The sequence below is a fragment of the Nymphalis io genome, chromosome 7, assembly GCF_905147045.1.
Source record: "Nymphalis io chromosome 7, ilAglIoxx1.1, whole genome shotgun sequence".
Classification (NCBI taxonomy): domain Eukaryota; kingdom Metazoa; phylum Arthropoda; class Insecta; order Lepidoptera; family Nymphalidae; genus Nymphalis; species Nymphalis io.
In genome coordinates, this window is record NC_065894.1 from 1,570,435 (window position 1) to 1,642,523 (window position 72,089).

General features: G+C 32.8%; 1 protein-coding gene across 1 annotated transcript; it reads left to right on the forward strand.

The window, feature by feature from the left end:
- Positions 1 to 26,693: 26,693 nt before the first annotated feature.
- Positions 26,694 to 55,113, forward strand: LOC126769651 (uncharacterized). The gene is made up of 3 exons (XM_050488539.1): positions 26,694 to 26,851; positions 46,802 to 46,971; positions 52,298 to 55,113. The coding sequence occupies exons 2-3, from the start codon at positions 46,823 to 46,825 to the stop codon at positions 55,062 to 55,064; spliced, it is 2,916 nt and encodes a 971-aa protein (XP_050344496.1). The 5' UTR covers positions 26,694 to 26,851; positions 46,802 to 46,822; the 3' UTR covers positions 55,065 to 55,113.
- Positions 55,114 to 72,089: the final 16,976 nt, after the last annotated feature.

Consider the following 72,089-nt stretch of genomic DNA (forward strand, 5'->3'; position numbering starts at 1 on the left):
TAGTTCGAGAAAAAAATATATTGAGACGAGAATATGAATATTAATATTCTAAGACAAAGTTCGCTTACATTTTAATACGAAAAGGAATAGTGCCCTTGTTATATAATTAAATGTCTTATTAAAACGCATGGTTGGTTCGGATCCTGTGTTCCGTACATAATTGGAGATCGCTGTCTGCAGTTCAGCACTCTCCTTAATTGGCAAACATATGGCTATACAATGTTGAACTGAATATAGATTTAGTTTCAAATCGAGGAACGATATATTCAAAATTTAGTAGTATATGTAATAAGCTGTAAGTGATACAGATTGAATTATATTTTGAGTATGTTATTTATAATTCCTGGTATAAATCGCTATTTATTATAAAATAAATTTCCCGTCGTGTCTGATTGTCTGTATGTACGCGATAAACTCAAAAACTACCTAATGCATTTTCTTACGATTTTCACTAATAGGAGGAGTAATTCATGAGGTAGGTTTGAGTGTATAAATCATAACAGTTTTGTGAAAATTAGCTGAGATATGATGATAAATGCTGAAGATTCAGAAGAAATTCATGCTGACTAGTATTTTTACTGAAGTCAGTCACGAAAACTATTAGAATAATATGTATTATAAAACAAATGTTTTATGTAGATCATTAGTCTGCTGGAGCCAATCCGGGATGGGTAGCTAGTATCTTGATTTGATTCTACCGAAAAACCTATTTTTAACCTTTGCCTATTCCTTTTAAATACAAAGAATTTTATTAATTAAATATATATTTAATACAATTAACAATTTATTATTTTATTTAAAAATAATAATTATTATATCCTGGGACATTATTCACACACGGCCATCTCAACCCAAACTAAGCAGAGCTTGTACTATGGAAACCAGACCACTGATATACTACATATACTATAATACTTTTCTTTTGTAAATACATTCTTATATAGATAATTACACCCAGACTCAGAACAAACAGATATGTTCATGCACACAAACGTCTGTCCTGTGTGAGAATCGAAACCACAACCGTCGGCGTGAAATGCAAGTATCTACCAACCACGCCAACCGGCTCGTCGAAAACACCTAACATTTTAACGTGAAAGATGTTTGTCTGGCTTATTCGGAAAAAACTTTTTAACTTGAAAAATAGAGCTGTGAATATTAAAATTAAATTTATTTTAAACCGTAACCGTAACAGCCTGTGAATGTCCCACTGCTGGGCTAAAGGCCTCCTCTCCTCTTTTTGAGGAGAAGGTTTGGAGCTTATTCCACCACGCTGCTCCAATGCGGGTTGGTGGAATACACATGTGGCAGAATTTCAGTGAAATTAGACACATGCAGGTTTCCTCACGATGTTTTCCTTCACCGTAAAGCACGAGATGAATTATAATCACAAATTAAGCACATGAAAATTCAGTGGTGCTTGCCCGGGTTTGAACCCACGATCATCGGTTAAGATTCACGCGTTCTTACCACTGGGCCATCTCGGCTCATTATTTTAAGATGGAGGAGATTATCATTATAATCAAATGATCACAAGGACATAAAGAAAATACAGATCTCTTTGAATCTTAATTTAAGATTAAACATATTCCATTTCAAGCGTCGCCTTCAATTCATCAAAACGGATGCCGGACGATTTGATTATAACGCTCGACTGAATATTGTATTATATCAAGTGTGCCAATAGCTGGCAAAGGATTATCGTGTTTAACAAGCATGCTCGTGGATGGACCGTCGGACTAGCTAATAGCAATTTACATTCACTCGACGCTAAAAAAGGGGATAATGTCAATAGTATCTTCTATACTCATTTTGTTAATGTTCGTTGTATATAAATAATGTTACGAGCCGGTTGGCGTGGTTGGTAGAACACTTGCCTTTCACGCCGAAGGTTGTGGGTTCGATTCCCACCCAGGACAGACATTTGTGTGCATGAACATGTCTGTTTGTCCTGAGTCTGGGTGTAATTATCTATATAAGTATGTATTTACAAAAAAAAAAGTAGTATATGTAGTATATCAGTTGTCTGGTTTCCATAGCACAAGCTTTATACAAGCTTAATTTGGGATCAGATGGCCGTGTGTGAAAAATGTCCCAGGATATTATTATTATTATTATTATTATTAATGTAATTCGAAGCTTAATCATACTAGCTGATTTGATATTGTTTCAAACATAAGAAAATTGAATTGAATGAATTAATTTTTTTTTTAAACGTAGCCTTATGGAACATCATCTAGAAAAAAAAATGACCACAGTTTATTTGAAGAAATAAATGGCTTTTTATTTTCAACCTATGAGATTACAATATACAGCCAGCCATAACTACAGAAAAAAAAAAACCAAAAAAAAACCAAAGACAATAAAGTTTCGGAGTACCAGCATAAGAATATTGTAATTACATTGCCAACATTCAACACATTTATTATAAGTAGAAATACTTTAAGCTGTTCGGTTAATTGTTGAATTCAATGATTCAGGTAACTTATAAGCACACTGTATATAACATATTATTATAATTGTTTAATTTTTAATGTCTCGTTCGCTTAGTGGCTAGATATAAGGCTGCAGATCCCAAGGTCCTAGAAAAATTTAAATAAGTATTTTGACCATAATATGCGTGCAAGTTATTTAACCGGTTAAATTTTGTTACAATCTTTGTTTAATATCTCGCATTTATAACGTAAACTTACCATTGGATTGAAGTCAATTCGCGTTATATAATTATAGAAAAACGCAAGCGGATTAACATTTCTATTAGAGTAATATCCAGTACAGTAACAGCCTGTGAATGTCTTATTGTTGGGCTAAGCAGGCCTTTTCGAGGAGAAGGTTTAGAGCTTATTCCATCACGCTGCTCCAATGCGGGTTGGTCGAATACACATGTGAAGAGGCAGAACTTCAGTGAAATTATACACATGCAGGCTCACGATGTTTTCCTTCACCGTCAAGCACGAGATGAATTATAAATACATATTAAGCACATGAATATTCAGTGGTGCATGCCCGGGTTTGAACCCACAATCATCGGTTAAGCGTTCACGCGTTCTAACCACTGGGCCATCTCAGTTTATAAAGTAATATCCAATCGAGACTAATATATTTATTTTACACATCTTCACATTATTAATCTTATAATACAGATTTAGACACTTTAGATACTTTTTTCGTCTTTATACTCTTCCGACTGAAGCTGGAGTTTCATTGGAAAATGGTGGAATAATCAAATTAATTTATATTTTTTGCGCGAATAAACTACAAGGGAACTTCACGTTAACAGAGAGAAGTACAATCGTTTACACAATTTTATTGAAATGTAAAATAATCGAATGATAATTTGAATATTCAAATTAAAAGTTCAGAGTGTAACTGTATTGCATATCATAGAATAGCATAGCGGTGACAAATTTCATAGTCTGTTGATTTAGTCGGTCATGCTATCATAGCTAGACTAACATTACTATTACAAACATATTATATAACAAGCACATAGCCGTAAATCTACAGTATTACTATATACTTCTGTCGAGAATATTTGGAAATATTTATTCTCATCTATGCAATATATTATTGAACTTAACGGCTAAATATAACAAAACTTTCTCACTTATGAATACAACTTGAAACGACCGAGAATAATGCCTTTATTTAGAAGTAGCAACATTTATTTCACGTAATAGAAGTAGGAATTCAAACGTAGTAAAATAATTTGTATTTTTTTAAGGTAAGTAGATATTTATTAGCGATTGTACAAAGGGGAGGCCAGACGTCAGATATCGATTATTCGAGAGCGAATACAGACTCATTCGAGACGTGGCAATGCGTTTCCTTCCCTCAAAATTATACATCTTAACTTCTCAGTAATAAAGTTCAATTTAGCGTATCAAAATCATAAATCACTCACGCTTCCCTATCTCAAACGCTGTAATTGAATTGAAACTTTATAAACGAAGTTTTAAGGCTTAAATTCGATAATATCACAAGCATACATCGCGGTGAATCGATGAATAGTTGTGTAGTTTTCAAAGGCTTTCAGTAAATGCAGTTTTGAAACTTCTGTAATGTTGGTTTGGTTCAAATATGCGTGGTTTTTTATATTGAAAGCGGTTATGCTCGGTAGATAGTAGATGCCACTTGAGCATGGAGCGAGGATCAAAACTGATGCAGCCATATATATATTTACTTTTGAGTGCACTTATTAAGGCATTCATAAGGAAAATGTCCAAGCATTTTTCAATTCACATATTTTATTTTATTAACTCTTTGTGTGAGGAATAGGAATAGTTCTTACCTATGATTATTTGAATTGCATCCTAATATGTAATTTATTAATGTCGGTTAATATTGAAATAAATGTTTACAGTTAATTAATTAAAAAAATTTAAAATTTCAAAAAAGAGCTTACTTGAGAATCGCTTTTAGACATTTGACGATCTAACATTTTGAATCAAGATTTTAATTTGGAAGTTTTTAGTATTCTAATATTATATAATTTAATTGCTTGTTATATATTTGTTTTTATATGTTTATATTTAATGCACTTGCATTACATACAGAATATTAAGGCAGGGTTGTCAGTAATAAGACGGATGATTTATATTCATTTCTTTTTTTATTTCATTCTTAATTTTTTCTGTTTTATTTAATTCTTTGTGTGCAATAAAGATATTTATTATTATTATTCAACTACTTTTAGATAAAAATTACTTTATACTTTTTGGATTCAATGTCGGCTTCCAACGCAGTATTGATCAGGAATAATAATTGCGTATATTAATCACATTTGAAATGTGATTTATTTTAAAAGAGAAACTAAGCGAGTTTCTTACCGATTCATTTCGCTAGAGGCTGCTTTCCAAAACGGTGGTAGAGTTGAAATATTGACACTTCAGAAACGCTTCATTGTAAAGTTTTCCTAAATAAATACATTTGAATGATACTCTCCATCTCATAATTATTTGTATATACTAGTTAAATGCTTCGGCTTCGCACGTGTAGAGAAGAAAAATAATGTAAAATCGGTTCTTAATGAGCTTCTTCGTCGGAGAAGAAGTAAGCCGGTTGGCGTTGTTGGTAGCCACTTGCCTTTCACGGAAGGTTGTGGGTTCGATTCCCACCCAGGACAGACATTTGTGTGCATGAACATGTCTGTTTGTCCTGAGTCTGGGTGTAATTATCTATATAAGTATGAATTTACAAAAAGAAAACTATTATATGTAGTATATCAGTTGTCTGGTTTCCAAAGTACAAGCTCTGCTTAGTTTGGGATCAGATGGTCGTGTGTGAATCATGTCCCAGGATATTAATATTTTTATATTATTATTATTATTAACTGTGTTAAATATCGAGTCAATCGGATGGACAGTTTAGGGAGATCTCATGATGAGTAGTATTTCTTTTTTTTTATATAGAATAGGAAGGCGGACGAGCATATGGGCCACCTGATGGTAAGTGGTAACCAAACGCCCTTAGACATTGGCATTGTAAGAAATGTTAACCATCGCTTACATCAGCAATGCGTCACCAACCTTGGGAACTAAGATGTTATGTCCCTTGTGCCTGTAATTACACTGGCTCACTCACCCTTCAAACCGGAACACAACAATACCAAGTACTGCTGTTTTGCGGTAGAATATCTGATGAGTGGGTGGTACCTACCCAGACTAGCTTGCACAAAGCTCTACCACCAGTAGGTCGCTGGTGGTATTTCGCGTATATACGCGATCGATAGTATAGATAATAATTGTATAAAGGTTCCTCTGCGTGAATTATTTTTTGACTAGTTTAATCTTAAACGTTTCTGGACTCATTTCAATTGTTATTGAGACTTTTTTTACTATTTTAGTTTGTAGTTATAGAACGTTCATAGGCTTTGTAGTTTTATTTTGTTTATATATCAGGTCGCAGATTCATGTGTTAAAATCGATACGCACAATCCATACATATGAAAAGATCTAACTCACGTAAATCCAATCCATAGAAAAGCAGGGTAGTGTTATAATCTTTTTAAATATCAGAACCATTTAAAACTATCAACCTCACTCACAAACGTTGCTTAGCAGCTGTTTAATTAAGCTTTTTGCTCTCTTTTTTCATTATTGATTTGACATTCGAAAGAAGAAGACAGCAGTGCTTAACTAAACAATGTTTATAAGGCATTTAATAATTAACATTGCATATTTAATTTAACAATTAATATGAATAAATAATTAAATTATATCGTATATAACTTTGAAATGTTTGTGTTCGAATTCTAGTCGGTAATGAAAGCCTGAGATCCCAAAGGATTATATCACTTCTCTCTAATAGCAAGCCTTTGATCTGTTTAAAGATGTATATTAATTTACTGGACGTATGTCAATTTCTGGTGGTAGGGCTTTGTGCTAGCTCGTCTGGGTAGGTACCATCCACTCATCAGATATTTTACCGCAAAACAGCAATACTTGGTACTTTTGTGTTCCGGAAAAGTGATTGAGCCGGTGTAATTACAGGCACAAGGGACATAACATCTTAGTGCCCAAGGTTGGTGGCGCATTGGCGATGTATGCAATAACATTTCTTACAATGCCGATGTCTATGGGCGTTGGTGACCACTAACCATCCGGTGGCCCATATGCTCGTCCGATTATTACTAATTAGCTTAGTGGTTAGAACAGGTGGATGTTAAAGGAAAATTGCGGGTTAAAATCCTTTTGAGTAACATGATTTTGTGGTTGGTGGTAAAAGAAAATCTTTAACATGTAAAGTAACCGATCCCAATTGGAGCAGCGTGGTGGGATACTTTTTTGCGATACCTATAATTGTAAATATAAGGGGCAACTGTACAAAATTTTACCCGTAAGAAATCGAGCCGGGCAGCTAGTATATATGTATATAAATGTCATTTGTACACTTTTTTTAATTTATTTTATTAAGAGTTTTTCGTCCTTAAGGCATGTCAAGCCCATCGTATCTTAAGCTACATAAAAAATTATCTTATAAGTATTCAAATTAATTCATTGCTAAACAGACCTCATACAACACATTTCTTTAGCCAATATAATTGGGATTTGTGCACTTAAAATATGACTCTTTCATTCATCGTTGTTTATAAAAAGATCGGAGTTCAATTTGACTTAATGAAAAATCATCAAATTTAGTTGATCGCTGATATAATTCACGGTATCGATAGAATGATGAGTTGACAGGCCAATTTCGCTAATTGAACGCCCGATGTTATCAAGTTTTTCCATCCGCTTTCCGTAACGTTTAATATTGATAAAATACAGTAGTGCTATACGTGTATACGTTACGTGGCGTGTTCTCACCCATTGCAATTCTCGGAATTATCATGTATGGGAATTGCTTATGCTTCATTTTCATACTTAACTAGATGACAACGCTTATAAAGAAAGAAAAAAAGTTTATTGGCAATATATTACGTAAGTAACAATAATAAAAAAATACACATACAATAATTGATTTAACAAATTAAGTTAAGCCTAAATGTAAAACTTATGAAAAAATTAAGCACCTAATTTGTAAATAACACAGAAAAGCCGTGATGGGCTTGAAGACAGAATATCCCCTAAGGAGAGCTCCGATGAGCCTCGAACAGAGCACAACATCCCGCAGTCTAACGCTAGGCCCGGGCAACTTTCTGAAGGTACTAGTTTTTCTTTCATTTATTCAATCATGTATAGTATAATAAACCTAATTTATTGAAAAAAATATATTAAAGTTTTCTATCCCGGGAAAGTAGTCTCTTCGGAATGACTCAACCGAGAAGAATCGAAGAGAAACTTAGGAGTTAATCCTGCTCAAAACAATCAACAAATCAACTAACTCCACGCTTTTTTATCAATCATTTAATCTTGAGTTGAGTAATATGTTCGTAATTTGTAATCGTTCTTATTCGTTAATGTATAACCAAAACTTTAAAAATAAAAAAAAAAACATAGCAACGTTTTCATTTAAATATAGAATAAAGTAAAATATATAATAACGATTCAGCTAAAACCATAATCCACTTATCGTCGAGCTACAAAACAATATAGATCGAAGGGTTTTTGTTTTCGCAAACATAATTCCTTCAAACCCCAAGACGTGATAAAAGTTTGATGTGCGAACACTTATGATTACTTGAAGATAGAACACGCGTGATTGGTGAATGCGAAGTGTGAAGAAAAAGATAATATGTTTTATGAGAACAGCCAAAGCGAAAAGTTACATCAAATTATAGTGTGTATAATATTCGTCGCCCATTGGTCGAAATTTGACGATAATTTTATCTACACTAATATTATGAAGAGGTAAAGTTTGTGAGGTTGTATGGAACTACTGAACCGATTTTGAAAATACTTTTACCAATAGAAAGCTACATCATTTGTGAGTGTCATAGGCTATATATTAACCCGAAAAATGAAAAGACTTTTTCGTGGTAGTGGGATTTACAAAGTAAGTCGGAAAAAAACGGTCGAGCGAAAATGTTTCTTACGAACGCTGCCTTAACGATGAGAGATACATGATTAAGTTCAAGAGAAAAATTGTAAAGCTTGATAATGCCTACATAAAAGTCAGCGACAGCATGTCTAACTTTTATGTTTAAGTCACAATAAGTAATTTTTTATATTAAAAAAATAATTTAAATCTTTAGGCTATATGTTTATTGGTCATATTATCAACAATTATGAATTCTTATCAAAATAAGTAACCTTATTGTTTCAAGTGCTTAAAATAAAAGGCTTTTCACTTTTAGTGCATATAATTTTGGACCAATGGTTAAAAAGATAATACGACATAGGTATAGAACCGCGACCGTGTTGTAATCTATTAAGTGATATTTCTATTAGACGGTTTTTTCGTATACAACACGTCAATCTATTTAAAAATAAATTGCTTTATTACCAAGGAAATTTTATTTAGATATAATTTATTTTTTACATTTTGTTTTTTCGTTGCATAGATATTAATAAGAGATTATTTAAAATATCAAATACGCGAGACAATTTTATTAATGTTCGGCCAATCCATCACAAGTAAATATGTTTACCGCCCAACGAAGTGGGCACGGGTCAGCTAGTTGCGTTTCAAAATGGAATATTTTGTACTAATACGGTTCGAAGTTCGATAAACGTAAACTATGAATGTCAGCGGCATTAATCTTAAAAATCAAATTGAAACAATAAATATTCATATAGATTTTAATATCTGATTGCAGTTTTTTAGCTACTTTATATTTAATAATAAAAAAAATATTTGAAACAGTTATCAGTGTCACAGAGTAGTAGTAGTTACAACGCCATCTGTGTTTTACTTGTAGAACTACGTCTCCGCGTCTGTGTTGTTTAATGAATGTAGTTTGTTTCTAACGTAGTTATCATTTTTAACGCTAGAGAGATCCAAGAGAATGAATCGAAATATATTTATAATATTCAAGTTGGCTCCTATAAATATAATATGTATATTACATATAATATACATACTAAATGTACAATTGAACTCTATACTAGCTAAATACTACTGGCTTACGGAAGGCTAGACTATAAGAAAGATATAAGACGTTCGTTTAAGTACATACATGATACAATAGGATACAAACACATATTATGGTTTAATCACTATTCAGTATCAAACCAAACTAGTGTTGCTAGGCGAATAAAGCCTAGCAACCCTAACACAGTCACAGTTAACCTTTTTGGATCATTATTTATATTATAGGGCAAATAAGACGGACAATTGTCTGACTTTGAATGAATTAGACGGAAACTGTCCAGTTTTTGTTAGGCTTTTTACATTTGACTAGACTCTATAGCTGAAATGTTGATGATTGAATTATTTTAAAGTACCTATTGTACTTGTAAAGAGTTTTACAAATATGAATAAATGAACTTTTAAAGTAGGTGCTTACCGATCAAAAATATTAAATATTTATACTTTTAATGTTATTAATTTTAGTAGTGTTTTATATGCTTTCATGAATATGCTAATGCGAAGATTAAAAGCGACTTTATTTTACAATTACTTAAGATTTATTTTGATTAATCATCATTATAATGGGGTTTAAGCAGAATAAATCTCTGCTGGAGGAAAAGTAACTGTCTGTAAATATATCTCTGCTAGGCACAGGATATAATACATAGTTACAGTACAGTAACAGCTTTTAAATATTTGAGGAGTAGGTTTGGAGCTTATTCCACCACGCTGCTCCAATGCGGGTTCGTAGAATACACACGTGGCATAATTTCAATTAAATTAGACACATGCAGGTTTCTTCACGATGTTTTCCTTCACCGTCAAGCACGAGATGAATTGTAAACACAAATTAAGCACATGAAAATTCAGTGGTGCTTGCCCGGGTTTGGATCCACGATCATCGGTTATACTTCATGGCGACAATGACCGCTCTGACAAGTGTCACGACGACGAAGAAAAGACCTATCTGATAACATCATTATCGAAAATAAAAACGATGATATTTGCGAGAGTTTCATGAAATAGCACAGTAGAAAAAGCACATGTAAGCTTTCGCTAATCGTAATTTTTTTATGCTGCGATCTTTTCTGATCTTGTCAAAAGGGTCAAAAGTGTAAGAACGTGGTATATACATGCTTAGAATTCCGTATTTATAGCAAGAAAAACCGTTCCGTAATTTCGAAGATTACATAGACAGACAGACACAAAAATCCTGTTCTGTTATTCTTTTTCCATTGCCCTCACACGTTTCCGATAAATTATTTCATTGTATACATGGTTTCTGAGTGTTGCCTTATTATATTTATAGATCACAAATGTAAATTTTATCATAAAAATATTCATTGATTTATTGTAATATATTGTAATCATTTTACGTTTTTTGACGCAAGCATTACCAAGTTTCCTTTTTTGAGTAGAAGGTTTTGCGCTTATTCCATCCTCCATATTGTGGGATACACATGAGGCAGAATTAAAGTAACATTTGACATTCAGGTTTCAACACGATGTTTTCCTTTACCATCTAGCATGAGATGAATTATAAACACAAATTAAGCATATGAAAATTCAGTGGTACTTGCCCGGTTGGATCTTGTAAAAATTATACGTTGTTGACGCAAACATTACCAAAGGCCTACGCCCAGTTATTGAACTGTATAATGTTTAAATTAAAACCACAAACGCCAGTATTACATATATTACATATAAGTTACTGGTGGTAGGGCTTTGTGCAAGCTCGTCTGGGTAGGTACCACCCACTCATCAGATATTCTACCGCAAAACAGCAATTTTATATATTATATATTGTTAATCCAAATCGTTTACTTGAAAATAATACGGAACACTAAAACAGAAGCAAAACTAATGAAACTTAGAAAGTTGAGTTAAATTATATTCAGACCGCGTCCTGTAATGTCAATTTTCTTGAATGAATAATGACAAGCTACGTGAGTCTTTAGTTATCTATCGAGAAATCAGACTTGAAGCGTCTTTTTAGAAAATGTTCGTATTTTTTCCTACACTTATTATACATGTAACTGGCCTTAATTGTTTAGCGGCTAGTTTATAAGGCTAAAGATCCCCAGGTTAAAGTTAGTGGTCGGGCTATTAATTATTAAGTAATTCTTATTGGGATCCTAAAACGAACTCCTTAATGTACTCGATAAAGATTAAGTAACATACTGTACGGTACTGGGCAAAATTCGCTCGTGGAAGTAGCCCGTATCTAATGTCACGAGTGCCTCCCTTTACCTTCGATACGGATCTATAGAGTGTTCCTCGGTTGGCCTGCCACCGCCGATTTGGTCTGACGAACTGGGATCAAGCAGAAGTTAACCGAGTGCATGGTCGGTATCCGGCAACGACGGTTTTCCGGGCATCATATTACATAGTCGTCAATTTTAATTATTCGCTTTTAAAAATCTATTATCTAAAATTATTGTCTAACCACAACAACATATTTCTACTTTGGGTTTTTTTTAAAAATTGGTCAGTCATATGCGGTGGAATCGGGACTAGTAGCCGTTACTTCAACTCAAATATCTTGATGTTGATAAGAAACTCATAGTTAATAATAATTTTAGTCGGTAGGTAATCAGGCAATAAAATTACCAAACAATCGGTAATATTCACACGTCTCCGCCTTTACTTTCTCACCTCGTTTAATAATGCTAACAATGGAATCGAAACTTTAAGACCGATACACACCAAACTTTACGACACCATCACACTAAAATTACACTGAATTCAAGGTAAGCGGAGATATAAAAGCCTTTTGAGAATCTTGTACATGCAAGGAAACCATCGTGAGCATGAAATTCTGTAACATTTGTTTCCTTCAACCCGTTAAGAAGCAGCGTGAGGCAAAGTAAGAGGATAGAAGGCATTTGCCCAGCCGTAAGGTATTTGTGACATTTAAATATATTTTTTCTAAATATTCTATTTACCTATCTAATTGACGAAGTACAGGAAAATACCACGAAAACAGCTTGTGTCGAATAAAAGTCTGTCGCATGTGTATCCACCAACCCACATCGGAACATCGTAGTGAGATAACATCCAAACCTCTTAGAAGGCTTTTTAACAGCATTGGGACATTTTATGCTTGTCAATATTACATGTAAAAACACATAAATAACACAGAATACGCATATAAATATTGAAATAAAATTGCGTGTCCTACAATGTGACACTAGCTTAAACCTAATCAAATGCGTTGTCGCGTTTTCCAACAGTTACCGTTCTACGTCACAAGTGATCTGCATTTCAAATGATATTACAAGAATACAGTGTGAAGTAGACAAAATGACAGTTAGAGACTTATAGAAAATATAAGCGGCATTCTATGTGATAACTAAACCTTGGCTCTTGTCAACGATAGTTGTAATATGTCGAATTAATAATTTTACTCCACTTTCGGTTTCAACTGCAAATGTGCTAAGATATAATTTTCATATTTATATTATTACATTTTTATAAAATTTCGTGGTTGTCTATCTTTGTATTAACTCATATATTGTTTAGTTTGAAAGTTTGAATTTGAAAAAATTGAATCAACATACGTAAATAACAAGAAAATGAAATTCACGATTGTCAAGTAAATTTAAAGCGGGTGAAATTAATTGTAATTTCACCTTATACAATAATATTATAAACGAATACCCTCACCGAAACGCTTTGCATATCTTATATATTTATGTATGCCTAATAGATTTTTCAGTTAGGCATTACGTAAGTTACGTCTCCTCATTTATAGATAGAAGTATAATATTGCATTATGATATATTTTTTTAATTGATAATGTTCAAAATAAAGCAGATCACAATTTGATAATCGAGCTGTAATGTCGCTTGGTATAGTTTAAAAGTCTTAGATTTTTTTGATTAAATTAAGAGCAAATCCTTCACCGGTAGTAAGTCGTCAACACAACTAACCACTATGAAATTGCCGACACCCAAAAACAAGGAACGATCAAATCACTTTTACCATCATTTTCCCATAACTCGTGACCTTTATACCAAATGGTTAAAGTACAGTTTCGCTTAAATAAATCGTGTTGTACGTTACTCGGCGAGACGCTGGTACTGTGCTGTTGAAAGCAGCTAGGAGTGGACGTATTTTGACATTTTTTTTTAAATTAAAAGTGCTAGTATTTTGTTAAATATTATTCCATAATTAGTGCCTTTGGAATATTTTTTCTAATGGATGTTTGGTGAAATATTTAATTGTAAGTACATTTTCATTTATTTCGTTCCGAGTTATCTTACTTATATTCTTAATCTCTTTTATTCTTTGATAATTATTAAAATTAAAAAATATTAAAATAAGAATAAACCGTTTGTTCCAAGTTTAATATACAAAATATATTATTAAATTTTGAATTAAGAATTCCAATATAAATTTATGTTGTATATATATAATAGCTTATGTTTTTTGCAAATATGTGTAGTTACAATTGAACCATAAAATAAAAAAATTAAAATTATTCAAATTTATTTAATTTTAAAATTAGAAGTCTATTTCATTAAAATATTAAAACTACGTTTTTTTTTTAAATGATATAAATATATTTAAATTTTTATTATTTTCGAAACTATATACAGTCATTTTTATAATATATTAAATAAGAAAATAAAAAATACACAACAAATTTATAGCAAAAATATACACTATATATTGTAAACATATAACATTGTACCTAAGACGCTGGCACTATGGCCTCTGCACCGTAAAAAACGAATTAAATTGAAAAATAATATTGACTAAATTTGCAAAATAAAACGCCAACGTCATTAAAGTATATTGTAATGTATATTAACATAATTGGACATAATAGATTAATTATTATTGTCTTATGATATTTTTTATACGTCAATATGAATTCTACTTACTGGTGGTAGGGCTTTGTGCAAGCAAGTCTGGGTAGGTACCACTCACTCCTCAGATATTCTACCGCATGTACAGTACTTGATATTGTTGTGTTCCGGTTTGATGGGTGAGTGAGCCAGTGTAATTACAGGCACACGGGACATAAAATCTTAGTTCCCAAGGTTGGTGGCGCATTGGCTATGTAAGCGATGGTTGAAATTTCTTACAATGCCAATGTCTAAGGGCGTTGGTGACCACTTACCATCAGGTGGTCCATATGCTCGTCCGCTTTCCTACTCTATAAAAAAAATATTGTCCACTAAACATAATTTGTAACAGCTTATGAATGTCCCACTGCTGGGGTAAGGCCTCTCCCTTTTTGAGGAGAGGGTTTGGAGCTTATTCCACCTCGCAGCTCCAATGCGTGTTGGTGGAATACACATGTGGCAGAATTTCGGTGAAATCAGATACATGCAGGTTTCCTCGCGATGTTTTTCCTTCACCGTAAAGCACGAGATAAATAAATCACATGAAAATTCAATTGTCCTTGCCCGGGTTTGATCCCACGATCATCGGTTAAGATTCACGCGTTCTTACCACTGGGCCATCTCGGCATTCTAAACAACATGCGCTAATCTAATCTGCTAGTAATTAGTTATGTGTGACAGTTAAAAGCGCATTTAGCATTGGCTTTCAATGTAGATACTATTCAAAGTTATTGATTCATTAGCACACCTTTCATTGGTATATCATTAAAAAAAACAATTGAGTGTCATTGGAATTGGAAATTAATGTTTACCTTTTAGATAATATTTATAACAGTAACAGTAAGAGCCTGTTAATGTCCCACTGCTGGGCTAAGGCCTCCTCTCCCTTTTGAGGAGAAGGTTTGGAGCTTATTCCACCACGCTGCTCCAATGCGGGTTGGTAGAATACACATGTGGCAGAATTTCAATAAAATAACACACATGCAGGTTTCGTCACGATGTTTTCCTTCACCGTTAAGCACGAGATGAATTATAAACACAAATTAAGCACATGAAAATTCACTGGTGCTTGCCCGGGCTTGAACCCACGATCATCGGTTAAGATTCACGCGTTCTTACCATTAGGCCATCTCGGCTAATATTTATAAGCGTTTGATTAATTCCTATCAAATATAGATAAATATATATAAATTGGAGTTTTTTTTATGTAAGAGATATTTTCATATACCTGTTTAACACATGGAATATTTTCTTTAAATTTAAATAGATGATTATTCTCAAACTATAATAAATTATAGAATAATTAAAATCTATGTAAAAACGGTCAAAAATTTCGAAAAATTCACCCAAGTGATAAATCTATCAGTTTTCTATTCCTATTTCACTTTATGATAATAAAAATGTTTTTATTTTCATTAACATGTAAACATCCTTGAGGCATAATTTATTCAATATAAAAAATAATTATCTAACTTATGGCAAAATGCAGAGATATCGCTAATTAAATCACCATTAAGACCTTCTTTTTTTTAATCGCTAAAATGTTCTAATTGTGCTTAAAACACAGAGAACATACCATTATATAGTTTTAAAACATACGTTTCTGGTGGTAGGGCTTTGTGGTCATTTGGGTAGCTACCACACATTTATACAGCAATACTTGTTTTTAGTAGCTACGACACAGTATTATACTATTGTAGTAACTATCATATATATTGTTTATGATATGTATAATTTGTTCAAAATAAATAAATAAATGATTTGTTGTGTTCCGGTGTGTAGTGTTAGAGCTATTATAACTGCAAGGTTGATGGCGCATTGGGCATAAACAATGCCAATTTCGAGTGGCGGTGGAGATCGCTTTCAATCGGGTGTCTCATTTGCCAGACAGCCTACCTATATAAAATAAAAAATAGTAATAGAACTTTTTTTTTTAAATTCGACTTCCTAATTTACACTTAAATGTACAATTTTATACGCCTTCTTTTAATGTATGCGAGAAATACTAAACTAAGATTTACGTAAAAGTCACTAGTATTAAACCTTCACCAGTTCAGGGAAAGCAAATCAGTTTTAATTAATTAACGATATTAAAACTGTGTAATAAAGCCTTTAATCAAGTAATAAACGTCTCAATTATGAACTCATAAATGTTATAAAATAAAGAATTAATTGGTTATTAATTAACTGCACTGGAGATAAATGAACTGCGAATTAAATGAAAACGCTATAATTGGCATTACACGGTCCATAAATGTCCTTTCACTGGGTAGAAGCCTTTTTTATGTTAACTTGGTGGTTGGACTTTGTGCAAGCCCGTCTTGTTAGATAACACTCATCAGATATTTTACTTAGAATTGTTATTTTCGGGTTTGAAGGGAAGTCAGTGTTACTACGCCTGTTATCAATCATCAATATCTTATCCCCGTGGTTGTTGGCGCATTGGCGAAATAATGGGTAATATTTGATACGGCGCCAATGTCTATGGTCAGTGGTGACGTCCCATCAGGAGTCAAACTTGACCTTCCTATTTTATAAGAAAAAGTTTTATCAAAAATTGTGTAAACAAAATTAATTCCACCTTTTTAGAGAAATTAGATAATAAAATTAGTAATTGAAAATTAAAAGGGATTGTAAAACATCGTCGTTTCACAAACTACATATATATTTGTAAATGAAAAGAGTTAAGAACTGCATTGAAGACTTTATCTTTAATCTGATATTTCAATCGACCTTAGATTTGTAACAATCGATAGAGGTCAGTATCTTAAATATGCGTCCCAATAACGAAATTGTATTGTCAGATCATTACTAAAGTACAGATTGTGATAATGGTAAATATTCACTTAAAGTTTCTTTAAGATAATCCTAGCAAAAATAAAAACATTTTATTTATATATATACATATATATATATATATATATATATATATTATTTATAATATATAATATATATATATTTTAAATAAAAAACAAATCAAATAATGTTTGAATTATAACTGTAATTGTTTTTTTTAAATGAAGTGTTCAAGCAAAACTTTATATATACCTAATAATATAATATAATCTACAATTCGAAGCCGAATATATTTTTTCAAACAGTATTATTTACTTTAGGTAAATTCTATAAGAACGGATCCAATTATGATGATATACTATTTTGATGCGTGTATTCTTGAAGTGTGATAATTATTATGGTCAATGTCGCATATCACCTTCTGACATTTAATGACCTTTTTCTGCGGTGAGTTTCGAATTTATTTTCACAGAATATTGCATACAGTGTGTAGGAGATTAAATAAACTCGTGTTCCAACCCGGTGCGTCCGATCTTAATCGTAATGGCTATAATCTAGAACGTGTATGTACGTGTGTCATGTACCGACCCGGTTTATATACCTGACTGCGTCGTTGGTCTAGTGGCTTGATGTAAGGCCGCAGACCCGGTGGTCCTGGGTTCAATTCCCAGGTCGGGCCAATAAAAAGTTATTGGGTTTTTCTGTCAGAGCAGTAGCAGCCCGGAGTCTGGAAGTTGGAAGTGGGTACACTCCCATGCCTCGGAAAGCACGTAAAGCCGTTGGTCCTGCGCCTGAACACTTTCCAGTCGTGTCGGATTGCCGTCCCATCGGATTATGAGAGTTAGAGAATAGAGAGTGCGCTTGTGTTTGCGCTCACACTTGTGCACTGTAATATCTCCTGCGCAGTTGGCTAATTGCTCTCTTGAGGTTGGCCGCCTTGGACGAAACCGGTCTGGAGGACATTATTATTATACATTTATAGCAATACAATCCTAGCTTCACGACTTCGTTCATAGACGAAGTATTTACAATTGTTATGATTCATATACAGTGCTAATGCCCTGCGTACAAAGCCACATTAATATTTAAAAAAATACTGATAAGCCGAAATGCCGCTGTGGTTAGAACACATGAACTTCAACCGAAGAATGTGGGTTCAAATCCGTACAAGCGCCACTGAAGCGCTTCATTTGTCACGTGTCAGCGAAATAGCAATTGTCACCATACAATTATATTCACCGATACTCATCAATGTACCGAAAAGTATCAATATTGCTATTCAATTCATCTCTAAGCATTCCACGCAGTCATGATTTTTACATTTGATCGTATCATATATAATTTTGCTAAGAAGGATAGTAAGTTCCAATCACCGAATAAAATAAAAGCAAAACAAAAATGTTAAAGTTATGCCTTAGTACATAAGCTTAACAGTTTGTAATCTGTATGTCATCTTATGTTTATGTTTGTGTGTTTAAAATTATTATTATTATAATTTATAATTTAATTGCTGCATTTTTATAGTTGCTAACTTGCAAGGCTTAGTCCTAAACTATAATTTTTTTTTAGTCTGGGTAGGCGAACGAGCATCTGGGCCACATAATGTTAAGCTGTCACCAACGCCTATTTAGTTTATATTGGCATTGTAATTAATGTTGACCATCGCTTACATCGCCAATGCGCCACCAACCTTGGGAACTAAGATGTTATGTCCCTTGTGCCTGTAATTACACTGGATCAGTCGCCCTTCAAACCGGAACACAACAATACCAAGTATTGCGGTTTTGCGGTAGAATATCTGATGAGTGGGTTGTATCTACCCAGACGAGCTTGCACAAAGCTCTACCACCAGTAAAAATAGCAGACAGAGTAAAAATAACAGTAATAAGATACCCTTAATAAAATAGTATGTGTAAAACCCATTAATTATAATTTTATGATTATTTATTTCATCTAATGTACGACTTCCACTTGAACTGTAGGTTTAGAGCTTATTCCACCACGCTGTTCCAATGCGGGTTTCATCCGAAACATGCAGGTTTCTTCACGGTTTGCTTCGGTTTTGCAGGTAATCTTCGGTTGAAATTCACGTTATGTAAGAACTGGACCACTTCGGCTCCTATAATCTTGTCGTATCTGCTTATATAAATAAGTTATCGACACTCTCGCACACAAACACAAACATTCTCGTAAATAAATGTATTATTATTATTATTTTCTTATGTATCATTATATTTCTGAGCTCGTGATTTCATTTACGATAGCCAAATAATAGGAGTTTCATTGTCATCTATTTATTTGTATGAATCTTTTCAATTTTATTATTATTAACTTACTAGCATTGGATATTCCTGTTAGTAGAACTGGGTCAATTACCTTACGGCCTTATGTCTTTTGAAAGGGTTTTCACTGCATAATTATATGCATGTAATTAATCGATTCGTTGATTAGCTATTCAGAAACAGACCAACCGCTTTCGGTTATATCGATTTATACATTTGTCATATAAAAAATTCAACATATATATGTCGAATGAAATATTGAGTAAACTTATTTATTTTATTTGACGCGGAATATATTATCTTAATATTAAAATATATTAAGATAGATAAAATTGTATCAAATATAAAAAAATATTTATTATAGTTTATTCTCTCACACTTATAATCCATTTAGATGACAAATCTCACTGACTTTCGAAAGGAGTTCAGCCGTAGGACCAAAGGCAGTACGTGCTTCTTGCGCCACATAACTGAGCACGTCCAACTTTCAGGCTCCGAGCCGCTGCAGAGATTATGACAGAAAAATTCGGTAACTTTTTACTGGCCTGAAGATGCGGCCTGCGGCCTTCTATGCTATCTTCTAGCCCAACGAGGTACTTTTATATAACACATTATGCAGTTAAATAAATGTATCTGAGAAAGTATTTCCGTTAAGCGGACACTGAACGTACAAGGCGAAAACGAAATCATTCACTTTCAACATAGCAACGATATAAACATTAGTAAGTGTTTTCTCTGGATATGACATTAAAAGACAATAATCACTGAGCCGTTTCATATATTACGCGTTTTAATAAAAAACAATGTACAATAATCATCTATTTTAATGCGGTTTTCTTGTGATAAAACAAACAAATCGAATTGAATGAAAATTTATTCCATATCGTGATTGGCGATAATGAAAAACTATGTCACGAAACTTGCATGACCCGTATCGGTGTTTTGGAATCAGCTTTTCCTTAAAAGGAAAGTATTTGAACAAAAAATAAAATTAAAAATACTCTTTACATATGAAACATATATATTATTATGTGATCTTAACGCTATACTCAGTATATACTCTGGCGGGTGATAAATTCGTGTATCTAATTCGAATCTTGGTAGAATCTAGATCCGAACCGATATGATTAGGTTTACATTTTATTAAATATCAAATGATTATTCAAAAGTGAGTAAGCCGAGATGGCCTAGTGGTAAGAACGCGTGAATCTTAACCGATGATCGTGGGTTCAAACCCGGGCAAGCACCACTGAATTTTCATGTGCTTAATTTGTGTTTATAATTCATCTCGTGCTTAACGGTGAAGGAAAACATCGTGAGGAAACCTGCATGTATCTAATTTCATTGAAATTCTGCCACATGTGTATTCTACCAACCCGCATTGGAGCAGCGTGGTGGAATAAGCTCCAAACCTTCTCCTCAAAAGGGAGAGGAGGCCTTAGCCCAGCAGTGGGACATTAACAGGCTGTTACTGTACTGTACTATTCAAAAGTAAATTATAAGAGCCTTCTCGATTAAAGTATTTTTTTACAATAATTTTGTTAAAATAAATTATGATGATAAAACATGAAGTGAAAAACAAATACAATGTGTTTCTCTCACGACCTTACCAACTTATGTCTGAATAATAGTGTGTTATTACCTAAATTATAGTACTTACATTGTAATCCTAGACTTTCGTATGCCTGTAGGGGATTAATAAAGGCTAGATAAAAGGGCGAAAGGTCAATGATGTGGTACAAAAATGACTCTTCCACGTAACTGGTTGATAAGCATTACGACGTTAAAACAATATTTAAATGTGAGTTCTAAATTTGAACTTTTAAACACGTCAATGAGTCTGGATGACCCAGTTACAAAACATGAATCTTACTTTACTTATGAAACCAATGATTACGGGTTCAAACCCTGGTAAGCGCCACTGGATGTTGAAGCATAATTTGTGTTTATATTTCATCTCATGCTAGACGATAAAGGAAATGAACTCTGCTGGTGGTAGGGCTATGTGCAAGCATATCTCATCACTCATCAGATATTCTATAGCAAAACAGTTCTTGGTATTGTTGTGTTCCGGTTTGAAGAGTGAGTGAGTCAGTGTTATTACAGGCACAAAGGACATAACATCTTAGATCCCAAGGTTGATGGCGCATTGGCGATGTAAGCGATAATTAACATTTCTTACAATGCCAATGTCTGGCAATACAAAAGCGTTGGTGACCACTTACCACCAGGTGGCCCATATGCTCGTCCGCCTACCTATAATATAAAAAAAAAAATTGTAGCGATGCACGACTGCTGATAAAATCTAATTATTCAAATCATGAAATGTTAATGTTCATAATCGACTTGTTTATTAATATTATAACTTAAGCTTACATCCATTTACGCTACATGTAAGCTAGAATTTTTTATTTAATATAGTCGCTTAACGCACCAAATTTGATCGTATTGCGAACTTTGATTTCGTTTGTTCGTTTTTATTCCCAAGCAATTACGAGATCATGGCATTATATTCACGATATAACATGCAAAACCGGACAGTACGAGACTAATATTATACTTCCCAAGTACTAATAACTCCGACGTATCTAAAACCATTTCGTCAAAAAGAATAAGCGCTTTTATGATGGTACTATTAAGCACGCGTTCCCGCTAACAGTTTATCAAACTGTTTACACTAAGCAATACATTTGCTTATATTTACATTGTATCAATATTACAAGTAGATTCACCGGAGTTGAATTAAAAAGCGAACTGATAGAAAACTAACAAAGTACAAGACGCTAGTGCAGATATTTTAAAAATAAATGTTTTTTAGGGAAATAAGTTGTTAAAAAAAGTGTGACGTTAGCATTTGTTGATTTCCATGTATCAATAATAATTCGATTGTATTTACTTAACAATGTAACCAAATAGTCGGAATGACTACAGAGATTCTTGCCGATTCTTCTTAGTAGAATTTACTTTCCGAACCAGAGATAACTTTAAATTTAATTTAAACCTGAATAAATTACATTTTGATTTGATTTAAAGCATAATTGTAAATCACTTGCACTTGTAAAAGTAAAGTAATAGACTGTGAATGTCCCACTGCTGGGCTAAGGCTGCTCTCCTTTACGGAGAAGGTTTGGAGCTTATTCCACCACGCTACTCCTCACGATGTTTACCTTCGTCGTCAAGCACGAGATGGATTATAAACACAAATTAAGCAAATAAAAATTCAGTGATTGCCCGGGTTTAAGCCTACGAACATCAGTTAAGATTTACGCATTCTTACCACTAAGCCATCTCAGCTTCTCGGCAGTTGTATAACACTGTAGTTAAATATTATCATAAGAACGAAACAAAAAATCGAACAGTCCGGATAAATACGAACACCTGGTGATCTTATTCACAAGTGATAAATACGACCTCGCAAGAAGTTACTTACTAAGAATTTGTCTTGTTAGCGATACGCAATAAAACAGATTTATAGTAAGTCATTTCACAAAGCATTAAAATATGTATGTAGATACCATAATGGCAAAAGAAAGGTGAGCCATTAAATTAAATGTTGACGTTTTCACTTTAAAACAAACGTTAATTACTTTATCATTTTACATTTACCAATAACTCCAATCTCTTCTGTTATTTATATAATCCTGTGCAGTATGAGGCTTATTTAATAAAAACAGATAAACATTTTTTTATACAATAGGACGGCGGGTGAGCATTTGCGCCACGTTATTGTAAGTGGTCACCAACCCCCATAGGCATTGGCATTGTAAGAAATGTTAACTATCGCTTAAACCGCCAAAGCCCCACCAACATTAGGAATTAAGATGTTATGTTCCTTGTGCCTGAAATTACACTGGCGCACTTACCCTTCAGACCGGAACACAACGATACCAAGTACTACTGTTTTGCGGTAGAATATATGATAAGTGGGTGGTACCCAGACGAACTTGCACAAAGCCCTACCTCATATAAACTAATATTATAAATGCGAAAGTAAATCTGTCTGATACGCTTTCACGGAAAAACTAGTGAACTGATTTTGATGAAATTTGGTATGAAACAAGCATAGACCCCAAGAAAGACCCCCTCCCCAATACGCTAGCGAAGCCGTGGAAGGAAACTAGTATACAATAAATACAATAATACAGTAAAATACATCAGAAATTGTCCTCAAATTAAAACTTATGCAATATATTGTACATTATTCCAGATAAATTAATTAATTTAAGTTCACTTTTATACATAATCTATGCATATAGCATAGATTATGTATAAAAGTGAACTTAATCGTTTGAAAGTTTTCATTTTAAGGTGAACGATAGGTAAGTTATAGTATAGGAAGTAATCGGGTCGAGATTAGAAATGGAATCATATGCAACTAGTTCCGTCCTAGGCTACTTTCTAAGGACAACGTCGAAAGGCTTCTACAAAATTTCGACGCATTTTCATGATTTGTATTTATAACAAACTGCTTAAGCGCTTTAATTTATATTTAAATACTATATATAAATAAATATTATACTTTCTAAGGACAACATCGAGACGTTTCTACAAAATTTCGACGTATTTTCATGCTTTGTAATACAAAGCGATTTAATTTATATTTAAACAGACATTCACAAACGTTCTTAGCATACAAGTGACATTATTTGAAATAACACTTCTACTCAGAGGAAGTAACAAGAATGACTTGATTGTAAAATGTCACTTAGAAAATCAAACGATGTTTGCTTACTGGTTTGCCAATGAATATAAGTAGCTATAAATCAAATAATAATTGAAATATAAATATAATATTTCAATTTGTAATTTTTAGTCATTTTAAAGAATATCCCCGGAAAAACAGATAGACAAAAATAAAAAAATAAATGTTTTGAAGAGGTTGTTATTTTATTCGCAGACGGACCCTTCAGTTTTATTAGTATAAATTTTTATAATATAAGTAAAAAAAAAAAATCATTTTAAGAATTGCAATTCTGATCAATTATCTTGGACGATATATATTTTTTTGCGTTTTAGAATTTAAGAATACAATATTTCCTACCTACCTTCAAATAGATATATTTTCACACTAATTAGGAGGTTTCATCAACCTTGTTAGTTAAAGATAACAAAGAAACGAAATAAATACTTATTTAATTACATCTATTTAATAAAAAAATATGAGTGTCCTCATATTTTTTTCCCGTAGTTCGGATGGTTCGCGAATTACATTCGGGCCAGCGCCACTGAATTTTCTCAAGCTTTATTTGTAATCATTATATGACGTGTTCGACGATAAACGCAAACGTTAAGAGAAAATTTCCATGCGTTGTATTTAATTCTGCTACATAAACTTAGTAGAACATAGTGTTGGTAGAGTGCAAAACCGTCTGAGTACAATGTACATCTTCACATATTCTACCGCCAAACAGCAATACTTGGTATTGAAGTGTTGCAGGCACACCGCACAAGTTACTTAATACCTACCCAAGTTTGGTGGCGCATTGACGTTATAAGTTAAATTTCTTAAAGTGCTAAAGTCTATGTGCGGTGGTGACCAAATTCCATGAATTTCCTGGTGGTAGGGCTTTGTGCAGGCCCGTCTGGGTGGGTACCACCCACTCATCAGATATTCTACCATTAAGCAGCAATACTTAGTATTGTTTGTTTTCCGGTTTGAAAGCTGAGTGAACCAGTGTAACTACGGGCACAAGGGACATAACATTTCAGTTCCCAAGGTTTGTGACGAATTGGCGAGGTGAGGAATGATTATTATTTGCCTGTATGCCAGACTACGAACTGAGCGTTACTATTCATAGTAATATAGAAAGTGAGAAAATATTCGTAAGTGTTAATTACAAATTATACTATCCGTTTCCAAATTCGACGAAAGTCGACATTTCTGAACTGGATACTGTTTCAGGTCATGACTGAAAACGTGACTTAGTTGATATCGTGATGACTCGCGACTCAAATTAGTCGCAAGTCGTGCGTTTAGTGCCCTCAATGTGGGACTTTTAATATGAGACAAATTTTATGTTAAATATATCTTATCTAGAAAGCATAATGTCTTTACTAAAGTTATTCTTTTCTTTTTCTTTTACGTTCCCCCACTAATGAGGATCGTGACCATATACGATTTGTCTCCATTTGCTACTATCCTGCGCCAGTTCAATTGATCGTTGTAAAGTTTCTCCTGTTATAAAATAATTTTATTCCCGAAATCAAGCTATTTCTTCATTAATTGCAATTTTTTTAAACATTAACGAGTATGTTCTGTGCTTAAAAGAATATGCATCATGTAAATTGTTATTATATGGTTGGAGTAAAGAAATCTGCATGTTTTGGATGAAATTCTGCCCGTATCTCCATTAGAGTAGCGTAGTAGAAAAAACTCCTAACATTCCTTTTAAAGTGAGAGAAGGCCTTTGCCCAGCTGTGGGATAATAACAGGCGGATACTTTATTAAACAATTTCATTAAGCTGATTCAATTATATCAATTTAATCATTAACTGAATACGATGACATTGCAAAAGCTTCAAAGCATTCATATCAAAAGCATTTTCAAATACCTATGTAATTATGCCCATCGAATACATAGCCGTTTTAGCTCAACTAACATCTAATATCATGCCATAATCACCGTGAGACATCATATATTTTATAATACCTTTACCATTTACAATGTTATTATGTGATGAAAGTGAAATTTACTGATCACGTGTATATTTTTTATTACAGACCACATAACACCAGATCGTTAAGAAAAACCAGCGTTAAGTACGAAATTGTTGGATGAAATCGCAGAGTTTCTAACGTTTTTACCTTGCTTTCATTGTATCGGGGCAAGCTTCATTAAGATTGTGATAAACAAGATTCACTATCTCGAAAGATTTTATACGATATGGCTCAAATAACACTAACATTAGATGGTCAAAGAAGAACAAATGAATTGTAAGCTGATGCAGATTTACGTAACGATAAAGTTGATGAAGATAACGAAAAAAAAACAACTAATAATATAGGAATCACAAACGAACCATTCGATGAAATCGAAAGTGATTATGTATAAACAAACAACGATGTTTATTGAGCATTGAACGGTAACCAATATAAAAAAGGAAAAGCGGGACAAAGTATAAACATTACTTAATAGCCGTAACAAATTTAAATGTGCACCCGGACAAATGAATATCTAACAGTTGAAACACAATATTTAGATACGTTTAGATCATACATTTGATTTGATGATAGAAATAGTTATATGTGTAGTGAATTTGAAGAGGACATTTGAAAAAGTTATATAAATGCGTATTGCATAAATGTAATGTAAAATTTAAATAAATTACATAGATGAGTTTGTGGTCGTTAGAATAACGTCTGATGTGCTATAAATCATGACGCGGATTTAAATTACACATACCCTGTGATTGAAGAACAGCTGTTAACGGAAGATGAAGAAGAGGTCAAGGAAATTGTTTTTCTGGGTAAGTAATAACTTTCGCTGTACCACTTTTAAATTACTCTAGACTTTCTAAGGGAAGCATTATATATTACTGTTAATACTGGTTTTTATGCTTACTATCCTTTTTAGATAGCAAAGTATTAGCCATGTCTAATTAGAGATTGTATCGATTTTACTTAATCTTAATATAGCTTATCCATTACAAGAATATTAAATTCAAGCGTATCATGTTAATAGTCTAAATTTAAAGCGGATGAAACTGCGAAACAAACCAACTTATAATACTATATGCCGTATACTGGTTTAGTAATATTGTCAGTTAGGTATTATAACAAAAATAACCCTTAATTTAATAGTTATTATTACCAATATTGCATGAAGATTTTGTAGGACTGTCCGGATATGACTTGCAAAAATTATTGTAGCAAAATTTATCAAACAATAAATATAATTATAATTATAGTAAATAGAAAGTATCTAGATAGGATAATTTGTATGCAAAGCAGGAGATTTGCTATCTGTTAAAGTTGAGTGTAAAAAATATACTTTTACAAAAGATTAATTCTGCCAAATCACTTCTTCAATTAAAATGAATATTCCATTCTGTAAATATTCTATTAAAGTGGTAAAAAATAAAAGTGAAAATATAAAAAAAATATTACAGATTTTTTCAAATATAATATTTATTTAACAATAACAAATTCTATTTATACTTTTAGTATAATATTATTGTTAATATTTTCCGGTCTAGTTCTGTTTAAAATGTTCCACGGAACCGCAGGTGTCCACGAATCTCGGATCAAGGTTACTAATAGCTAAATTATTGTGTTTTAAAAAAGAAAAAAAATTGATAGACACCATCAAAAGCACTCATCGACTTTTTCTTTTAAAAGAAAACCAAAAAAACATTTTAAAAAAAAAACCCGAAAATTGTCCGTAAAGAAAAATCTTTGATGAATAAAAAAGTAACATTGCGTTTATTTATTTTATATCAGTTTTTTATTCGGATTATGTGATAAAACCGGTACGACTTTCTTATGTTTATTTAATAATATCCTGAGATATATCCTGAGATATTTTTCACACACGGTCATCTGATCCCAAATTAAGCTTGTACAAAGCTTGTGCTTTGGAAACCAGACAACTGATATACTACATATACTTCTTTTCTTTTTATAAATACATACTTATATAGATAATTACACCCAGACTCAGGCCAACAGACATGTTCATGCACACAAATGTCTGTCCTGGGTGGAAATCGAACCCATAACCTTCGGCGTGAAAAGGCAAGTATCTACCAACTACGCCAACCGGCTCGTCTAATGTTTGTTAATTAATGTTTGGTTGTTGGGATTTGTGCCAGTCCGACCATAAATCAGATATTCTCCCAAGCATATATAGCCAAGCTATACTTAGCATTGCTTAGAAAAGTTTAAGGATGAGTGCGCCAATGTAATTATAGGCAAGGTTTGTGGCGCATGCCGAATTGCCAGTCTGCCTACGTATTATATATTATACAATAATATATTTTAATTTCAAATACCTGGTTAATTTGCTTCAAGTTATTTAAAATAATAAATAATCGTGTAGAAATTAATATCACAATACCAATGACGGGTAACGTGACAATAGTTCTAGACGTAAAATTGAATCGGAGCGCAAATTCTATTAATATATAACGATTACGATACGTTCCCGATTCAATTCCAATCCAACTTTGACTATTCTATATTAATTCGGATCGGAACCGAACCGATACGATGTTAACATATACCGTTGTGTCAAACCCAAACCTAATTAGTACAGCTTTTTTGTCAATAGCTTTCCTGCCAATAATCGATAATTAAATTAAAAAATAGGAAAACCGATAAACGGCAACGATCACGCTTCGCTTCGATCGCGATAAAGTGATAATTTGTTAGTAGAATTGCTCCCAAGGTTGTCCATTTGCCCTCCTCCCAATTTATTTAAAAAAATATATAACATAACATAATTATCTATATATAATAACATAACATAAATAATACAGTAACAGCCTGTTAATGTCCCACTGCTGGGCTAAGGCCTCCTCTCCCTTTTGAGGAGAAGGTTTGGAGCTTATTCCACCACGCTGCTCCAATGCGGGTTGGTAGAATACACATGTGGCAGAATTTCAATGAAATTAGACACATGCAGGTTTCCTCACGATGTTTTCCTTCACCGTTAAGCACGAGACGAATTATAAACACAAATTAAGCACATGAAAATTCAGTGGTGCTTGCCCAGGTTTGAACCCACGATCATCGGTTAAGATTCACGCGTTCTTACCACTAGGCCATCTCGGCGGCCTATAAATAATAGGTACTCTATAAATTGATACACGCGCTAACAAGAAATGTTGAAACTGAACATGCAAATATCTCTATACAAAGGCCGAGAAAACCTTTTCACCTTTATAATCCATCGCTATAATGCCTCGACGTTCCTTGCTCGCTGCGCAATATGGAATATATAAAAGACCAATTTGAATATACCCTTACTTAGTAGGTATGTATGACATATTTTTCTATTATTTTTCAAGTTTCTTTCAAATATTTTTTTCTTAATTAAACAACAACATTATAAGAATTTTGAAAAATGTGCTGTCATCATTTATTCGTTTTAGTTTATATAGTAAAAGAACAAGTCTTAATAGCAATTTCATACATTTAATACACTATATTATAAATAAAATAAAAATTTACTATATTATATATTTACATTAATTTTCAGGTATAAATTAATTTTTTTTATGTATTATTAATCATCGACATTATGCCCGGTTTACATTATTCCAGTCCAGCGATCTAGTCCAGTACTGGATTGCTTACTGGAAAAATGTAAACCGGGCATTATGATATTTGTTTTTACTTAACGGTTTTACGTTTTTTTCCATAATAGGTACCTATAAAACCGTTTTGCCTCGAAAATCTAATGAATAATTAAATAGAAATATGAGAATAAATATTTAAATTGTATTTCTGTACTTTTAAATTTCGTAAAGAGTTGGTTAAAATAATTTAAAAACAATAAACGATAACGATAATATTTTGGCGTGATATTTTATAACGATCGACAACTACAGCGACATCTAGTAATTACTACGGAAGCGATGTGTGATTCAGCTTAGCGACATCTATCAGTAACAGGGGTGTACTACGTACTTTGCTTACCATTTATAGTTGAGTTAAATAACTGCTTCATGTTCTCGCGTACAGATGTCGCTTATATGTGTATTTTAATTATTTTTTTATATCCTTAAATTATAAACTTTATTTAAACTAAAATATAATTAATATGTACTTTATATTTATATTTATAATAAAACAGATAAAAAACATATTACTATTTAAAATAATAAAATAAGTTGCAATTGTTTTTATTCAAAGCAATAAAATAGTAATTATGAAGTAATATTAAAAATTGTTGGAAACACTTATACTATATGAAATACTTATATATACTCTTATAAACAGTGTATCAAGTATTTAAGCTAATGCCGTAAACTACACATCGAAACGCCTGTTAACTTTAACCATTAAACTTGATGAAGCCAGATGGCCCAGTGGTAAGAACGCGTGAATCTTAACCGATGATAGTGGGTTCAAACCCGGGCAAGCACCACTGAATTTTCATGTGCTTAATTTGTGATTATAATTCATCTCGTGCTTTACGGTGAAGGAAAACATCGTGAGGAAACCTGCATGTGTCTAATTTCACTGAAATCTGCCACATGTGTATTCCACCAACCCGCATTGGAGCAGCATGGTGGAATAAGCTCCAATAACTTCTCCTCAAAAAGAGGAGAGGAGGCCTTTAGCCCAGCTGTGGGACATTCACAGGCTGTTACGGAATTAAACTTGAGTACTTAAAAAACAAATGAAAATCATTTATAAGTATTTTTTCCAATGCTGACAATTTTCAGTTATTTATGACGATGGCATGTTTACTTTCTTATAACAGTTAGGGATTGCTTACGAAGCGCACATTTGAATTTTAAATAACTAATTATCGCCGGTGTGTGTTAAATAGAAAACTGGTTTGAAAACAGGTCCTAGTTTCCAAATTTTAATTTGATACGCTCCAACAAAATCTTTTTATGTACATGTTAATATTTGGGCGAACTATAATTAAAGAACACTTAAATAACTAAAACGACAATGTTAATTTAATAACTACGAGCTAGCTAGTTCTGTTTGGGTTAATCTCTTACAGTAACAGTAACAGCCTGTGAGTCCCACTGCTGGGCTGAGGCCTCCTCTCCCTTTTTGAGGAAAAGGCTTGGAGATTATTCTACCACGCTGCTCCAATGCGGGTTGGTGGGATACATATGTGGCAGAATTTCAGTGAAATTAGACACGTGCAGGTTTCGTCACGAGGTTTTCCTTCACCGTCTAGCACGAGATGAATTATAATCTTAAATTAAGCACATGAAAATTCAGTGGTGCTTGCCCGGGTTTGAATTCACGATAATCGGTTAAGACGCACGCGTTCTAAGCACTGGGCGGTCACGGCTTATAATCTTCTTAACAGCTAAAAATTACAAATGCAATTAATTATTATAAGGAATATTCCAAGGTAACGTTTGGACATTATTTCATCAAAATCGGTTGAGTTCATCAAAAGTTTAAATAACTTCAAGTTCACGTACATACACCTATACTATTACTACTCACTGGTGGTAGGGCTTTATGCAAGCTCGTCTGGGTAGGTACCACCCACTCATCAGATATTTTACCACAAAACAGCAATACTTGATATTGTTGTGTTCCGGTTTGAAGGGTGAGTGAGCCAGTGTAATTACAGGCACAAGGGACATAAAATCTTAGTTCCCAAGGTTGGTGGCGCATTGGCTATAAGCGATGGTTGACATTTCTTACAATGCCAATGTCTAAGGGCGTTTGGTGACCACTTATCATCAGGTGGCCCATATGCTCGTCCAACTTCCTATTCTATAAAAAAATACAAATAAATAAATTTGAAGTGTCTGTCTGTGATTTCAAAATAACTGCATCTTTTCATGGTTACATGGCTGCGAGTTACCAGCCATTTTGATTTTAATTAAATATTTCATGTGTATAATTGAAATAGATATAAAGTAAAACGGTACGTTTGAATATCAGATTTTGATGGATTGCTAACATTAAATTACTAATAAATAACTGAAAAGTACATAAATAATAATTTCTACAACCAGTGGCGTAGCTAGGTGGACAAGGGCCCCGGTGCATAAGGAAAGAATCGGGCCCTTATCCCTTCTTTTCGTGTAGCTTGAACTTATATTGGCCTTCAAAATTACAGATAAGAACAAGAATAGGAAACAGTGAGTTCAACTTATCCCTAGTAAGCTAAATCCATACGTCGCCTCTATGAGGGGTAGAATCTCTATGTGTTTAATGGAAGAAAATGGGAATAAATAAACAACGACGCACATGACAATACAGAATATTTATTATACAGATGAGATCAATAAAAACGATTTTTAACAGAATTCCCCGTTCACACAAGATTTTTTTTCTTTTTTCTTTTATTCTCCTGTTTTTTCAAAGCTGAGGTTAGAGGGCCCCCTGAGCACCGGGGCCCTGGTGCACTGCACCACCTGGCCCTACGATAGCCATTTGAAGAAATCTTGAGCTCATTCTGTCATGGTGGTCCAATACGGGATATAAAAGTACTAGAATTTCATCCGACACAGGCTGACAGGCTTCCACACGAATCATGATTTACTTCGAGAACGAGATGATTTTTCTTTAAGCAAGAGTGTGGCCGTTTGGCCAGGAGGCTAATATGATGGAAAGTGACTACCACAGCTCATGGATACCTGCAACACCTTGCAGGTACACCTTTAAGAAATGAGTAAGCTCTTTTCTTGGAAGGTTCTTATCGCTTCTGTTTTATTTTTTTCTTGCTTATTCTATTCGATGGCGAATTAACATGAAATGAAGTTATTACAAAGCTTATAGCCGATTCTTTTGGTGGAACCGAACGGGTGGTAGATTTAAAAAAGTGCTCGCATGATTGCAATTTAAAACGGTGTTTACTTTTTAAATATGTAGTCAAATGCGAAGAATCACAGATGCTTAAGATCTATCACAATATAATAAACCCAGTAGGTACTTATTTTATTAATATTTTTTTATCTGCCCTCAAAATTCAGAACGCGTGTATAATCGCAATAGCATAAGTTGGTTTATTAAAACCGGTCGGCCGTGTCGTTTATCGTCTCGCTCCCCGCTCCTTATTTATTTAATTCGTTTTAGTGAGCCTAAATGGCCCAATGGTTGGAGCACGTGAATTTCAATAGATGACTCGGTGCTTAAACCCGGGCAAGCACCATTCAAGTTTCATGAGCATAATTTGTGTTTATAATTCATCTCGTGCTCAGCAGTAAAGGAACAGCGCATGTTGTTTAGAATGCCGAGATGGCCCAGTGGTAAGAACGCGTGAATCTTAACCGATGATCGTGGGATCAAACCCGGGCAAGGACAATTGAATTTTCATGTGATTTATTTGTCTCGTGCTTTACGGTAAAGGAAAAACATCGTGAGGAAACCTGCATGCATCAGATGAAATTTTTTTTTTTTATAGAATAGGAAGGTGGACGAGCATATGGGCCACCTGATGGTAAGTGGTCACCAAACGCCCTTAGACATTGGCATTGTAAGAAATGTCAACCATCGCTTATAGCCAATGCGCCACCAACCTTGGGAACTAAGATTTTATGTCCCTTGTGCCTGTAATTACACTGGCTCATTCACCCTTCAAACCGGAACACAACAATATCAAGTATTGCTGTTTTGCGGTAGAATATCTGATGTGTGGGTGGTACCTACCCAGACGGGCTTGCACAAAGCCCTACCACTAGTAAAGTAAAGTAAATAGGCTCTTGTATCGACCAACACGCATTGTAGTTTGGAGCATTGGTGGAATAAGCTTCAAACCTTCTTCTCAAAAGTAGATGAGGTCATAGCCTAGCAGTGAGACGTTTACTGGCTCTTATTTTACAACATCTAAATATATAGCTAAATGGCTGTAAAATCCGATTTTTGTTTAATATTTATAATATTTTGATACATTTTTTTTTTGCAACTCTGAAAGGTAAAACATATTAAAAGTTTTTGTTTGTTGTTATCATCGTACTAATAATTTCAGATGTTTTGATTTGTAAGCATCTTAGCGCTCGGTACAGGGTAAGGGCTAACTGAGAGTTCGAGCGTCGGATGACGTCAACGTAAGTTTCCGAACCTCAGGTGACTTCGGCATATGATTTGTTATTATAAATGCGTTAATGTGTGCATCGGTGTGAGATCGGGACGTGAGCTCACATTTGTTAAAAAAGATACTCCCACCCTCTTAATATTAAGTCTTTCTTCGCTTTATCTTTCATCCTATGGTGGTGGCAAATGGCGATGTAAGGAATGCTTTTTATTTCTTATATTCCCATTGTCTATGTGGTGGTGACCATTTACCATCATCATCATTTGCATGTCCACGAACCTATAACATCAAAAAAACGGACATATAATTTATTTAACGACGAGACTTGTTCCATGATCTGGTAATCTCTGTTCTAGTTAAATTTAATCGTGTAATGTAAAATCGTATCTTAGTCGTCACGTGTAGAACAAATGAGATAAGAAAAACCTCGGAAGTAGACCAATATACCGTTGTCCGTGGAACCCATCAGTTGCATCGGAATTCTTGTGTTTGACGCGTGTGTGCTTAACACTGACCGAACGGGTTTAGTAACGGTAAGTGAGACGAAGGTTTTTTTTTAAATATTATAATGGGTGTTTTACTGTATACAAATATTTAAAATTAGGTGTTTTAATAAGACAATTATTTGTGTGAAATATTGTAGATTTTTAATCTGTTTTAATATAATTATTATTATTGCTAAAAATGTGTATCTCTTTTCAAATATATAATAGACAATATTTACAAATGACGAATAATTTACTTATAAAGATTTTAATTTAATGAAAACTAATAACTAAAATCTATTTAACCGCATACTCTATAAAACAAATACTTTATTTCACGTGTCCAAGTGAATCTAATTTTAAATTTAAAGAAACAATTCGATTTTTTTATTACAATCGTGGATAATGAGTAGTTTTTTTAAAATTAATTTATTAAAACGAATTAAGGTTTAAACGAATTAAGGTGTAAGGAGCGAGCGTCGCGTGTTCTTAGCATTGCACATAAGAAATGACGTAGAGCTAGAAGAAGTTTAGATATAATATAATAATTAAAATTTAAAAATAAAACATACGCAAACAAAAATGAAAATTGGATTAGGATATAATTTATAATACGCTTATCACAAATTAACTGTACATTTTTCATAAAAATTGTAGTCTGAAAAATAAAGTTTTCATTTATAAGATATATACTTATTAAGTTTATACAACAAACCTATGTTCTCTTATAATGATGACTTAATTAAGAAAAACATGCTAATTTAATAATGTATTGAATAAAAATTTAACCTAACTTAATAATTTCCTTCAAGTTATGTATTAAACGTAAATATATCGGTTCGAAATTTACATTATATCGAAGAAAAACCTCCAAGTAAATGCGTACTTACACTTTGTATATTGAATTTTATATTTTATCACTAAAAAAACCCATTATTCGATCACAATTCTATATTTTTTCATATAAATCATGGAAATATATCCATTATGTGATGCAGAACCACTGACATGCTTAATCAACTTTGACCGTAACCTTTGAATTAAAACCAGTCTGATTTCTATATCTTTTATAATATAAAGGTCAAAACAGCACGCATATTATTTATTAATCTGACAAGCTATTTTGTCTTTTATGTCGTATTCGTAAAGTTCAAAGCAGTGCGCTTGTTTTTATTTTGTTTAATGACAAAGTAGGTGAAAGTGGCAGCTGTATTCATTTTCTAGCTCTGTGGTTAGTGTTGTGTTTCCTGAGTGTTTGGCATTTGGGTTACTTTCGCCATGACGCTTAGGGCTCGGGGGCTTCAAGCTGGTTCTGATACGTCAAAATTCGTTTTCTATTTATTAATAATTAATTTATTTGAATAAATCAACTAAAACTTGGTCATTATATCCTGCGAATACATACGTGACAAACACGTACATTTATGTTAAGATTTTTTTTAAGAGACAAAATATATATCAATACATAAAACAGTCAAGCGATTCTATAAAAAATCACTTCATTACTCACCCGAGGAATGTTAACCGCCGACTCATATACTATTTTAATGCGTGTATTCTTGAAATGTTATAATTATTACGGTCAATGTCTTTAAATTAATTTCTGACAATTTCACGACTGTTATCTACGATGAGTCTTGAGTTTTTTCTTACTGAATAGCCCTACAGCCCTAATAGACTATACAAGACTAAAATTAAATAAAAAAATTGGTTAAACTTTTATTTAACGTTAACATATCTGATTCTGCTATCACTAGATATTAATTGCTAATTTCTTAATACCACAATAATGGCGTGTAATATTACCATATTAAAAAACACACTTAGACAATATTATTATTATTATAGTATAAGTTGAAAATTATAAAAAGAATATTTATAATCTTCAACTTATACTATGATCGGTGGATGCTTGCCTTTCACGCCGAAGGTTGTGTGTTCGATTCCCACCCAGGACAGATATTTGTGTGCATGAACATGTCAGTTTGTCCTAAGTCTGGGTGTAATTATCTATATAAGTATGAATTTACAAAAGAAAAACAGTATATGTAGTATATCAGTTGTCTGGTTTCCATAGCACAAGCTCTGTACAAGCTTAATTTGGGATCAGATGGCCGTGTGTGAAAAATGTCCCAGGATATTATTATTATTATAAAAAGAATATTCGCGGTTTTAAATAAAACCATAAATCCACGGTTCAGCAAACTCCCCCATCATATTATTATACCACTATTAATAAATCAGGACACTTAACTGGGTTATGGAAACAAAGACAGCATTTAAGGCTTGTCCCACATTCCGTACAATTCGAGCAACGGGACCTGTCACGACCAAAAGAAACAATTGATAGATAATAGTCTTATGACTTTCAACCAATTTGATATTTTCAATGACTTTGTCTTATTATGTTGATGCTTTGTTTTGAATGATCAGAGAGAGGAAATCGTGACTATCGACGCTCAACTTTTACTATAAAACGCAGACTTGAAACTTAGACGAACAATAATTTTTATTAAAGAAGTTTTAATAGTACAGTGTCCTGTGCAAATTTCAACTTCAATAATCGAAATGTTAAAAGTTTTATTATTTTTAGCACACACTTTGTATATATTAATATTTTTTTAATTTTCCATGTCCGAAGTGACTTTTTATGTTTCAATGCACAATCTACTAAGGAATCCAATCCTTACAGTCAATCTATCAATCATATGCACTTTATATCTTTCATCCTTATAATTAAATTGGCTCATTAAACCATTACACCGCAGTATATGCTTATAAATCTTGTTAATATTACAATGATATTGTTGAATATGAAATTGATGTGAATTTTATTATATTATATGTTATAAAATTATTTAGTTTTTTTTCTACATTACTTGTATGATGAATGTTTTGTGTTTTCATTTCTCTTGCCTCATTGGTGTATTGGACTTTGAAATGTTTGGGATTACAATGGGACCTTATTACATATACGTCCGTTCCGTAGATTTTGAGTTGATCGTGTTCAGACAGACAGGCAGACGCGGCTGGAGAACTTTGTTTTATATTATGTAGTGATATTATTAAAACAGTAACAGCCTGTAAATATTGCTCGCACCTTTGGGATGGCTCCGCTAAGTACCTACTTGAGGCCTTGGACCGGTTGCAGCGACGTGCCGTACGCATTATTGGCGACGTAAAGGTCACAAACACCCTTGAACCTTTACAATTGCGTCGTGAGATAGCAGCACTGAGCGCTTTCTATCGACTGTATCACGGCGAGTGCTCTGAGGTATTATTCTCTCTAATTCTTGCTTCCCCCTTCCTTCTTAAGTCCACGCGAGCTGGTTCTCGATGTCACCGCCTAACTGTGACATCAATTCCATCGCGAACAAAGAAATTTGGCAACTCCTTTCTTTGTCGCACTTCCAAAAAATGGAATTCCTTACCAGCTCACGTGTTCCCCTCCTCTTACAACCCGGGTTCCTTCAAACGAGGCGTGAAGAGGCATCTTGCGGGCCGGCAAGGCGAAGGTGGCTAGTGGAGAACGTTTTTCCCGTCTGTACTGGCCGTCGTCGCGTTTGGACTCTACTACCACTTACCAACAGGTGGAGTAGAGTCATTTGCCCTCCCGGCGAATATAAAAAAAAAAAAAAAAATTCAAATGATTGTGATGCTTACTTTATATTAAAAATATATATTTTAATATTAAATTTATACTCAACTAATTACTAATTAATTGTTTACATAATAAACTTAATGTTTGCTTAACAGTTAATATTTTAAAAGTTCTTATTGCTTAGACAATACCTTCCATAAAAAGGTGTGATATTTCTCATACAGACGACGAAAATACATCAATTTAAAAAAAAATCTAACAAAAACACCCGTAAGCCTGTTAATGCTTAATAGTACATAACCTATATACGTAGAATTTCAATAAAAAATCTTATCAATCAGTGACTAGTATGAAAATCATATTTTTGTAAATATACCACTTTTCGGCAAACACATTTATTTATTTATTAAGGACCAAAAAAAATATTTATTTTTTATATTATCAAAAATCTTCACCTTACAAAAAATAAAGTTAGCGACGTTATTATAAAATAACATTCTCTCTTAACACAATTAAAACCAACTAAACTAAAAATTATGAAAAATATATCTAGCAAAAACTGGACCCAGAAAATATAGTGCATATTACATTACAATCGAACACTTCGAATCAATTGAAGTCCTCTATTATTACACCAATATACAGGAATTATAATAATTATAATTCATATATTACTACAAGAATAATGATATAATTTCGCAAATTAAATAAAGCGGAACATAGCATCAGACATAGTGTTATGGTTGAAATAATAGTGTGACATAAACTCGAAAGTGCTTCCGCGAACTATGTCTTACTTATTTACTCGACCGTGACTAAGGTTTTATAAAAGTAAATGCAATGTGTCTTTTATTTGAAAAAGAAATCATCATGATCATATCCATTCTCGTCTCCAGCTGGACGTGGTCTATCAAAAAAAAAAAAAAGTGTTTTTCTTTAAGATAACCCCCACACTGATATTATCCTCGTAAATGTAAAAGTGAGCATGCTTGTTTGCTTCTTACCCTTTCGCGTCTTATCTACTAACCTGATCATCATGAAATTTCGCATATACGTTGTCAGGGGTACAGAAAAGTACATAGACTAATGTCTTACCTACTCAAGTCGCGGACGAAGTCGCCGGCTGAATCTAGTTTATTATAATTTTAATAAGCATTTCTTGCATACTTGTAAGTTAGTTCACATACAACAAAATATTTTCAAATTAATTGCTTACGTTCCCTAAAAAATAAGTAAATAGATATTATATCCACATCCATGGACAGCACGTGTTTCGATATGAAAATTCGTTCATTTCATTCATTTCGCAGAATATAAACTTATCAAAATCAGTTTAATCAATTTTTGATTGTAGAGTATCTTTGTTAAGGTGGTAGCTGTCCAATAATGTTAGTATGAAGAAAGACGTGGTGACCATTTATGTCGTAACATGCGTAATGAAATGTCACTTGTTTTCCAGACCAAAACGTATTAGCCAACGCTAATACATGTCCCGGCAAATAAGGGGTCTTTTGCGTAAATTTTTCAAATCTACATGTTGTACAAATGTACATAATAAGTACGTAAGTATTAGTTGTTTCCAATGAAATATGTTATGAAATGGTTACCTTTTTAAAATTATATTTATATAACTTTTTCAATATTGTTTCTCCAAAGACAGTCAGTATTTAGTCAGTACAGTATTTTATAGTAAACTATATATATTTAAAAATTGATTGACATTGATTGAAAATATATCTAAACAAAAGAGTAACTACTGAGTTTCTCACCTGTTCTTTTCTAGAATCTACATTCCGAACGGATAGTGTCTTTACTTTTAAAGTAATCCTAGAAAATTACTACTTCATTACGAGCATATATATATAATTCTACATAAATATATATGTTTAATATGAACGTCAAAGCTGACTTTGTTAATATATTGATAAATAAATCTGTAGAGATAGATAAAATGATGTGTATGTTTGTATGTTGGTGAGGCTGTGCTTTGTTTTGCTGGGTAGGTACCACCCACTCATCATATTGTACCGAATAGCAATGCTTAGGATGGTTTCGTTCTGGTTGGAAGGATGAATAAGCCAGTGTAACTACAGACACAAAGTACATAACATCTTCGTTCCCAAGAGGAGGAATGGTTAATATTTCTTACATAGCCAATGTCTAAGGATATAACCAATGTCTGTGGTGATATGGTTGTGTTATTATAGGCACAAGGGTATACATATATATTTTATTTATTTATTTAACACTTGTTGCACAACATATAAATAAGATGAGAGAAGTAGGAAACAATCAAAGAAAAGAAAAATAAAAAATGGTGCGCAAAGGCGGTCTTATCGCTTATAGCGATCTCTTACAGACAACCTTTGGTGAAAGAATTTTTGTAAGATGTTATATATATATAACATATATACGATTAAAGAAGACAGGAAGCTTGATGTATTTAACTGGTTTCTATGTAATAAGTATATACTTATTGAAATAAATTCTAATTGCTTTATTAATAATACTAGATTATAATCGATGCTTAGAATATTTTGATTTTCAAATCACAATTTGATATGCGATTTAAAAAATAATATATTTTAAGGTATTAGCTTATTCGATTGAACGATTATGAAACAAAACACGCTGCATTTTCTTTAAGCACACTTGACACTGTGAATGTAATCCTAGCGATGTGTTCTTCTGTTGGAAAACCAGTGGATCGAGTAGAAACGAGAACGCATTCCAATACGTGCGTCTCCAGTTATACGATTAACATAATAGTCACGGTTAGATTGTTCCATCGCAAGATGCGGGAGAACGCGGGCGCGTTAGCGATTAATAATTTTCAAGCATCTCTACGCTACGACCTGTGGACGAATTCTACTAACAAACTGTCATTTTATCGCAATCGAATTGAATCGTAATCGTTGCCGTTTATCCGTTTTATAATACTTTAATTAAATTATCGACTATTCGCATAAAAGTTAACAATTAATTTTAGTTTTGACGTCACGGTATATGTTAACATAATATGTGTTCTTTTCTGATTCGTATAAATATAAAATAATCAAAGTTGGGTAAAAAAGGTAAAAAAAGTAATCAAAGTTAAAATATCAACTCGTTGTAGATTAGTAGAAGTACAATTTAGACATGAACTTATAATGCAATATGCAATAATAATATATCTAATGTACATTATACATGTCAATTACAAGTGTACACAGCACTTTTAGATACATAAATTAAAGGCAACAAAAATATAATAAGTACAGTACAGTAACAGTAACAGTAACAGCCTGTAAATGTCCCACTGCTGGGCTAAGGCCTCCTCTCCCTTTTTTTGAGGAGAAGGTTTGGAGCTTATTCTACCACGCTGCTCCAGTGCGGGTTGGTAGAATACACATGTGGCAGAATTTCGATGAAATTAGACACATGCAGGTTTCCTCACGATGTTTTCCTTCACCGAAAAGCACGAGATGAATTATAAACAGAAATTAAGCATATGTAAATGCAGAGGTGCTCGCCCGGGTTTGAACCCACGATCATCGACTAAGATTCACGCGTTCTGGTATTATAAGTACATTTTTTTAAATGTTAAAATTAAATTATAAATTAATGTCATTGTTATAAAAAAATAATTAGAAATATCATGATCATAATTGAAATATTTAAAATATCATCCTATCCCTCGATGACCTATATCTCGATAGTCTATCATCATATGTGGCATAGAGTGTTGGGAGGAGCTCGCTTCCCAAAGGGCATCTTGGCGCTCTACCATCTACAAAAAGATCAAAACGTTTGAGGAAAACCGCCTTCACGTACTAGACGAAAAGCGCCAGTTAAGAAAAGAGAGACCTAAGCCATCCTACACATACACATACAACTCTGTGGGCCAATTGTATTGTAACACGTGTCGTAGGGTTTTTAAAACCAAATTTGGTCTAGCGAGCCACATTAGGGCTCATGCTAGAAATAACAATTAATTTCTAGGGTCGCCGTCATCGAAATCGATGAGGAGGACTATATATGTGGCATCCACGATGGCACGGAATCTTAATATAAACTGTTTTTCGGATGTCGATTAGCTCTGCAGTATTGCGATTATTCAGATCTATAAAAAAAGAAAATAATAATGATTATTATTACTAGTTAAGTTTATGGGATAGTCTTAAAGTGTCATACTAAGAAAAGACATTCCACAGGGATCAAATTTTAGGTTCTCTTTTATTTTACATGTATATATATTGTATTATTACATATATGTATTTTATAGAGAAAATGTCGATCACTTTTTCTATCATAAAATACTGCATATACTTTTAGAATTGCCAATTAAATGATTTAAATATAATTAATAAATAAGACTTTTTACTAAAGATGTAGACGAAAAAAAAACGTGGAGTTAGTATTCATTGATATGCAGGATATTTTTATAATTAATATATCATTCTCATTTATAATTCATGCGACAGAGTAGCAATTGATTTACTTGCCAGTTTTTCGTAATATAGCCGTGTTACCATTTTTCTTAAACAAATAAGTTAAAAAAACATCGCTTATTAATTGGACCTCAGTTTGAATACCTTCCACGTAGTTAAATAAATAAATGTTACGGTCAAGTACGGCTAAAATTAAATTAAACCGTTTCATGAACAGTTTTTACCATTCTATGTAATCAATGAGTTCATATTATTAGTTGTAATGGACTTTGCCAAGTATTGAGATATCCATTCCTGAAAGAGCAAAATCAGTGTTTTACTAAACAGCCGCTAAGCAAAGTTTATAAGTAAGGGCGATAGCTTTTGATATTCTTACCAAAGTACATTACAAAGCAATTACTTATATAAAACTTGAACACCTTCCTTAGGGAATAGAAGAATAGAGAGTTCTGTGCAGTTGACTAATCTCTCTTGCGATTGGCCGCCGTGGTCGAAACCGGTCAGGACATTATATTATATTATTATGTAAAAAAACTTATATTATAGATCGGTTTTTATTATTTCTATTATAAATGTGATATATAAATGTGATATATATATATATATATATATATATATATATATATATATATATATATATATATATATTATAAATGCGAAAGTGAGTTTGTTCATTACGACATCACTTAACTACTCAATATATTGGTATGAATTTTTGCTTACACGTTGTCAAGGCATACAGAAAAGGACAAAGGATATTTAACATCTCCCTCTTTAGATGCGAAGCTTTGGAAGGAAACTAGTATAATCATATAAAACATCACACAGACACACACACACAATAATTTAATCGGAAAAGTATGTTATATCTCCTAAGTCATCTGCGTTCTAATTTCAAATATTATTGTATACTATATAAAATAATAAAAACACTTTTAAAAGGTTATAAAATTATTTTAACGCTTAATGGAAAATATTTATCTTTGTGCAGTTATTTCGTCCATAAAAGTAAAAGTAGGTGATATCGTATATAAATGAAATCGGTTAAACGTTTGTAGCAGATTTTTGCGATAGTTTAATTTTTACACAATTTTATGAACAATATTAAAAAAAGTGCTGAAAGGGAAAAAGTTTGTATGACGTGGTAGGGCTTTGTGTAAGGGTAGGAAACACGCGTTTTAACATGAGCCATTGATAAAAAATATTAATCTTTACATTACCAATTTGCCACCAATTTGTGAAATATCTGTATAGTGAGTGGTATCTACCCAGAAGGCCTTGTATAAAACCCTACCAGAGAATGACATTTCATGTTTCTTACTTTAAAATCAGAGACTTCCAAAACATCATATATCCTTTATTAAAGCTTAAGGGCGAGCGAAGCCGCGGGCAACATCTATTAATTAATAAGACAATAGACAACTGAGCTCCTTTGGAATGATGAAGTTGCCTCCTATTTCATATAATAACAAATTTACTCGTTTCTTGTGTTTCAATTGTAGTTTTTCCCTGAACTATGAAGAACTTAAGTATAAGGCAATATTGTAATAAAAATATTTGTCAAGTAGATTATTAACTTAAACTTCTCCTCATAAGGTAGAGAAGAACTTAGGCTAGCAGTGGGACATTTTCAGGCTGTTACTTTTTCGTACGCTTGTGCGATTGTTTGGAAAAAAACAAACGATCAACGTATACCTTTTTTATACTTACAAATGGGAAGGTACATTGTTGCTAACAATAAGCCGTCAATGTGTTGTCAACAATAGGAACTAATTAATATATATTTTGTTTCCGTATTTGGCTCCCTCAACCTTTACACGGGACCACATCATTACAAATTATTGCTGTTAGCTGCTAGAATACCGAGGCTTGCATAATCCTCTCAACAAGTAACAAAAAGATATAACTTCTAAAATATAATCATGAAATACATTACTTCAAATATAATTTCTTATTCACTTATAAAATATTTAAACAAAAAAAAAAATTTTTTTTATAGAATAGGAAGGCGGACGAGCATATGGGCCACCTGATGGTAAATGGTCACCAAACGCCCTTAGACATTGGCATTGTAAGAAATGTCAACCATCGCTGACATAGCCAATGCGCCACCAACCATGGGAACTAAGATTTTATGTCCCTTGTGCCTGTAATTACATTGGCTCACTCACCCTTCAAACCGGAACACAATAATAACAAGTACTGCTGTTTTGCGGTAGAATATCTGATGAGTGGGTGGTACCTACCCAGACGAGCTTGCACAAAGCCCTACCACCAGTATTTTTATTTATTTATTTCACTTTATTTTGTCCTAATTTATTAATTCTATAAAGAATAACTGTTTTAATCCTTCTGGGTTATGTAAGTCACTGGGTTTCGGTTATAGAGGTCAGTAATATCAACATTCCAGTTGCGGAGAGGTCGTTGGCCTCTTGAAATCGAAATGGTCAGAACTCGAGAAGATATTCAGATATTTTTTATTATAGCGTTCGGCGAAAGTTGATAAGGCGTTAATTTTTATTTTTAATATATCTGTTTGTGGGTTTACTCCAAATTATAAACTTTTTAATGCATTAAATGTACAAGAAAATGTTTATAAATGCTTTTTAATATTTGCATTGTACTAAATGTACCTTTTCTGATTAATTACTAATATTACCCCCAGTTAATATTATTCCTTACAGAATTAAGGTTAAATCTTTGCTTAGGAGTTCCCACTCCAATGCCAATAGCCTAAGGAGGGTGAAATCAACATCATATACCGTTGATCTATAACACTGAGATATACGGCAAATTTTTTTAGACTATCTGTTTGTCCGTAGAAGCCATCCAAATATAAGAAGAACAACATCTGCATAACAAAATGATTTTATTAAACGACGACAAAAAATATTATAGTCAATTTGTAAATAGACAAAGGCAATTTCATATCATATAGCATGAGCTTACTAAGACATGTCTTTCACTGCAGATTAATCTAAATCTTATAAGAATAAATCGCTGGTATTTTGATAGAATTTAACAAATTGTGAGGTCATTGACTCGCAAATCATGTTCAAGTTCATGACTCAAGCTACCTATGGCATTAAATGCATATGAAAGCCTCAACAAAACCGCAAAAGTGAATATTTAATGTGTTCGTAACCATTTCTATTGTGTGTAATGGGTTTTTGATTTTATATTTCGAATTTTATTTATTCCATAAATGTATGGTCATTAGGGTTTTTCCTCAAAGCGTTACTAATATATCTTTATTTTCTCTTATGGAAGATATTAAGTCGTTATGACTTATTTTTGTTAAAGCTATCTAATGTCAACTTAAAGTTGGTCTCAAGGCTTAAATAAAATTAACTTAAAAATTCTTATTTAAAATGGAAGATAATATTTTTAGTTATATTTTATAATGAACTTTATAAATAGTTATATTGAATATTATATATCTTACTATATTGATATATTATCAAAGTCAATCAAATTAGTAGGCATAGAAAGAGACTTAAAATTCAATTTAAGCAAAAACGAAGATAAAAACGAAGGTCAATGTAACGGTTCTCACACTATACGATGCCTTAACGGACCGATTTCCTATACGACGGCATATTTTATATATTTTAATACCGTTAACATAATATTTATCTACTTATTTTAATTTATTTAAACAGTCATTTTATCTATAAGTCTAATAAACCTATATTTGTATATAATTAGTTGATTTCCGAGATGCCCTAATTAGTTAAAATACTTATGCCTTAACTTAAGATTGTGGGATCAGACCCGGCATACTACTGAGTTTTCATGTGCTTATTATTGTTTTTATAATTTTCTAAGTAAAAATATCGCAAGCCCATAACCACCAACCCACACTGGACAACGTGATTAAATAAGCTCCAAACCTTATCCCAACAGTAGTAGTAACCGTATCCTACAATTAGTAGGACATTTAGATGATGTTACTTTACTTTACTTAATAATCGAAGTCATAGTAAATGTCTGTTTATTTATCCAGCTACCGACGTAGATAGATAGTAGTTTCCAACTTCAACGATCAAGCTGTTCGTATTACTACAAGAAATATCGTGTACAGAAAGTTTCACCAGTAGTAGGGCTTCATAGTAAGCGGTTTCTAGGTTTAAGATATTTAGATTACTAATGAAGCATTCAAACTATCGATTGCAATTGTATTTTATATTATACTAATTTTTTTTTTATCATTTCAGGTATAAGGCGAGTCGTTCGTTATGGCGCGACTAAAAAGTGATTGTGTTAAGTGGACTCTAGTATTAGTGTTAACTATATTTAGTCCGTATGTGTATTCGCGGCCTCAGCTCGAATCAACATTAGACGTAGTTCAAAATGTCACTACGGAAAAAACAGAAGATCCTATGAGGTATAATCACAGAAAAAATAATGACAGTTTTTATTTGTTTCAGCTACCATTAAATTATGTCGACAATAATAATTCATTAGCTAATACTAGCGAGATTGTCGATGATATTAAAAATATTAGCAGTATTTTAAATACTCTAAATGTTAACAATGATGCAATTAGGAGACGAACTCGTCTTTTACGGAAAACACATACACAACGACCAAATTTTCATACACAAATTAAAAAAAGTGAACTACATGACACTAAGCCTAAAAATAAGATCACAAAGTCACAAGTGAATGATTTATTAATAAGTAGAAATGTAAATAAGCCAGTTATCAAAAAAATTGTTACAAAATGGACTGACAACACTAAATACGATGATTTAAATATTTCTCACGAATATAAAGATTCCGATGAAAGAGATGCTTCAAATTTTGTAAATATCTTTAATTCTAACTTACAATATAGCAGTACAGAAAATACTTACAATTCTGAAGAAAGTACCAAATATTCAAATCATATGCAATCTCACAATGAACGTTTTACACATACATATAATAGACCTAGGCCTTCGTACTCAGAAGAAACACAAGTTTATTCTAACAACTTTCAAGTGTTAGATAATCCATACATAACTCGACCTAACTACATTTTTACAACTCCTACACCAACACCGATTATTACAAATGTAGGTTACCCCAAACCTTGGCATAGCGTTCAATCTAATAAAAATCCTACAACTAACAGACCAATAAAGACAAATAAACCAAAAACACCGTACACACATTCTATTCATAATCAGAATTTTTCACCATATCCGGTTAATAATTTTGACGTTACTACTTTTCCACCCACAAAGGGGTATACAGATAGAATCGTTATACGACCCGAAGAATATAGTGCCTCATCTGATGATTGCCCTACAATATTCGTTACACTAAATAATACATTTCAAGGTCAAGCAAAAGAAGCTTGTCCGGATCTTAATATTGCAGTTAACACAAATGTCGTTAATAAGAATGTTGTAATAGAATCTGACGAAGACACAGATACGACACTAACCGACGTATTTGGCTTACCATTTGATGATTCTGCTAGTGATGAAAGTGTTAATGATTTTGAAGAATCCCAAGAAAATGACCAACAATTAGATAGTGGGTCAAATGAAGGATTAGAGTTATCTAGTTATAATGCAGCAAATAGTGTTTCTGCTGCAGAATCCTCTGAACCAGGTAATTTTGCTTCACCAAGTACCGCATTATCATCTTATACTAAGCCAAGCCGTCCAAATGATAATGACGACGATATGTTTAGTTTCTCATCTGTTATAGAATTTTTTAGACCTGCATTAAGTGCATTCAGTTGGCTAGCTGCTATCAATCCTCTTAGTTTTAGTGCGTTATCTTTTTTCCTAACTCCGTTAATTTTAATATTTGCTGGCACCTCAGGTCTTGCTGCTTTATTTTCCCCGTTTGCTTTATCTGGAAGAGAGGCTACCGATGTGTATATTTATCGGCCGGAATGGGAATGGGACGATTATTACAAAACGTGGTATTTAAATTCATTTCCCAATAGTAGGACAGTAGAATCAGATTTTCCAAGAAGTACCAAAGAAATTAATGGCAATATAAATTCGACATGGTTTAACAAAATAAAAGAATTCTTTAAAGCAATGAGCACATTAATAAAAGACAAAGATAGAACAAATTTAGCAGACACTAATCGAAAAAATAAGAGAAAGAAAAGAGAAACTTGGACTATACGTGTAAAATAGAATTTTATAGGGAAATAAATCAAAATTATTTGAAAATAATGTGACCTTATTTATATAATTTGCAAGTAACGTTAGTTGCGTTTTAAATCTAGTTGTAAATACTGTTATTTAAAAGTTAAAATATTTTTTATTACATTTGCTTAGAATTGAATTTACCGTTAAGTAAAATGCTTTAAAACTAATTACAATTTAGTTTTGAGGTTTTTTTTTTTAATTTCTATCAAAAACTGCAACTAAATATAATTAATGTATAGCAATTAAGCGCTCATAGTTTACTTCTTTAACTTAAATCAGCCTATGCTCAATATAGATTTCGGCCACGGGGGCTAACCTCAAGAGAGATTAGCCAACTGCGCAGGACATATTTTAGTGCACATGAGTGTGCACCAAGACAGGTGCACAGGTCTCCTTCTTAAGTCCACGCGAGCTGGTTCTCGATGTCACCGCCTAACTGTGACATCAATTCCATCGCGCACAAAGAAATTTGGCAACTCCTTTCTTTGTCGCACTACCAAAAAATGGAATTCCTTACCAGCTCACGTGTTCCCCTCCTCTTACAACCCGGGTTCCTTCAAACGAGGCGTGAAGAGGCATCTTGCGGGCCGGCAAGGCGGTGACGGCTAGTACAGAACATTATTCCCGACTGTACTGGCCGTCGTCGCGTTTGGACTCTACTACCACTTACCATCAGGTGGAGTAGAGTCATTTGCCATCCCGGAAATATAAAAAAAAAAAAAGGTGCACTCTCTATTTCCTCACTCTCATAATCCGATGGGACGGCAATCCGACACGACCGGAAAGAGTTCAGGCGCAGGAACAACGGCTTTACGTGCTTTACGAGGCACCGGAGTGTATGCACTTTCAACTTCTAGACCCCGGGCTGCTACTGAGAATTTTCTGACAGAAAAACCCAATAACGGTTTTGTTGGCCGGACCTGAACCCAAGACCTCCGGGTCATTGGCCTTATATCTAACGATTAGACCAACGAGGCAGTCGTATCATATATACGACCTTATTTATAAACATTTTTTTGTTAGTAATTAGTAAATAAACAATGCTATCTTTTTCTTTGGAATGACAAATCAATAATGACAGAAAGGAAGAAATCAATGTTTAACAAACTAACCGCTAAGCAACGTATATAAGTAAGAACTATAATTATTAAATAACAATAACTTAATTTAATGTGTTATGTTTTTTTAATAACTTTTTTGTCCTCCAAAAAAAGTTTAAAAAAATACCACGATTAGTTTATTTTATAGAATTCTCTTCGATTAAATTAATTAAATTAAAATTAAAATATCACATTCCGATAAAGTCATAGAACAATGATATACGGTTTTAAATAATTCTCATCGATTTAAATATTAATATCAAGTATGAAAAGTATATGGAAAGTATTTAGAATGCAAAATATTAACAAAATAATAAAATCAGCAAAGCTATGCTACTAAGTTAAAATTTATTCTTGTAAGAAATTTGACTAATGATACACGACCCGATCCAGCAGTACGTTTGTAAGAACTCACTTCATTACTCACCCGTGAAATGTTGACAACCAACTTATGGTGATGTACTATTTTGATACGTGTATTCTTAAAATGTTATAATTATTATGGTCAATGTCGCATATGACTTTCTGATATTTCACGAACGTTTTCTTCGGTGAGTTTCAAAAAGTTCTTACAGAATAGCTCTACAGATGAGCTATTTTATACGATTGTGAAATTTTAATAAGTTATATGTGATATTTATTGTAATAGTTATACATAATATCATAATAAGGCCCATCAAATAATCACCGTAAGACGTTTTTTAATATTTCACAAGTGGGATACAAAGTAGGTTTTTGCAGAATAGCACTGCGGCTACACACTTACTTACAGAATTCTAGATTCGCCTTTTCACCAAGATATAGATTACTATTTATAAGTGGCACAATCCAAATTATATTTATTGAAATATGGGATTACTAAAATGTAGCACGTAGATACGTACCTATGTGATAACAGATACTACAGTTTTCTTACAGCAAGAAACAAACTATGAACGACTGTCAATTATAGAAATGTTACCATAATGCGATTGCCGATATTAATATTATACTGAGTAGTATATATATGTGTATGTCAGTGTAATTTATGTCAATATATATATATATATATATATATATATATATATATATATATATGTATTATATATATAGCATATCAAAACTAGGGTCATTTTTTTTCTAGAAAATACTATGTTTCAGCAAAGAAGACATAAATATAGACAATACTTATAAGTATCGAAGACTTATTAAGATAAATTTAAAATGCATAACTTTGTAAATACAAAATTAAAGCCAAATCGTTGGAGCTATCGATATCAGCTGCCTCAACTTAATTACATTTTAAGCTATTTTATTTGCAACTAGGTAATTCCTGTATCCGTTGAATTATGTGTTTATTATGATACTATGGCGGAAATATTTACGCAATTACCTACAATTTAACCAGATTTCAACGCAATCAGATGAATGATAATCGGATACATGATAGGTGATATGTAAACGCGTAAAATCAGAACTAAATCATTTACTAATGTTACAAGCTTAACGTAAGAGTTCATTTTACTTTTGACTTTTAACTGGTGGTAGAGCTTTGTGCAAGTTCGTCTGGGTAGTTACTACCCACTCATCAGATATTCTACCGCAAAACAGCAGTACTTGGTATTGTTGTGTTCCGGTTTGAAGGGTGAGTTAGCCCGTGTAATTACAGGCACAAGGGATATAACATCTTAGTTCCCAAAGTTGGTGGCGCTTTGGTAATGTAAGCGATGGTTAACATTTCTTACAATGCCAATGTCTATGGGCGTTGGTGACCACTTACCATCAGGTTGCCCATATGCTCGTTTGCCTTCCTATTCTATAAAAAAAAAAATTCTACTCAACCGATTCAGGTGATATTTTCTACGTACATATGTGATATGGTGCTTGTGACTTTTTTTAAACTGGTATAGTACATATGATAGGCAAGTTTGTTCTTAATAAAACAAATGAGACAAAAAAAAAATCATATATTTTTTTTTATAAATAAAATTTAAATATTTATCTTACTGCATAATATAAACGATTTCTTAGTAAAATTTTCGTAAAACTCGCCCATTTATTAGAGTCTCATTGAATATCAACGATCGAAATATACAAACTGTGTGCTTGTAACTTTCGTACTTTTATATATTTTTAGAATTATGTAAGTAGTATTTGTATATATGCTTAGAATTAAGTAGAAATATATTTGTAGAATAATTATGTGTTACGCTAAGAATCTAAGCACATCTTGTGATATTTAAAATGCAGTTAATATTTGTGAATAGATTATATGTTACAATAAAATAAACAAACCATTATTCGTTTTATTATTTCCCTTGTTCATAATTATTATACCTTTTCTGTCTAATTGGCACGCATTGAGATTGTCTCAATTTATTATTTTTAAAACCTACTATATTTATAACTGTTTAAGCTTTTATGAAAAACGTCATGACACTAAAATTTAATTGGTTTTATTTTATTTTTGCAGAAATTCAACTGAAATAGTATTGGAACCAACCAAGCAGAAAGAAAAGCCAGATATTAAAACATTACCATCCACACCGAACACTTCCAGAGATGTTAAAAATAAAATTCCAGTCATTGGAGATTCTATTAAGAAAGTTGCAACGCAGCTACTTGATAAGCCTAATAAAACGATTGAAGTACCAGTTGTATCAGATACTAGAATACCACCAAAAGTAAAAACTCAATTTGTCCAAAAATTGAAAATTAAAACTAGAAATGAGGACGCTGACGCAATTTCTGAAAGCTCACATACAGGCATTGCTGTTCCGGTTACAATGGAAGAATTGGAGTTGGAAAATAAAGAGTTACCCAACGAAACATCTACAACAAATGAAGGAATATCTACTTGGATTTTGTTAAGCAATCCTGTTAACAAAGACAATAATTCCGTATCGACGGAGCCAACACAAGCAGAAGAGATTCAAAAGAAACCGAAACCTACATTATCCAAAAACAAAAGTAAGAGACCACAAAATAAATCTCCGATTGCTAAAAGACCCATTATTGGTAGTACAAACAAAGCTGACTTGGTAGCTGGTGGCTCGGCTATTAGCGAAAATGTATACAATAAACTCAAGGACACAGTACTATCAAATGTACAAAAGAATAAAAACACATCTCCCCGTACAACTACAACCAGTAGCACAACTCCTACACCATCAACCGAAGCATTAACTACTAAGGCAACAGTTTCAGTTATGCCTGTCGTCAAAGTAACTCCAAAGCCAGCGAAAAAATCTCACAAAAATAAACAAAAAACAAGTACTACCACTACAACTACTACACTTGCGCCCATTGTAAGTGAATCAGCAGTATTACCAATGGAAGCTAAAGAACAAGAAATTGAATTAGAAATTAACACACCAGCTACAACAACTAAAAAACCTAAACGAACCTCAAGTAAAAAGAAAACCAAAACAAAGAAGCGTAAAACATCAAAACCTAAGCCTGAGACCTCGACTGCGGTATCTTCAGATGTTAAAACAACCAACAAGACTAAAACGAACAAAAACTCAAAAAAACCAGCTAGCAGTGTCGGTCCAATTACTTCACAAATTTACAATTATTTCTCGAGGGAAGTAATACCTTCAGTCGGAGGTGTTATAGGCTTAGCTGGACTAGTCGGAATAGCTAGCTACTTTTTATTTCCTTTTGGATCTCCAGTTAGAAGAACTATTGAAGTTGATAAGAAGGACGATATTTATAGACACAATGCTGAAGAATACGCAAGTGAAGGCAATGGTCAACCTGAAGAAGAAATGCTTGGCACTGTCCTCGCTGGTATGCCTATTCATTCAAAACAAAAACTTAATCCATATGCCGGTCAAATGGCTTATATAAATAGGTATCCCGTTAAAAAAGATCAAGATTTAAGATACCGCCATGTAGCTCATAGTTATGAAACAAAGAATAAACAAAACAACAATTACTATCCTCAACAAAAGACTGGAATAGCTCATGGTGCTGTTTATCCGGAGTCATTCAATTACAATAGATATCAATACGAAACACGACATAATACAAATGCTTATACGACCGAAAAAAAATACGACAAAGCCCAGACGTACAGCCCTTATCCAGCGGTTGAGCCAATTTATGCGGCACCTGAAGTTGAAACTACTGGTGTATCATCATTTGGAAATGATGCATCAAGTGCTGTTGTTTATGGGGTGAAACCATCTGGAGACTCAGACTTTAAACCTGTTTATCCTTATGAAACACAATTTTATGGTGAGACCACGAGTAATCCTAATATTATGACATATCCCCCTACATCTATGTACTTAGGTTCCAACAATGAAGCTGAAGAAACAAATAATAGCAAATATTCTGATGAAAAGAGTGCTGATGATGATGATGAATCAACAGATGGGAAATTTGTCGTTGGAAATGTACCAAAAGAGCTAACAGAAACGGCAACACCTATTGTAGTACCCGAACACGGTCCCAGAAATTTAAATAGGAAAAGAAGAAATTCTCGTAGTAAGCGGAGTATAGTGGGATCAATTGAAGATATAATAAAGGCTGCTAGAGAAAATAAAGAAAACGAAATTTTCATAAGTAATGAAATTGACGATGGACTTGAGGCTCCTGTAAGACGACCCTCTCTAATGGAAATAATGCAATTGAAAAACGAGGAAACAACACCAGAAAACAAAGAAGTATTTACTGTATATGCCGTATCAGTTGATCCCGCTAAAGAATTTCCACAAACTGAAGAGCCTAGCACATTAAAAAATCAAGTAATTGAAAGCGTTTCCACTTTACCCGTTGACGATAAAAAAGACAAAACAGCTGAAACTGAAATGTCCAATGAACTGGACGTTACAACGGAAACTTTTAAAGTATATGAGGTATTTCCTACCAGTAAGTCCCAAGTCCCTGACAAAAGCAGTCCTTTGATAAGCGATAATAATAATTCTAAAACAGATTCTACAACCCAATTCAAAAATATGAACACAGAAACAACAACTGAAATACGATCAGAAACGACTTCCACCATGCCACCTTCACCTCCACCGGTATCAGTAACCAGTAAACGACCAAGGCCTTCTTATGACCCTGAAGTGATTACATATCCACCTTTGTCAAACCCTGGAGGAAATGGATTTTTCGATTTCCTTAAAAGAATCGTCGAATTCAAATATAGACTTGGATTAAGCATTTTACAAAGTACTTCAGAGTCTCTAAATAGATATTTGCGAAGCTTAGATGGTAGAAGTGTATAAAGTACACGTTGAAGACAAAACAGAAGAATTATTATGACAAAACAATATTGAAGTATAATTTTATATAGATAGACAGAAAAGCTCTCTGTGGTATTATTTGACCACACATTACAAAAGATTTAATATCCTAATAATTTGAAATATTTTTATCATATAACAATTTCTAATTGAGCTCAATTTATTATTATGGTAAAATATATGAATGCATTTTATAATATTATTATTTATAGTTAGTATATTTTCAGAATGTTATCCTCGACTCAGAGACATATTGAGGGAAGCCTGCTGAATTTATATTGTGATATCGAATTTAATTTTTAAGGTTATACTTTTACGTTTAATAGCACCGACTTTTTAATTGTTTTTACTTATTGTTTAATACAAAACGAAAGCATTACTAAGAAGTTAAATAACAAGATAAATGAAGACTGTGTCGTGTAAGACTACAATTTTATATTAACAATTTTATAAAAGATATTTGTAGACGTTTTTAATAAAGAAGTTTGTTTTTTTTTTCTATTATAAATTATATGTGTGTAAATATTGAAAATTAAAATATGCATAATATTACTATGTTTAATTTTAAATAAATTTGTATTTTATACTTCCTAATACCTTATTCAAATTACATATAAAAATCAATTATTTCCAATATTGTTGAAAAATAATTATATTTTCACATGAACATTTTCTTATTCTAATAGAGCCATCTGTTGGTAAACTTTATAAAGTCGTAAATTTGTTTGAATAATTTGGATCGGCATTACAATATAACTATATAGTTTACCATTTTGCCAATAGATGGCGATTTGAAAAAAATATTATAGGCAGCCGTAATTTGTACGTTAGAATGTTCTGTTCTATATATGATGAAATTAAAACAAATCCTTAACCACATTAAAAAAAAAACTTTTAATTTTAAAACATAAGTAATTTATTTAATAAAAAGAGATATAGGTACTTCTCAAAATAAATTAAATTCTAATTAAAGTGGTTAAAAACCAAAGTTACAGCACTAACATAATATTTTAAATTTAGGTTATATCCACGGCTTCGCCCGCATGTCAGAGGGCATGTGTTTTGTTAAGACGTGAAAGCATAATAAAATAAGTTATATACAATACATGTTATACTTATTTAGCGTTAATTTTCTTTCGGTTCATCCTGCCTGCTACTACACTTATGCGTGTATTTAAGTGATATTTTTTTTTAGCACCTAATAAGTTTTTACACTTTTTTAAATTTCATGTGATAGCACGAAATCCGACATAAAAATTGCCCAATTTTACGCTAGTTAAATTTAATCATATAACCTATATATATATATTTGTAATTCCTTTTTAATTTCCTTTATTTTGATACCCTATTAATAGGTTTGGTTAATTTTTTTTATTAACATATTATTATTCTATAATAAAGGCATTTACAAATATAACATACAACATACATACAAGATACGCGAAAATCATAAACAGTCCTTGGCGGTTGGATAAAAAATAAACAAATTCACTTTCGTGTTACAATATTAGTTATGATTATCAACCTGGTTATTTACCGCCTTACTTATAAAAGCTACTCAGTGGCTGTTTAGTTAAAAACTAATTTCGCTCTTTCTGTCATTATTGATTTGACATTCGAAAGACGAAGACAGCAATATATTTCTAATCAATTGCTCAGCAACTCGTTTATAAGTAAAGCCGTTAGTTTTTTCTTCAACAATAGTTCAGCCTTTAAAAATAATTATCATCTAAAAGTGTAAACCAGGAGCTAAAAAATTTAAATAATAATTAAGTCATATAATAAGCCGAGATGGCCTAGTGGTAAGAACGCGTAAATCTTAACCGATGATCGTGGGTTCAAACCCGGGCTAGCACCACTGAATTTTCATGTGCTTAATTTGTGATTATAATTCATCTCGTGCTTGACGGTGAAGGAAAACATCGTGAGGAAACCTGCATGTGTCTAATTTCACTGAAATTCTGCCACATGTGTATTCCACCAACCCGCATTGGAGCAGCGTGGTGGAATAAGCTCCAAACCTTCTCCTCAAAAAGAGGTGCGGAGGCCTTTAGCCCAGCAGTGAAACATTCACAGGCTGTTACGGAATTAAGTCATGTCTTTTATTGGCGAAGTCATGAAAAATGAAAATATATTTTTCCACAGTTGGAGTCAAATTTAAAAAGCTTTTTTATAAAGATATTTTGTCTTGTCTCTGTTAAGTACTAACGACTGTTATATGAATACGCTTTTAACGTGATTGTGTTTTATGCTACTAAAAGAGAGAATTCCTTCGCATGACATTTTTGTTCCAGCTTGCCCTCAGGAGACGTATCCTTACGATAGGAAGGGTTTTATGTAGAGAATGTTTGCAAAACGATTTTTCTTGCGAAATGGGGACAGGATATGTTACTAACGGAATGACTTCCACCGTGGTTTAGTGGCTAGATCAGACCCGGAGGTCCTGTGTTCAAATCCCAGGACGGGCCAATAAAAAGTTATTGATAACCCACATATTTTTTCATTTAATTTTAAGCTACGTAAAGTCATTTTTATAGTATATAAAATTAAAATAATAAAAAAAAACAAACAAAATACGCACTACAAATTTTTAGAATATATAATTTATACAATATATACGTACATATAATATTGTGAAATGAATATATAAATCAATCAGGTATATACATAATTTAAATAAATAATTAAAAAATGCTTGATTACCAAAATAAAAGTATTGTACATATAACTTTGAATAATATATTAAGTAAGTACAAGAAGTCAATATTATGCGATATTAAAACTAGTTAAAGTATCTGCCCTTAAACTAGGCAAAAATCTGTATCCTAGGCGACTAGGTATCCTTATAATAGTTGAATTTATTGTTGAAAAAAAAGAATTAAAATAATATAAGCTTATGATGTATCATCGAGAAAATGAATAACAAACATTTCATTAACTCGTACAAGTACATATATTTTATACAAAGTTAAGTATAATAAAGCACTTATTTCTAAGTAAAGTAGTTAAGAAAACCGCAAGTGATTAGGAAGACGGAAACAAAGGCAGTTACAGGATTAATGGTAATTGCTTACCTCCTTGTAAAGTATGATATCCTGGTACACATAAAGGATAATGCATTTTTTTTCTTTATTTTCCATATATAAAAAAGTATATGAAATAACATTCGTATATATTTTATTTTATTATTTTAAAAATAAGGTATTTCTATTGTTAAATACGAGAATCAAGAAAGAACTTGAAACTCCTATATGATCATAAAGTCAGAAAGTGATATGCGACATTGACAATTAATAATGATTATAGCAACCCGTCTACTCATCGTCTAGGTACCCATTCGTCAGATATTCTACCGCTAAACAATGATACTTACAATTGTCGCGTTCCGGCTTGAAGAGTCCGGTTTGAATGTAAAGCTATCACCGCTTAGCAATGTGGATTCTGCTAAAAACCGGCAAGAAAATTAGTCGGTACTCCTTAAGTCGGTAAACCTTATCCATTAATGCATTGTTAATAATTAATAATATGATTAAAATTAATGATGGGTGAACTTATAACGATTTTTTTTAAACGAACACTTTGTCACGTAAAAACTAACAGTATTGTGAATAAATTATTGATGCATTTTTGGATATTATTCATATATAACAACCTTACGCTGGTAAATAAAGATTACATGATATAGTGGTGGTAGTGGGCTTTGTGCAAGCTCATCTGGGTAGGTACCACCCACACATCAGATACTTGGTATTGTTGTGTTCCGGTTTGAAGGGGTTAGTGAGCCATTACAAGCGCAAGGGACATACCATCATAGTTCCAAAGGTCGGTGGCACACTGGCGATGTAAGGGATAGTTAACGTTTTTTACAATGCCAATGTCTATATAAAACAATCATTAATCATCGAACCAAGCAATGTATCTGTGAATCCGGTACTAATCATGATTTTTGTTCATTTACTTGTTAGTGATGGCTTAAAGGCCGGCAACGCCGCAAGACCTTGGGTGTTGCAGATGTTCATGAGCGGTGGTAGTCACTTTCTATCAGGTGAAGGCTCACCTGTTCAACTGTTCGTTAGCCCTCTCATACATAAAAATATACATCAAGTATAAACATTGTAAGTATCTCAATGCAAATGTTCCATACATAATTATATCTAAAACGCATTATTTCAACGGAGCCACCCCCAGGCGTATATTAGCGCGTTATAAATTCAAATAGACTGATTTAACTACTCTTAATAACACACATCGATGTTTTAATCAGGAACACATTTAAAATGATAATAGCACACGACTTTAAATAGCAGAGAACTCATTTTGTTTAACCCTTTTGTATTTAAATCATCCAGCATCGAACAATAGACCTTCATTACAGGGTTAATTTTGTATAAAATTTTGTTTCTGCCTCAGTTTACACGATTGCGTCAGTTTTATACCGAGATTAATTATAAGGGATTCCACAGACTACTGACTATTTTATGAAATTTGTGTTTTTTTTTTCAATATTAGAAATATGTACCATATGCTCTTAGCCTTAAGTATAAAAACATAGTCTTAAAAAATACTTATTATAAGAATATTATTGTCTATAAAAATAATCTAAAGGTTGTACTCATTTGAACGTTCTAAATATACAGAATTAGTAGTTTTTTTTGTTTTGTAGTTAATACCATGAGTGAAAATGTATATATTCATGTGTGTGTGTATCTGTTTTGTGCATATGTGTGTTATCATTAAGACATAAATGACTTTACTTTACTTTACTATATACTTTATACCACAAATATTATTACAAGACAAACTAAAAAACATGGATACAATCTAATTATGAGTAACATACAATTTACTACTCATATTTAGGTAAATGACTAAAGTGATTCCGGAAAATAAGTTAATGATTTTTTTTAAGCAATTAAATATCGTGTTCAAACACGTGACAAAAAATGCTACGTCCATACATACTTAGTATTTTTGTATATCAATAGAAGGGTGAGTGAGCCAGTGTAACTGCAGGCACAAGGGACTCAATATCTTAGTTACCATGGTTGGTGGCGCATTGGCGATATAAGGAATGGTTAATATTTCTCACATTGATGAAGTCTATAGATGATGGTGACCATTTACCATTAGGCGTTCCATTTGCTCGTCCACATAACTATTTTATGTAAAAAAATAACAAAAAATATATATTTCATGTTTGAAGTTTCCTTTTTTGTTAAATGATCTATATAAAATATTCTTACAATCAAAATTTCAAAGGAAATTTCCGATCTGCTAATTACGCCCAAATATTGGAGTTTTACGCGGTCTCTGCAGAATTTTGCTCATCGTTCTGAGTTTTTGGGTATGGCAGTCGAATTTGAGGAAAAATATTTTTTAACAAACGATCTTCTATCCCTGACAAACAACAGTTTGTCTCTCACGCCTATTTAGTTTGTTAGTGTGTGTATATTTTCTGCATTTGTTTTTTAAAAGAAATAAGGTAATTATGAAGGTAAATAGGAAATAAGGAACAATTTAGTTGAAAAAGCAAAATTGTAGCCAAAGTATACAAATAAAGCGAAAATAATAATAAATAAAATTAAATAAAAGAAAATATATGTTAAAAGAAGAAAAACATATTATAAATATTAAAATAAAAATAAAAGAAAAACGTATAAATTTGCTTAAAATGATTTTTTATACGTGAAAAATGTATTGTTTTGTTTCGACTTGAAGTGTGAGTAAGCGTACGTCTAAGTTCTCGAAGCTGGTGGACCTTTGACGTTGTAGGGGATGGGTAATATCTCTCACAGTGCCAATGTCTATGGGTAATGGTGACTACTTATCAGCTAGTCTGCCTGCCTACTTGAAATAAAATAAAAAAGTTACTATTTTAAAATCCGAGATTTTTAACCAAAAATTACGACGCCGTTCGAATTAAGAACGTTTTTATTGATCCCTTAGGGCTGGTCTCGAAACGCACAATTATGTTTTTTTAAACAACTCGTTTCTAAGGATTTTAATGTATTATATACATCAGTATAAAATCCACGCCCTGACGGAGCTTAGTTAAAAATAAACAGAATATTTTCCTCATTTTTCACCTTTTGTAAGACTCGAGTAATATCCTATGGGGCTGTTAAGAAGATTTCGCTACTAAATCCCTTGAAATGTTTCGTAGTCGACTTCAGGTTAGACATATTTAGAAATTTATTAAAAACATTGCGTATTAAATGCAACGATATTAAGACTCTCGGCTACATAGCATAACATATGCTTTGAAAATTAATCCCTATGTATAGCTGTGAAATGCTTTATATACGGTCTCTAAATGGAAATTAACACGAACTAAGATCCTGTATTTGAAATTTTTTAATACAATTTTCGGCATTTTTTATCTAAATTGTCGGTAGTCCAATGATAATAGCTTTGTTTAAAACACGCATTACGGCGGTTTTTGTAAGTACTTTCTGAAAACGCGTTAATCATAAAAGGGAAATTGTAATTTCAGTACAATAAAAATAGCTTTGGAATATTATTTTAAATTTTAGAATGAAACGTAATTTACTTTTATTTTTCAAGAATATTTACGGTTAACAATGTAGCGGCAAAAATGTTTACGCCATTTAAAAAAAAAAATACAACTTTTCGTTCTGTATACCGAACAGTGACACATTCTAAGGTATTCCCGACGCCATTATAGCTAAGCGTTTGCTGAGCATTAGCTAGTAAAGAATTGGCGGAACAGGGTCGTTGAAGCAAACATACTCGTAGGTTACTGTGCATCTAAATCGCACACACATTAACATCCTTGCTGGTTCTATTTTGGTACTTTTTCACGGCCATAATAACTTTTTAAATGTATTCTCGAAGAATATTATCAATACGACTATATATTTCAAGTGTATTTTTCGACTTCCTCAAAATAATAAAAGATATCTCGATGAGAATGTGTGTTAGTATTGCAAACATTTCATGTGCCTGCATTTCAACTTACACAACAGCTCTGTGCTTGCTCGTGCGTTACACAATCAGCTATGCTCTGTACTACTGGCTAACTGCACCGTTTTTAGAAACTGTTCTGACTGCTTATATATAGCATTATCATTTAAAAAGTTATTCGATTTTATTGCACAATAAATCCTACAAAAATGTATAGTCAAATAATCAAATCAATAAAAAGAAGATAACTGCAATAGCCTGTGCAGTAATAAAAGTGCTACGCTTCGTAAACTATACTGATAGTTATAGATTGCTGAGCCTGTGATAGATAGGCTATTGAGCCTGTGACGGTGAGTCAATCAATCAATCAACAGCCAATCGTTGTCCACTGCTGAACATAGGCCTCTCCCAAGGTGCGCCAAAGCTCCCTGTCCTCCGTCTTCCGCATCCAGTTGGTGCCCGCCACCTTCTTAAGGTCGTCGGTCCACCTGGCTGGAGGGCGCCCTATGCTGCGCTTGCCGATTCGCGGTCTCCACTCTAGGACTCGTCTGCTCCAACGGCCATCGGTCCTACGACATACGTGACCAGCCCACTGCAACTTCAGCCTGCTAATTTTGCAAGCTATGTCGATGACTCCGGTTCTTTTCATTTCTCTCATCAATCTCATTTCTGATCTTATCCTTCAAAGATAATCCGAGCATAGCTCGCTCCATAGCAGGCTGAGCGACTTTGGACGGTGAGTGCTTTTGCCCAAAAAGTAGCTAAGCAAAATAAAGACTTCGTTACTATATTTATTTTAATGATTACACTAAAAAATGAACAAACTTTTTCACACATTTATAATAATATAAGTAGAGTTGACAATACAAAGAGGATAAAACAAATTTATTTAAACTAAGCGAACGAATCGTTAATGAAATTACAGTTTCATAAGCGCTCTCCAGTTCGATTTAACACGATATGGGATTAATTGTGGCTTATATATGTGCTGGTTTAATATAATGTAATCAAAACATATCATGAAATGAATTGTTATTTAATATATGACGCATATACGACTACGCAGTTGTAAGTTATGTTTAGTAATTATTCAGTTTAAGCTTTACTTGGTATTATGATGTCATAACCAATTTCGGCGGTTTCACTCACCCTTCAAATAGGAATGCAACAATACTAAGTATTGCTGTTTAGCGGTAGAATATATGATGTGTGGTAGGTGCCAACCCAGACGGTTTTGCACATAACCCTACCACTAAGTAACTTATTCTATCAATTATATATGTCTATGGAAAAGCAACCCGTCACGACCGGACAGACTTTAGTCGCAAAACCCCCATCTAAAATACAGAAGTGTAGTGTATACGTAATACGCTTTTATGCTAATGCTTATGGTAAGATTGAATCTTGACTCAGTCAAGATTCAATCTTACCTAAGACTATGATTGCAGCCCTGCTACCCAGCTAAATATAAATAAATCAACAAGGCTTTAATATTAACCATATTATTTTATATCGTTTCCGAGGTTTTAAGCTACTTTATATTTTTAATAAAATTTCGTACAAAAAAGGTACGGTCAGGCAAAAAATGTTACTTTGTTTTTGTTTTTTTTTTCTTTTAAATAAGTTAAATAGAAAAACTGATACAGTCGTAAAGAAGAACGAATGAGGAATTAAGATTCGGGTACTAAAATCGTATAATATCATATAAAACTTTTTCTATAGAATTATGAAAATATCTAGAAATTTACGAAACTTGGAGGGATTTTCAAACGAAACGTATTTTCTTATGTGTATAAAAACTTTCTATCATTACTACTGTTGCGATCGTATGACTTATTTTATATTTGAAATATTATATTGACGAGCCGGTTGGCGTGGTGGGTAGATACTTGATTTTCACGCCGAAGGTTGTGGGTTCGATTCCCACCCAGAACAGACATGTGTGTGCATGAACATGTCTGTTTGTCTTGAGTCTGGGTGTAATTATCTATATAAGTATGTATTTATAAAAAGAAAAGAAGTATATGTAGTATATCAGTTGTCTGGTTTCCATAGCACAAGCTTTGTACAAGCTTAATTTGGGATCAGATGGCCGTGTGTGGAAAATGTCCCAGGATATTATTATTATTATTATTATGCGTAATATTCTTTTAAAGCAAAAATTATTTGTGTTTTATATAAAGTCCTAGGAATGTTCAATTGACTCCTTTAATATATAATTAATATATAAGTCTACTGTTTATTATATATAAAAAAACATTATACATATAAAAGATATATATAAATAAAATAAGTTGATTTGTCAGACAGCTAGACATCTGTCGTACAGGCGAAACAACTGGGGGCCATTATGAAAAATTGCATATGGGTTTCTTTTACTAAGGATGAATTATCGAAAATTTGAGCGAGGCCGGAGGTAAAGCGCCAGAATTATATATTAGTAATTCTATTAAGTGTATATAAGTACGAATTATATATAGTATAAGTAATTCAAGAATTAGTGTTAACTTATAATATAATATATAAGAATATGTAATAAATAACAGTAAATTATACTTGCACTCAAATGTCAAGAAACCGACCTTTAACCGATTTAAAAATAGCTGAAAATTTAAAATTTGATTATTAATGATAAGTACACTTAAATCATGAAGTCAACAAATAACGTGTCAAAATCCTCAAAAGGGCTCGATAGGGCTCCACTGGCCCGGAAAGGAGGGTTGGGGATTTAATAAAATAAAATGGGAATATTATCGAATGGTGCCCGTCGAGAGTAATGTTCCGTAAGTTGCTTTGAACGAGGATGGTGTGGAGTTGATATTGTGACGACTGTTATTGTTCATGTGTTATGTCATTGAGCTATACAATCATAATTGTATTTTTTTATATCGTGTATTGATTATAATAATTTCGATTTAATTACGTTATATGTCTTATATTGACTGTCTTTTATATTATTAATTGATGTGTTGTAATGTATGGTGTCAATGAAGTATAATATTGTGACGAGCCGGTTGGCGTGGTTGGTACTACGGTTGTTAGATACTTGTCTTTCACGCCGAAGGGGTTGGGTTCGATTCACACCCAGGACAAACATTTGTGTGCATGAACATATCTGTTTGTCCTGAGTCTGGGTGTAATTATCTATTTGAGTATGTATTTACAAAAGAAAAATAGTATATGTAGTATATCAGTTGTCTGGTTTCCATAGCACAAGCTTTGTACCAGCTTAATTTGGGATCAGATGGCCGTGTGTGCGAAATGAAATAAATAATAATTAATTCGAAAACAGTCCAGTATCTTAATAGTGAAACGTGTGCTACTTCAGATTTGATTTGTAGTTTTACTCACACTTCAATAAAAGTTGCAATGTATAAACTACGATATTCGAGCATTTCTCTTCCATTAATCGATTAAAAAAAATGTTAAGGCCTAGAAAAATATTTCTAATGTATATATTTCGAATTATTTTTGATTTTATTATCATATTTCACAATATGAAAGTTTGTCTATAATATTTATTATATTTTTTATTTTACAAATAAAACAAGAATAAAAAGAATATATAAATAAAAGCGGTAATAGAAACGAAAAAAAAAACTCGATCCCATTTTGAATACAAAGTATTAAATAAATAATAAAACCGTCTCCATACATTTGTTGTTCCATAAAAATCTAATGTTGCGTCTATAAATCCGCATCCGTCAATGTGGATTTCATTGTCTTCACTACTTGAAGTCATTGTGGCTGAATCGCTATCGAATTGTGTTCTTTCGTATGGAGTGTAAGTACGTATATTTTTTGGAGCACGAGTACGATAAAGGTTCAAATGTATTACTATTTCTTCAATTTTATTTGATAGTAGGACTTTGTGCGAGAGCGTCTGGGTACCATCGACCCATCACGTATTATATCGCCCAATAGTAATATGTAGTATTGTTGTGTTCTGGTTTGAAGGGTAAGCAAGCGTAACTGGCATAAAAAACACCTTAGCTCTCAATTGGTAGCGCATTGGTGACCTAAGGAATGGTAATATGGGCGTTGGTGACCACATACCATTAGGCCCATACTCCAGTCTGCCAACATATCAAATAAAAATAAAACCCTTAAAACCGAGACACAGCAATTAGACAGCGAGTTTGACGCTAAAAACACTGACTTGCATAAAGCCATCAGGAAATAAATCAAGATGTACCTTATTATACTTTTTTTTTCAACTTATAAGCTTGGCAATTAACCTGCGGTTTTTTTTGGTTGCCTCTGTTAAGACTGATTAAATCATATGTACTTAAGACTCTTAAGGACTAGCCTTCGTTACACGTACTCGTCCGATGCTAGTTACAATTTTTAAATTATGTAACGTACCGTACCGTGACAGCCTGTGAATGTCTCACTGCTGGGCTAAAGGCCTCCTCTCCCATTTTGAGGAAAAGGTTTGGAGCTTATTCCACCACGCTGCTCCAATGCGGGTTGGTGGAATACACATGTGGCAGAATTTCAGTGAAATTCGACACATGCAGGTTTCCTCACGATGTAAAGCACGAGATGAATTATAATCACAAATTAAGCACATTAAAATTCAGTGGTGCTTGCCCGGGTTTGAACCCACGACCATCGGTTAAGATTCACGCGTTCTTACCATACTGGGCCATCTCAATGCCCTTTAAAATTATGGGTACGTTTTAATTAATTTGTCATCAATTTCACCAGATGTCAGTACATTTGTTAAATGAAAATCATATGATTTAATTATTGTTTTTTTTTATACGGTGACGTCTGACACACGAAGAACTTTGTATACACCGACGACAGTGACGATGCGACGAGAAAACTGGTGCATAGGGCACAAAAATGTCAATTAATTAGGAGATTCTGGTCTATAAACTTAAAATAGCGATCCATAATAGACGACCCCATCATGGACAGGCTGGCCATCAACATCCAGACAAATGTTTTGTGATACTGTCTACAAATAAAAACATGTAGGCAAATAAAATACCAAACTATAAACCGATACTACATACAACAGGGCAACTGACAAAACGTCTGTACAATATAATAATCTGGCTGTAATTATCTATATAGGTATGTGTTTACAAAAGAAAAATAGTATTTGTAGTATATCAGTTGTCTGGTTTCCATAGTACAAGCTCTGTACAAGCTTAAGTTGAGATCAAATGGCCGTGTGTGAATGTCCCAGAATATTATTATTATTATTCTGATTTTGCTGATAGTAGAAGATGTGATGAGAAGGTGGTATCTACCCAGACGGGCGTGCACAAAGCCCTACCACTAATTATGTCTAAAATATTTCATTAAATTTATTGTACACAGTAAGCAAAGCTCACGCAAAGAATAAATAATAATAAGACTAAGTTTAAAGTATGCAAAGGTCTCTTCCAAATTATTATTATTATTATAAAAATACGATATAATGGTTTAAGTAAAAGTTGAATAATCATATTATGTTAAATATGACGGTTTTATAAATATATCGTGTCTCCTTCTGTTCTGGTATTCCGTCTATCATGTTTATATGTTTCTTATGTATTACTCATTAAATATTCTACCGCGAGATAGTGGTGATTTATATTGCTGTTTCAATGTGAAAGGTGAGTAAGACTAAATACAGGAAGAAAGGTCACCTTTATATGCGCATGTGTTGTATGAAGTAAAATCCATTGAATTGTTTCTGGTAGAACCAGTCTATCCGCGTGGATCATCAAGTGGCCTGCTTGCTCTGTCTTCCTTAAGATAATAAAATATACTCGTAGGATAGTTACGTTAAAATGATTAGTAAAAATTACATTTTCATAATAATTTCTGTTGATAAGTGTGATCAGGACCGACTAGAGTAGTCTAAGGGAATGTTTTATGAAATATGTCGTTGTCATGATCTTATAATAATAATAATATCCTAGGATATTTTTCACACACGGCCATTCGATCCCAAATTAAGCTTGCACAGAGCTTGTACTATGGAAACCAGACAACTGATATACTACATATACTATTTTTCTTTTGTAAATACATACTTATATAGACAATTACACCCAGACTCAGGACAAACAGACATATTCATGCACACAAATATCCGTCCTGGGTGGGAATCCACCAACCACGCCAACCGGCTCGTCATATGATCTTTACACGAGATGAATAGAATAAAATCGTTTCTGTGTAAAGTCAAATAATTGATCTTTACATAATAAGAGCTTCTCGTCTAGTTATTAAAATATGTTATTTATGATAATTTTTTGCTTAGTAGATGAACTTAGAATAAACGATATATGTTGGAAATTAAGCAATTTCCATATATGTCAATGTCTATTATATCAAATACGCAGATGTGTTTGCTTCGAAGTCAGGGGCTTGGATACACACTGCGCCAAGCTCAAGCTAAATCTATTTACCTGTGGTCCGTCGGTCCATTGACTACTTGCAGCGTTCAGACAGGGTGTCTCTGTTCCTTTGATTCTTAAACATTAAATCATCATTGGTATACCCTTTGTATGACTTGCATATTGCTTAAAAAAATCTGGTCTCTTATACAATATTGTGTAAGATGATTTTTGGGTCAAAATTTGATAAGAAAACAAAGTGATCGTGTAAGTAAATGAAATAAATTATATGCCTGAATATATTTTATAAAACCTAACGTTTTTAAGCATATTAAAGATAAATATTTGATATTTGAATTTTAATTCGTAATTTAAAATCGTAACAACGTCATCAATATTTGAATTAGTATAACCAATAAATAAAGAATACAAATTATTGTTTATTTACTTGTAAATTTACGTTAAGCACCCATTTCTTCTTGTCTAAGCCTAGCTTAAGAAACTTTGGTCTTCGAGAATATCTCACGTCGTTCTGTAAATCCAGCATCAAAGCGTCGACTCAAAAGCAAACTTATAACTCTATTGCAGTTTGGGATTTAGGATTGGTGTTGTACCTCTTAAGGATAGTTTTGTAGTTTTAACTTTTTCTACGACATGATATGTATATATAAGAATATGGATGTATAATATGTTACTTGTGAGCAACAGGCTGCAAGTCCCGAGGTTTCTCGTTCGAATTTTAAATTGAACTTATACAATTTATTAAGTTTTTATGATATGTGTTTTAAGTTACCAGCTGGTAGTCTGGCATTTATATTAAATTTCTGTGTCTCGAAAGCATTTTTAACTTCGATTTTGAGCTTGATTTATTCCATTTAGAATTTAGACAACCTTCTTATATACTATAAAAATTACAAGGTCAAATTTAAGAGTAACGCTTAAAACTTTACGAGTTTTACTACTCCTAAGTTGCACGTGCGTTTTTGTGATGTTTCTCTATTCAATTTCATTTTGATTATTAATAAAATTGAACGCTATTGAAATTGCACAGTGAAATTTCATACTCTACTGAAATCCAACGAGAACAATAATGGACTCTCTCGTATTTCTTTTAACTGTTTCCTTATAAGATGATTATGATGATAACGTCGTCCAGAGTTAGATCATTTTTAACGTAGAAAAGCTGCTTGTACTAGTCGTATTCAAAAAAAATAATATTAAAATATTATTAAGGATCAGGAAAAGTTGTATGGAGTGCAACAGGCGGCCTTATCGCTAAAGCCATCTCTTCCAGAGAACCTTTGAGCTTTGAGATATTATATTGCTCAAAAGTGTGCGCGAAAGTGGATATGCTCGGCTTTTTACTCAGTTCCCTTAATTGATCAGACGTGACTGGACACCGGAGAGTTTTCAGCCACGGGACCAATGATATTACGTGCTTTCGGAAGTATTTACGCTTCTTTTTCAAACTAGCCACTAGATTAACCAAGAAGCGAGTACCAGTAGAGAAAAGTGGAGTATTTTTAATTTTTTTTTTTAAAAAAGCATAGAATTGACATAAATAAGTAATATTTAATGTTAGGTTATGGAGAAATAGTTATAACAAAGATACTTTAATCATTATATAGCATATTACATTTAATTTGATGTTGGAAATAGAGAACGTACTTAGTTGTATTACGTTGTTATTTGACAAATTTAACTGACGAGTGGCGACTTGCGTTAGACAATATAGCGACTAAATAACTTGAGTAAACTTAGTCTTAGTAAGTTTAATTCCCATGTCGGCATGTGCCGTGATATATATATTGGAATATATCAATTAGATAGCAAATTAGTCCACAAATAGTCTGCATATGAAGTTTAATTGTGAAGCAATAACTGTCATTACAAAGTTCTCAATGTTAGGATAATATTATCAACACGTTGATAAATTAGATTGATAAATGTACAACATATATAATAATGACAAAAATACGTACGTTTTGATAATTTGATAGATTCAAACGATTTTGATGAAATAAAGACTAAATTTAATACAAACCTTTAAATACTTCTTATAATAATTCAGTTTAGCTCGGAAATACAGACAGACAGACAAAAATAATGATTGTTTTGGTAACTCGCAAATAGCCATGTGAACTTCTTATTCAATTACTGGTGGTAGGGCTTTGTGCAAGCTCGTCTGGGTAGGTACCACCGACTCATCAGATATTGATATTATGCAAAACAGCAGTACTTCGTATTGTTGTGTTCCGGTTGATAGGTGAGCCAGTGTAATTACAGGCACAAGGGACATAAAATCTTAGGTCCCAAGGTTGGTGGCGCATTGGCTATGTAAGCGATGGTTGACACTTCTTACAATGTCAATGTCTACGGGCGTTGGTGACCATCAGCTGGCCCATATGCTCGTCCGCCTACCTATTCTATAAACAAAAACTTTAAAAGAGGTTGTTTTATTGAAATCACAGACAGACACTTTAATTTTATTTATTTGTATCGATTACTATTACTTTATTTAAAATATCTATATTCGAGCCGTTGAAAAGAAATCATAATTGCACAAAATAACATCGTTCACTATCAACTAAATTGCCACGTCGTCATTCAATACCACTTACTCGCGTGTTCACACAAAACTTTATGACCCGTTTCCTAATTCGGGTTTCATCGTTTATTTAACAATAGATTTATTTATGTCACTCTATTAGCACCCTGCTGTGTATTCACAGCATAATATTTCATGCGGTTTAGTGCAATAAAATTAATTGGATAAATAACATCTTTAACTTTTAATATTAATAAATAAAAATTTTATATTAAGAAAGCGTAATTAAAACACAAAACATATAGATGATATAAATCATGAAGTTGATTTCTATACATATGTATGTATAGTACAGTACAGTAACAGCATGTTAATGTCCCACTGCTGGGCTAAGGCCTCCTCTCCCTTTTGAGGAGAAGGTATGGAGCTTATTCCACCACGCTGCTCCAATGCGTGTTGGTAGAATACACATGTGGCATAATTTCAATGAAATTAGACACATTCAGGTTTCCTCATGATGTTTTCCTTCACCGTTAAGCACGAGATGAATAGTAATGTTTTTGTACGAAATTGACTATGTATTTCATATAAGGCCTTCTCGGTAGAATCTACATTTCGAATCTACATTTTCTTTAAGTAAGTCAGGAATGTACTTACTAATATTATAAATGCGAAAGTGTCTGTTTGTTCCTTTGTTTGGCTTTCATGCCTTAACTATTCAGCTCATTATCAGGAATTTTTGCATACACGTTTTCAAGGGTACAGAAAAGGACAAAGGGTACTAAACGCTAGCATAATTATATAAAACAACACACACACACACACACACGCATAGTAATTACATCGGACAAGTATGTCATTCATGCCCTGCACACATGGGCAAAGCCGGGGCGAAAACTAGTATATTATAATAAAAAAACAATCACCACAAAGTAATATAGGGTAGTAAAGAGCGAAATATTTGATACGGATTACAAATAGACATACGGAAATAGTACATCAAATACCTAGAAACGAAATTCGAATGAATGTTTTGCGAGGGATATCCAATCCTTTTTCGATTTTTGTTTTTTTTTTCTTACTTTATTTTGAATTTAAGCCTTCCATACAGCCTTTTAAGTCTGATTAGTAAAATTGAGTTCTACATAAAGTTTATGTTACGCATATCATGTCGAATAATATTCTGCTACTTTC

Coding starts and splice junctions, on each gene's coding strand:
- LOC126769651 (XM_050488539.1), top strand. CDS start 46,823: ATGGCGCGACTAAAAAGTGATTGTGTTAAGTGGACTCTAGTATTAGTG. Junction 46,972..52,297: donor AAAACAGAAGATCCTATGAG/GTATAATCACAG, acceptor TTATTTTTGCAG/AAATTCAACTGAAATAGTAT.